At 46.8% G+C, this 60,134-nt stretch overlaps 3 protein-coding genes across 3 annotated transcripts; all 3 read left to right on the top strand.

Moving 5' to 3' along the window:
- Positions 1–4,395: 4,395 nt before the first annotated feature.
- LOC119825554 (paired immunoglobulin-like type 2 receptor beta-2) lies at positions 4,396–18,754 on the top strand. The gene is made up of 7 exons (XM_038346499.1): positions 4,396–4,518; positions 5,146–5,264; positions 5,578–5,964; positions 14,410–14,599; positions 15,676–15,729; positions 17,867–17,923; positions 18,406–18,754. Exons 2-6 carry the CDS (start codon positions 5,177–5,179, stop codon positions 17,877–17,879), a joined length of 732 nt encoding a protein of 243 aa, XP_038202427.1. The 5' UTR covers positions 4,396–4,518; positions 5,146–5,176; the 3' UTR covers positions 17,880–17,923; positions 18,406–18,754.
- Positions 18,755–25,136: 6,382 nt separating this feature from the next.
- LOC119825552 (paired immunoglobulin-like type 2 receptor beta) lies at positions 25,137–31,197 on the top strand. The gene is made up of 5 exons (XM_042055843.1): positions 25,137–25,304; positions 25,615–26,001; positions 28,587–28,776; positions 30,232–30,365; positions 30,899–31,197. The coding sequence occupies exons 1-5, from the start codon at positions 25,217–25,219 to the stop codon at positions 31,195–31,197; spliced, it is 1,098 nt and encodes a 365-aa protein (XP_041911777.1). The 5' UTR covers positions 25,137–25,216.
- Positions 31,198–37,746: 6,549 nt separating this feature from the next.
- On the top strand, positions 37,747–41,672 carry LOC121677332 (paired immunoglobulin-like type 2 receptor beta). Its single transcript, XM_042055842.1, has 4 exons — positions 37,747–37,884; positions 38,183–38,569; positions 39,280–39,412; positions 41,531–41,672. Exons 1-4 carry the CDS (start codon positions 37,797–37,799, stop codon positions 41,670–41,672), a joined length of 750 nt encoding a protein of 249 aa, XP_041911776.1. The 5' UTR covers positions 37,747–37,796.
- Positions 41,673–60,134: the final 18,462 nt, after the last annotated feature.

The following is a 60,134-nucleotide window of genomic DNA, read 5'->3' as shown; positions in this document are numbered from 1 at the left end:
AAAGCATTGGCCACACAGGCACCAGGACCTGTGTTTGACAGGAGGGGTGGACAGATGGACAGTTTCATCAAGGAGTTTATCTGATGGATCAGGGAACAGAGGACTTGTACTCTTCTGGAATAGGATGATTCTGATAGAAACAGGAAGGTTGAGCCTGTTCTCTGCCACCAGTGTCACGGGAAAACACAGCTGGGTATAAAATCAGAGCCTGAATGCTAAGGACGCTATCAGAAACTGGAATCGGAAGAGTCACGGAGGCTACCCTGGGGAGGTCATACTTTCTGAGGATGAGGACTGGATATGCACGTGGTGCAGATCCAATGTGTAAGGTACCTTGAGTGATTTGTATGTGTCATTGTACAGGTGTGTATGTGGGTGCAACTAAGTATGTGCTCATGTATGTAGAGGCCAGAGGTCAACTTCAGGCAATACTGCTCAGGGTACTGTCTACTTTTCTGGTTTTTGAGATTTTTGTTTCATTTTTGTTCGTTTTGACTTTGGATTTTTTTTATTTGTCTTGTTGTTGTTCTGTTTGTTCAATTTGTGTGTGTGTGTGTGTGTGTGTGTGTGTGTGGAGAGAGAGAGGGAGAGAGAGAGAGAGAGAGAGAGAGAGAGAGAGAGAGAGAGAGAGAGAGAGAGGGAGACAGAGAGAGATAAGAGAGACAAAGAGAAAGAGAGAGATTCATTCCATAAAATCTGTGATTCTTTAGAATCCTGACTCGTATACAGCTGTGGGTGAAATAGGAATGGTGTTGCAGAAGTCTGATTACAGCATCCTGGACAGAAATCTCATCCTACAACTGTGTCCTTGTGGGGATTCATCTGTCTAGAAAGTGAAACTAGAACAGAGCCCATGACTTGGTTTTAAGGAACCAGCAGGTGGCAGCAGTGAGGCAGAGCATATGAAGCAGCTGGGACCCTGTGGATCCCACCAGAGTCAATGATTGAAAATCCCTGTGCTTCAACAGTTGAGCATGTCAAGTCTAGTGAAGTCAGTACCTCCTTGGGCGACTTAGCAATCGGGTGACCTTTCCCGCAGACCCCAGACAGTAGGTCAAGGGCAGATGAAGTCTGGAGATGAATATCATGACCATGAGGACTCCTCTCAGACCCACTGAGGCTAAAGACAAGATTCATCTGGCAGAGAGCTTACCTGCCTGGCATGTACAGAACCCTGGGTTCTACCTCCAGCAGGAGAAAAATAGGCACGATGGGGAAACACCTGTCACCCTGCACTTGGAAGAACAGAGAGGAGGATCTGTAGGAGTTCAAGGTCATCCTTGGTTACATAACAAGTTCAAGGCCCAGCCTGAGCTAAAGGAAACCCCATTCAATAAAGGAGGCATCTTTCAGACAGGTACAATAGGCCCCATCCACTCTCATTACTAACCATCTGGAGTCAACTCATCCCAAAGATTAATCCAATTTAAAAATGGGGTACAAACAACTCTGAGATTCCATCTTACACATGTAAGAATGGCCAAGATCAAAACTACTATTGACAACTTATGCTGGAAAGGATGTAGGGTTAAGGGAACACTTCTGCATTGCTGGTGGGAGCACAAAGTGATGCAGCCCCTTTGGGTATCAGTATGGGAATTTCTCAGAAAATTAGGAAACAACCTACCTCAAGACCCAGCAATACCACTTTTGGGTATATATCCAAAGGATGCTCAATCATACCACAAGGACATGTGCTCAACTATGTTCATAGCAGCATTGTTTGTGATAGCCAGAACCTGGAAACAACTTAGATGCCCCTTAACCAAAGAATGGATAAGGAAAAGGTGGTACATTTACACAATGGAGTATTACACAGCAGAAAAATTAATGACATCTTGAAATTTGCAGGCCAATGAATGTATCTAGAAAACATCATACAGAGTGAGGTAACCCAGATCCAGAAATGACAAATATCATATGTACTCACCTATAAGTGGCTTTTAGACATAAAGCAAAGGAAATTAGGCTATAATTCACAATCCCAGAGAACCTAGAAAACAAAGACGACTCTCAGAGAGACATACTTGGATCTAATCTACATGGGAAGTAGAAAAAGACAAGGTCACAGGAGGAAATTGGGAGTATGGGGACCATAGGAGAGGGTAGAGGGGAGGAGAGAGGAAGGGAGGGAAGTGGAGAAAAATATGTAGCTTAATAAAAACAATTAAAAATAAAAAATAAAATGGGGTACAGATCTAAAGAGAAAATTCACAAAAGAAGAATCTCAAATGCTGAAACACACATAAGGAATTGTTTAACGTTCTTAGTCATTAGGGACATGCAAATCCAAATGACTCTGGGATACCATCTTACACCTGACAGAATGACTGAGACCAAAAAAACTAATGAAAGCTTGTGTTAGGGAGGATGTGGAGTAAGGGGAACACGCCTCCACAGCTGGTGGGAGTGCAAACATGTCCAGTCACTTTGGAAAACACCATGGTTTTTCATCAGAATATTAGGAATCAGTATACCTCAAGACCCAGCTACATATGCTCTTGGCATATGCCCAAAGGTTGCTCAATCATACCACAAGGACACTTGATCATTTATGTTCACAGGAGCATTATTCATAACAGCCACAACCTGGAAACAACTTAGATGCCTCTCAACTGAAGACTAGATAGATAAGATATGGCTCTTCTACACAATGCAACATTACAGTGCTGTAAAAAACAATGGCATCATCAAATTGAGAGGTAAATAAATAAAACTAGGGAAAAATCATCCTGAGTGAGGTAACCAAAACTCAGAGAGACAACATGGTATGTGCTCACTCATAAATGGATATTAGATGAAAAGCAAAGGATAACCAGGCTACAATCCAAACCGTAGAGAAACTAGATAACAAGAAGGACCCTGAGAGAGACACAAGGATCACCCTAGGAAGGGGAAGTAGATGAGATCTCCTGAGTAAACTGGGAGCAGAGGGGAAGGAAGGAGGGTATGGGGCATGAGGGTATGAAGGCACATGATGGGCACTTTGAGGAAAGAGATGGGGGAGCAATGAAAATATATCTTGATAGAGGAAACCATTATGGGGTTAGGGAAAAACCTGGTGCTAGGGAAATTCTCAAGAATCCACAAGGATGACCACAGCTAAGATTCTTAGCAACAGTGGAGAGGGTGCTTGAACTGGCCTTCTCCTGTAATCAGATTGATTAGATAACTACTCTAATTCTCATCATAGAACCTGCATCCAGAACCTGGAAGCAGATACAGAGATCCACAGCCAAACACTGGGCACAGCTCCTGGAGTCCAGTCAAAGAGAGGGAGGAGGGATCATGATGGGGAAAACCACAGAGACAGATGAACAAAGCCCACGAGACTTCAGGGACTCTGGACCCACTGCTGGGGAGCCTGCAGGGGACTGAATTAGTCCTTCTGCATATGGGTGACAGTTGTGTGGCTTGGTCTGTTCATGGGATCCCTGGCAGTGGAGCAGGATCTGGCACTTTGGAGCCCATTCTCAATGGTGGAATGCCTTGTTCAGCCTTGATGAAGGAGAAGGGAGCTTGTTCCTACCTAAACTTGATGGACCAGGCTTAGCTGACTCTCCATGGCAAGTCTTGCCCTTTCTAGGAATAGCTGGGGATATAGTGGGAGTTAGAAAAGGAGGAAATGGGAATTGTGGTTGGTATGTAAAATGATTAAAAATTTAAAATAAAAAAAGGTGAGTCCATGTGCAGCTGGCAGTGAGGCCGTGAGAGTTTGTGCCTGGCTCAAGTCAAGGGATCAAAGGACCATGGGGACTGTGAGGAAGGCAGAGAAAGCAGACATGACAGAAGGCAGCTGCATAGCCACCTGAGGGAGCATGGAGAAGGCAGTCAATGCCAGGAAATCTAAGGGAATGGAAGTCACCTCTGCCCTTGTCACTCCGGGAGAATGATGCCACTTCGTCTGGTACAACCACATCTTCCTGCCCTTTGGGGAACTGATGACACCTTGTCAAGGGGAAGGGTGGGATGACCTCCACAGAACCATCCCTGTGGCCACCACAGCTTCTGCCCCCGCCTCTCATGAATTCATTCTTATCATGGACTAGTTGTGCCGACTCTCCAAGATGTCCCAGGCGATATCTCATGAGTGACAGACTTACTGCTACTCTGAGTCTTCTTTGTCCACTTTGTTCAAAAAAGGTTCTAGAACAGCCACAGCTAGAGGAGGTCACTCAAATGCTCTGTGAGAACAGCCTCCCAGGAACCTAGGAGCAGATCCGTGGCCTTTGAGGGGAGTTCAGAGGCTGCACTGAGCAGGCAGCCGGAAGTCAGTGTGGAGTGGAGGAATACAAGAACTCGATGGGACTGAAGTCCAGTCACCAGCTGTGTTCCAGTCATGTGACATGTGCCATGTACCAGGGCTTCTCTGATCCTTGGTTTCCTCTTCTGAGTGTTTGTTAAGGGTGGTGGGAGGCAGGAAGGCTCCTTCAGAAACAGGAGTAGCTCTGGAGTGGAGGGAGAAGATCACGCAGGCAGCCCAGGGAAGTTCCAGATTGGCAGCAGCGAGTAGCTCGGGCGAGACTGTCCACTGGGTGCTGGTTTTCTGGGGTGCTATGAAGAGTAGCCAAAAGACAAGAAGAGGGCAAAGAGCAGGTGAGGGTGGAGGCACCATGCTCGGGCTGGGGACTGAATGTGTTTCCTCATCACCTCCTTCCTCATGGTGTCTGAAATGATCAGAAGATGACCACTTCTTTATCTGAGATTACGAGAGAGAGAGAGGCAGACAGACACACAGACAACCAGCATGAGGGGGGACATAATGAGAAACAGACTGAGGGGAGGGCAGGAGTGGCGGAAATTACAGAGCTGAGGAAACAGTGATTGCAGGCTGCATAGGAAATGGAAAAGAATGGATAAGAAAGAGGTCAAGGTGGAAGAGAGGAGAGCCTGGCATGCAGAGGTCAAGGCTGTGTCTTCCAGCTAAAAATGGGGGCTGGGCTCAAGGGCACAGTCATCTTCTCAGTGATCATAAGTGCGGATCTTCTGCAACATGGAAATGAGGAAGCCAGAATGATAAAGGAAGTTGCTGGCCACAAGGAGGTGGAGATGGGGAGGACCTTCCCCCACTCAGTCCTCCACATACGGCCCAGGGGATGGGGATCATTTTTGCCCTGATTGTCTCCTGTCTCCTTACCACCCCAGGGACCCTCCAGAGGACCTGTTCTCCCTCCTGATGGCTCTGCTTGTCTCTCTTACTGGAGAGAACCAGGCCATGGCTTGGATCCTGTTTCTGTTGCTGTCAGCATTATGCCTGCAAGCTGGTGAGTGGAGGGATCTTGCAAGCAGGGACTCTGCCTTAACCAGAGGAGGGGCCAGTGAGGCTGGGAAAAGTGGGCTGTCACGTGGATAGGTGTCTAGAGGAGCTGCTCTGTCTTTTGTGCCCCCAAAGAGAGCTCATCTTAAGAGTGGGTCCAACCCAGCCTTTCCCTGTCTTTCCTGTCCTATACAGGACGGTGAGACATAGGGACAGCCTTGCCCTATGTCACATAGCTGTCTGTGGATGACAACTCAGGAAGCTCTTGGTTCTCCTCTCCATGTCCTGCAGAGACTTAAGATTTCCCCCATCCTTCCCAGATAATTCAGCAGGATCCAACAGAGTAAATACCTTTGGTGTCAACCAACCAGCACACCTCTCTGGTGTCCAGGGCAGCTCCATTGAGATCCCCTTCTCCTTCTACTTCTCTGGAGAATTGACAAAGGATCCACAGATGAGGATTCTCTGGAGATGGAAGCACTTCCATGGGGAATTTATCTACAACTCCTCCTCGGGTTTCATACATGAGCATTTCAAGGACCGGCTCATCCTGAACTGGACACAGCCTCAGACATCCGGAGTCCTCAGAATCCTGAACTTGAAGGAGGAGGACCAGACAGTGTACTTCTGCCGAGTTCGTCTGAAAACGATAAAATACATGGAGACGGTGCAGTCTATTGATGGGACCCAAATCACCGTCACTGGTGGTGAGCCAGCCTGGCTGTGGCTTTGATTTCCTTGTCCCTTAGTTGTCACCTCAGGCTCCAGAATTCTGACCTTGGTTTCATATTCCTTTTCCTTGGCTCTGCCCAGAAATCTGAGAACAGGATCTTTCCACTATAGATGTGACAAGTCTTTGCTGTCTCCTCTGAGTTGTCTGTTATCCCCTGATCAGATGGAACTCCAACTCACTCTAGGTCTCAGAATGTGGCCTTCCCTCTAGTTCACCCCCTTTCTGTCTCAAACTAACACTGCAGTTCAGATCACTTTCCCCTTCCCCGTGACTTTGAGGTGGACTGACTTCTCCAGGATTTAGCTGACTCACTTGGTCCTGTGTCAGGGCTCCAGTTAGTCCCCGTATGGAGCATCTCCATACAGCTCCAACCTAAGGCCTAGAACATGCAGTAGGTGCCCACTGGATGTTCCTGGTGTCCTACAATCCAACTGTAAACTGACATCTGTAACCACAGTCCCCTGTGTCCCGTCCTAGCTCCACAGGACACATCCCTCCCCTCTCCCTACCCACTCCCTTATCTCTTTGCCATTTCCCAAAACTCCCCTCTCCCCTTCCTTGTCCTCCTGCCCTCACCTCTCCCACACAAACCCCAAGGATCTTGGGAACTAATGTCCCCATTTTCATGATGTGGCTGCTCTGTCTTCTGATCCTTGTCTCTCCTTTAAAGCAGAAGTAACTGCAGACCCATGCACTGGGAGCACTGAGTGGAACTCTATGCTGCTGTTACCCCTGCAACCCTTTAAATGACCCTGCAGGAGCTGGGGACTCTGGCGACTCTTGTGCTTCCTTGTTGATCACAACCTTGTTCTGTGGCATATATACATACATGTATATATATATATATATGTATGTATGTATATATATACATATATATAATGGTGTTTTGATTTTTATAAGATATGGTCTCACCATGTAACGCTGGTTGTTCTGGAACTCAGAGAAACCTACCTACCTCTGTCTCCCAAGTACTGAGATAAAGGCCTGTGCCATCACATCCAGCAGTGGCTGTTGACTGAATTAAAGCCAGCCTGTGAGAGGACACCCACCGCACAGCTCTTGTGCAGTCTATGGCTGCCATGTTGACCTGATGTAATGTCTAACTGCAGCTGCCACGGTTCCGGGATGGGAGAGAAAGGAGATGCTTCTTGGGTCTAGAGCAGTGATTCTCAATCTTCCTAATGTGGAGACCCTTTAATACAGTTCCTCATGTTGTGATGACTTCCCCACCATAAAATTATTTTTATTGTTACTTCATACCAATAATTTTTCTACTTTTATGAATTGTGCTGTAAATATCTGATTGCATGTTATCTTATATTCTATGACTGTGGGGGTAGCAAACCACAGGCTGGGAACTGTTGGTCTAGTGTTTCCAAATAGATAAAAGAGGACATTGACCTTAGTGGGGATTGCAGAGCAGATGACTGTATGCTGCCCTGTACTGAGCTGGACACCTATGATCAAAATTCTATATTTTCTGTTATTCATTTTGTGTATTTTTTGTGTGTGGTCATATGGGTCTGTTAATTTAGGTGTGTGTGTGTCTATATGTGTATAAGCAATGACAATTCTTTTTATTGATATTTATCAAACTCTACATTTTTCTCTGCTCCCCTCCCTGCCTCTCCTCTCTCCCCTTAAACCCTCCCCCAGGTCCCCATGCTCCAAATTTACTCAGGAGATCCTGTCTTTTTCTACTTCCCATATAAATTAGATCTATGTAAGTCTCTCTTAGTGTCCTCATTGTTATCTAAGTTCTCTGGGATTGTGGTTTGTAGGCTGGTTTTCTTTGCTTTATGTTTAAAAACCACCTATGAGTGAGTACATGTGATAATTGTCTTTCTGTGTCTGGGTTACCTCACTCAAAATAATGTTTTCTAGCTCCATCCATTTGCCTGCAAAATAATGTCATTATTTTTCTGCTGTGTAGTACTCCATTGTATAAATGTACCACGTTTTCCTTACCCATTCTTAGGTCGAGGGGCATTTAGGTTGTTTCCAGGTTCTGGCTATGGCAGACAAAGCTGCTATGAACATAGTTGAGCACATGTCCTTGTGGCACGATTGAGCATCCTCTGGATATACAACCAAAAGTGATATTACCGGGTCTTGAGGAAGGTTGGGGTTTTTTTTTGTTTTTTTTTTTGGTTTTTTTTTTTTTTTTTTTTTGGTTTTTCGAGACAGAGTTTCTCTGCAGCTTTAGAGCCTGTCCTGGAGCTAGCTCTTGTAGACCAGGCTGGTCTCGAACTCACAGAGATCCACCTGCCTCTGGGAAGGTTGTTTCTTAATTTTCTGAGAAATCACCATACTGACATCCAAAGGGGTGGTACCAGCTTGCACTCCCACCAGCAATGCAGAAGTGTTTCCTTTTCCCCACAACCTCCCCAGCATAAGTTGTCATCAGTGTTTTTGATCTTGGCCTTTCTTACAGGTGTAAAATGAAATCTCAGAGTTGTTTTGATTTGCATTTCTCTGATGACTAAGGATGTTGAACATTTCCTTAAGTGTCTTTCAGCCATTTTAGATTCCTCTGTTGAGAGTTCTTTGTTTAGGTCTGTACTCCATTTTTTTATTAGATTATGTGTTCTTTTGGTATCCAATTTCTTGAGTTCTTTGTATATTTTGGAGATCAGACCTCTGTCTGATGTGGGGTTGGTGAAGATCTTTTCCCATTCTGGAGGCTGTTGTTTTATCTTGTTGACCGTGTCCTTTGCTTTACAGAAGCTTTTTAGTTTCAGAAGCTTCCATTTATTAATTGTTTATCTCAGTGTCTGTGCTGCTGGGGTTCTATTTAGGAAGTAGTTCCCTGTGGCAATGCATTCAGGTGTACTTCCCACTTTCTCTTCTATAAGGTTCAGTGTGGTTGATTTTATGTTGAGGTCTTTGATCCATTTGGACTTGAGTTTTGTGCATGGTGATAGATATGAGTCTATTTTCATTGTTCTACATGTTGATATCCAATTATGCCAGAACCACTTGTTAAATATGTTTTCTTTTTTCCATTTGATATTTTTTGTTTCCTTATCAAAAATCAGGTGTTTGAAGATGTGTGGATTGATATCTGGGTCTTCTATTTGGTTCCATTGGTCTTCCTGTCTGTTCTTATGCCAATACCAGGCTGTTTTCAGTACTGTAGCTCTGTAGAAGAGTTTGAAGTCAGGGATTGTGATGCATCCAGAAGTTCTTTTATTGTACAGGATTGTTTTGGATATCCTGTTTTTGGGGGTTTTTTTGTTTTTTGTTTTTTGTTTTTGTTTTTGTTTTTGTTTTTGTTTTTTTTGTTTTTGCTTTTCCATATGATGTCGAGGTCTTTGAAGAATTTTTCTGGGATTTTGATTGGCATTGCATTGAATCTGTAGATTGCTTTTGGTAAGACTGCCATTTTTACCATGTTAATTCTGCCTACCCCAGAGCATGGGAGATCTTTCCATTTCCTGGTGTCTTCTTCAATTTCTTTATTCAAAGATTTAAATTTCTTGTCATACAAGTCTTCCACTTGTTTGGTTAGAGTTACTCTGAGATATTTTATGCTATTTGTGGCTATTGTGAAGGGTGTTGATTCTCTGATTTTTTTCCCCAGCCCTTTTATCTTCTGTGTACAGGAGGGCTACTGACTTTTTTGAGTTAATCTTGTATCCTGCTACATTGCTGAAAGTGTTTATGAGTTGCAGAAGTTCCTTGGTAGAATTTTTGGAATCACTTATGTAAACTACCATATCATCAGAAAACAGGGAGAGTTTGGCTTCTTCTTTTCCAATTTGTATCCCTTTGATTTCCTTTTTGTGTCTTATTGTTCTAGCTAGGACCTCAAGAATTATATTGAATAGATATGGAGAGAGTGGACAGCCTTGTCTTGTTCCTGATGGGAGTTTTTCTCTATTTAATTTGATGTTGGCTGTTGGCTTGCTGTATATTGCCTCGATTATGTTTAAGTGTGTTCCTTGTACCCTGCTCTCTCCAAGAAAGAAGGGATGTTGTATTTTGTCAAAAGCGTTTTTGGCATCTAATGAGACAATCACGTGGTTTTTATTTTTCAGCTTGTTTATATGGTGAATTACATTAACAGATCTTCGTATTTGAACCATCCCTGCATCTGTGGGATGAAGCCAACTTGATCATGGTGGATGATGGTTCTGATGTGGTTTTGGATTCGATTTGCCAGTATTTTATTGAGTATTTTTGCATCAATTTTCATGAGTGAGATTGGACTGTAATTCTCTTTCTTAGTAATATCTTTCTGTGGTTTAGGTATCAGGGTCACTGTACCCTCATAAAAAGAGTTTGGCAATGTTCCTTCTGTTTCTATTGTATGCAATAATTTGAGGAGTATTGATTATTAGTTCTCCTTTGAAAGTCTTGTAGAATTCTGAGCTGAAACCATCAGATCCTGGGCTTTTTTTTTTTTTTTTTTTTTTTTTTTTGGTTGGCAGACTTTTGATGACTGTTTCTATTTCTTCAGCAGTTATAGGTCTATTTAATTTGCCTATCTGGTCTTGATTTAATTTTGGTAAGTGATATTTATCCAGAAAGTTGTCCATTTCCTTTAAGTTTTCCAATTTTGTGGAGTACAGGTTTTCAAAATATGACCTGATGATTCTCTTTATTTCCTTTGTGTCTGTTGTTATGTCTCCCTTTTCATTTCTGATTTTGTTAATTTGGATATTCTCTCTCTGCCTTTTGATTAGTTTGGATAAAGGTTTGTCTATTTTGTTGATTTTCTAAAAGAGCCAGCTCTTTCTCTCATTGATTCTTTGTATTGTTTTCTTTGTTTCTATTTTATTGATTTCAGCTCTCAGTTTGATTATTTCCTGCCCTCTAGTTTTCTTAGGTGAGTTTGCTTCCTTTTTGTTCTAAAGTTTTCAAATGTTCTGTTAATTCACTAGTGTGAGATTTTTTTCCAGCTTCTTTATGCAGGTGTTTAGTGCTATGACCTTTCCCCTTTCCACTGCTTTCATTGGGCCCCATAACTTTGGGTGTGTTGTGTGGTCATTTTTTTTGTTTTGTTTTGTTTTTCGAGACAGGGTTTCTCTGTGGCTTTGGAGCCTGTCCTGGAACTAGCTCTTGTAGACCAGGCTGGTCTCGAACTCACAGTGATCCACCTGCCTCTGCCTCCCGAGTGCTGGGATTAAAGGCGTGCGCCACCACCGCCCGGCTGTGTGGTCATTTTTATTGAATTTTCAGAAGTCTTTAATTTCTCCCTTTATTTCTTTCTTGACCCATTGATGATTCAGGTGAGCAATGTTTAATTTCTACGTGTTTGTGGGTTTTCTGGAACTAGTATTGCTGTTGACTTCTAGTTTTATACCACGGTGATCTAATATGGTACATTCGTTTATTCCAATTTTTTTTACTTGTTGAGGTTTGTTTTGTTACCGAATATGTGGTCAATTTTTGAAAAAGTTCCATGAGGAACTGAGAAAAAAGTTATATTTTTTCTGTTTGGATGGAATATTCCATAGATGTCTGTTAAGTCCATTTGTGTCATAACATCTGTTAGTTCTCTTATTTCTCTGTTCATTTTTTGTCTGATTGACCTGTCCAGTGGTGAGAGGGGAGTGTTGAAATCTCCCACTATTAGTGTGTGGAGTTTAATGTATGATTTAAGCTTTAGAAGTGTTTCTTCCACATATGAGGGTGCCCTTGTATTTGGGGCATAGATGTTCAGTATTGAAATTTTCTCTTGATGGATTTTTCCTGTGACTAATATGAAATGACCTTCTTTGACTCTTTTGACTGATTTTAGCTTGAAGTCTATTTTGTTAGATATTAGGATAGCTACACACACTTGTTTCTTAGGTCCATTTGATTGGTATATTTTTCCCAACCCTTTACACTGAGACGATGTCTGTCTTTGAGGTTGAGATGTGTTTCTTGTATGTAGAAGAAGGATGGATTATGTTTTTGCATCCAATCTGTTAGCTTGTGACTTTTTATAGGTGAGTTGAGTCCATTTACATTAAGGTATATTAATGACCAGCGATTGCTATCTCCTGTTAATTTAGTTTTCCTTATTAGTGATGTTAATTTGTGCATTTTTTCTTCTTTGTATTTTGCTGTTATGAGATCATCAATTGTCTGTGTTTTTGTTGGTGTATCCATCTTCCTTGGTTTGAAGTTTTCCTTCTAGTATTTTGTGTAGGGCTGGGTTTGTAACTAGGTATTGGTGAAATCTAGATTTGTCATGAAATATCATGTTTTGTCCTTCTATGGCGATTGAAAGTTCTGCTGGGTATAGTAGTCTGGGCTGGCATCTGTGGTCTCTTAATGTCTGCATAATGCTTGATCATGACCTTCTGGCTTTCATCATCTCCAATAAGAAGTCAGGTGTAATTCTGATAAATCTACCTTTATCTGTTACTTGGCCTTTTTCCTTTGCAGTTCTTAATATTCTTTCTTTATTCTGTATATTTATTGTTTTGATTATTATGTGGTGAGAGGACTTTATTTTTGAATTCAGTCTATTTGGTGTTCTGTAAGCCTAGTCTATTTGGTTTTATATAAGCTTCTTGTATCTTCATAGGCATATCTTTCTTTAGGTAGGGAAAGTTTTCTTCTATGAATTTGTTAAATAAATTTTCTGTGCCTTTGAGTTGAACGTCTCCTTCTTCTATACCTATTATTCTAAGTTTTGGCCTTTTAATGGTTTCCCATATTTCCTGGATAGTTTGGGTTAAGCTTTTGCTAGATTTAGTGTTTTATTTAACTGATGAGTCTATTTCCTCTACTATATCTTCAGCGCTTGAGATTCTCTCTTCCATCTCTTGTATTCTGCTGTTCATGCTTGCATTTGTGGTTCTGATCTTTTTCTCAAGATTTCTGTTTCTATAATTCTTTCGGCTTGTGTTTTTTTATTGTTTCTATTTCAGTTTTTAAGTCCTGAATAGTTTCTTTTATATGTTTGATGTCTTTTTCTTGGTTTTCTTTAAGTGATTTGCTGATATCTTCCAATTCTTTGTTTATCTTTTCCTCAATTTCTTTAAGGGAATTTCTCATTTCATCTTTAAGAATTTCAAACATTCAGGCTGGAGAGATGGCTCAGCGGTTAAGAGCATTGCCTGCTCTTCCAAAGGTCCTGAGTTCAATTCCCAGCAACCACATGGTGGCTCACAACCATCTGTAATGAGGTCTGGTGCCCTCTTCTGGCCTTCAGGCATACTCACAGACAGAATGTTGTATACATAATAAATAAATAAATATTTTTTAAAAAAAGAATTTCAAACATTCTCTTGAATTATTTTTTAGGTTATTTTCTTCCAGTTCATCCATTTTTGGTTGTTCAGGTCTTACTGTTGTAGGGTCTTTAGGTTTTACTGGTGTTGTGTTGCTCTTTGTGGTGTAGCATGTAATCTTACCTTTTCTATTCATCTTTTCCTCTAATAGGTGTGGTTGGGGCTGTCTAAGATTCTGTTGAATGATCTTCTAGGTGCCAGTGAATCCAAAGCTCAGATGGTTGTTCCTTGTGTTATAGTCAGAGTCACAGTTCTGGTTACCCCATTGGTTACTCAATGTTCCTGGAGATAGCTCAGCACACCTGTCCTTTGCTCTGCTCCCTTGCAGTTTGCTGTCTCAGGCCTGCTTTGGCCTAGGTTGCCAGCTTTGCCCTGTTTCTGTAAATCCTGCTCTGGATCCCCTCCTGCAGAAGTCCCTGGCTTGGAGTTGAACCTGTTCTGGTGGAGATTGCTGACTCAGGATCTGGTCGCTGGCTCAATACTGATCTGCCAGTGTCCCGGGACTGGCTTGGCTTCCAGAACTGCATTTGCTCCTGGCTTCTGCTCCCCAAGCATTGACAATTCTTCATATGCATTCAGAGGCTAGAGGAAACATTCAAGAGCTGTTCCCTTATTTTCTGAAACAGGGTCTCTCACTAGCTTCAAGTTTGCCAAAAGACTAGACTGGCTAAACAGTGAGCCCCAGGGACATGCCTGTTTCTGCCACCTTTTCCTGGGACACAATTCACTCAACTCTGTTGGGTGTGGAACTAATATATATAGACAGGCTGGCTTTAACTCACAGAGATCTGGCTGCCTCTGCCTTTACAACTAAGATTACAGGCCATGCCCAGTTCACCAGGCTCCTCATATGGATACTAGGGATCAAACTTGGGATCTAAGTTCCCAAGAGCAATCATGATACCGACTGAGACATCTGCTTGTCCCATATATTTATGACTAAAACAACTGTATTTCTATGGCTTGATTATCTGTGACTAAATGAAATCTGAGGACACACAGCCAGGACAGGTGGACGGTGTGCACTGAGCTTGCTCTCCTAGAGTCTCAGCCTTCAGCATGTCTTCCCCTCTGTGAACTTCTAACATCTGCTCCCCATCCCACCTCCCTCAGAGGAGACAAGATGTGACACTCCCCCCATCCCTCCTCATCCAGGGAGGATCTGCTCACTCCTCATCTCTCCCCAGCAGTAGGCACCACCATGCAGAGCCCCTCCATGGTCACCTCTGCAATTACCACGTCTGGCCTGGAGGACACAAAAGGACAGAGGAATCCTTCACTTGTGAACCTAGGAGCCATTACTGGGGTGGTGGTGGCCACGGCTGTGCTCATAACTCCCGTCTATGTGATGCTGATCTTCCTCTGGTGGAAGAAAAGGTAAGTGGTCCAGGACAGGGCCTCACCCGAGCTTACCTCTGAGTTTTCTCAGTTGTGAGACATTGAGATAGGTAAATGTATTAGTCAGGGTTCTCTAGAGTCACATAATTTATGGAATGAATATATACATAAATGTATATTGAAATATATTTTTAAATTTATCTTCTTTATTTATTTATTATTAAAAATTTCCACCTCCTCCCCACCTCCCATTTCTCTCCCCCTCCCTTAACTCTGCTCCCCCTCCCTTGCCTGTCCAAAAAGCAGTCAGGGTTCCCTGCCCTGCGGGAAGTCCAAGGTCCAAGCCACTCCATCCAGGAAGGTGCGCATCTAAACAGACTAGGCTCCCCAAAAGCCAGTACATGCGGTGGGATCAAAACCCAGTGCCATTGTTCTTGGCTTCTCAGTCAGCCTTCATTGTCTGACACCTTCAGAGAATCCGGTTTGATCCCAGGTTTTTCAGTTCCAGTCATGCTGGCCTTGGTGAGCTCCCATTAGACCGACCCCCCCCCCCACAGTCTCAGTGGGTGGGCGCATTCCTCGCGGTCCTGACTTCCTTGCTCAGGTTCTCCCTCCTTCAGCTCCTCATTTGGGCCTTGGGAGCTCAGTCCTGCTCTCCAGTGTGGGTCTCTGTCTCTGTCTCTATCTCCCTCCATTGCCAGATGAAGTTTCTATGGTGATAAGCAAGATAGTCATCAGTATGGCTATAGGAAAGGGCCATTTCAGGCTCCCTCTCCTCAGCTGCCCAAGGAACTAGCTGTGGACACCTCCATGGATAGCTGGGACCCCCTCTAGAGTGAAGTCTCTTGCTAACCCTAAAATGGCTCCCTTAATTAAGATATCTTCTTCCCTGCACCCCTATCCACCCTTCCTCCATCCCAACCATCCCATTCCCCCAGGGTCTCCCCATCCTCCCCTCCTCACTTTTCTATCTACATCTCCCCATCACCCCTTACCACCACCCCACCCCACCCCCAAGATCCCAATTTTTGCCTGGCAATCTAGTCTACTTCCAATATCCAGGAGGATAACTATATGTTTTCCTTTGGGTTCACCTTCTTATTTCGCTTCTCTAGGATCTGGAATTATAGGCTCACTGATCTTTATTTATGCCTAGAATCCACTGATGAGTGAATACATACCAAATTCATCCTTTTGGGTCTGGGTTACCTCACTCAGAATAGTGTTTTCGAATTGAAATATATTTTTGAATATATATAATGAATATATGGAAATTTATTGAAATGACTTATGGCTCCCGTCCAACAATGACTAATTGTGAATGGAAAGACCAAGAACCCAGTAGCTGCTCCGTCGCACGAGGCTGGTGTCTCAGCTGCTCTGCTGGGATCTTGACTATGGAAATAAACGTGATGACGGAGGTGAGCGCAGGCAGATGAAGGACACCCTTCCTGCTTCCCTTGCCCTGCATCGGCTCCCAACAGAAGGTGTGCTTTCCAGCCTCATGGTCTGGATCAAAGGCATGCTGTCTTCCTCTCTCGAGATCCAGATTACAAGTGTGCTTCTTCATTACTGGATTATAGTTCATTCCCAATATAGTCCAGTTGACAAGAACAGCCATCACAGTAAACTTGTGTGGGGCAGGGTCCAGAAAACACGAGGACAAAAAAAGGCTGAACTCACCCAGGACTGAATCTGTGCCTACTTCCTTAGAGTCCCAGCTGTATATTAGAGGATCAAATGCAGATGAACACAGCCTGCTCCTGAGGAATTCAAGTGGCTCGCAGGAGCCCCAGAAGCTAACTGCTCATTTGGAAAGAGCTGTGGCTGCTAAACAAGGTCTGAGGTAGAGCAGCCTTCAGGGACAGCATCTCACAGGAGGTGAGACCGTGAACAGAGAGAACTGCTTGAGTTGGGGATGTGGTATCAACACAGAAATTAAACAACTGTGTGCAATAGACCCACAGGTGAAAAGAACATGTCTGGTAGGAGCCTACACTAAGAGAGGTGAAAGATTTGTACCCTAAAAATGACACAGTGCTGAGAAAAATTACAGAGCAGCCGGGAGATGGCTAAGTTGGTGAAATGTTTGTCCACAAACACAAGGACCTGGCTTCCATCCCTAAGATTCACAGATAAAGTTGACTACATTGGCAGATACTGGGCAGGAAGAGACAGTAGGATCCATGAGGCTCACTGTGCTGCCAGGCTTACCCAATCAGGGAACCTCAAGCCAAGGACAGACCTGTCCGCAAAACTATAATGGACAGCTCCTGCAGGATGATATCCAAGGTTGTCCTCTACCACCCACATGTGTGTGCACACATGCACATGTACACATACATATACGTACTGCACAAAATAAATTTATAAAAGTAGGAAAATACTAAAATATGTTAGGACATTTGAATAATGGAAAATTTTATAAAATAATCCCTTACAAAGGAAAAGAATTTAAAAATTCAGTACAGTCTCTATTCAAATCCCAATTGCTTTTCGATAAAGACAAATAATTTGTCTTATAAAATCAAAAGGATTCTAAGAAACAAACATGGGGACACAGTAGGAGACACCCAAATCCCAGCACTGGGAAGTGCACGGGGGCAGAATTAAGATTTCAAGCTGGTATGAAGTTACATAGAAAGTTAAAGGTCAACCTGGTATCCACATGATCTTGGACACACATAAACAAAGGCAGTGTGGAACTGATTCAGAACAGACTTAAATCCATGGTAAGGAGACTACAGGACAGGAGCAGAGATGAGCAGACAGTGGAATGTATTGGAAAGCCCAGAAATACAGTCTTGAACATGCAGGCCCTGGTTTTCACAAGGGCTCAGCCCTGCAATGGATAAGAAGAGCAGCTGAGAGGTGGAGAGCAGCAGTCTGGGAGACAGCAGAAGTCTGACTGGGATTCGAACCCTGAGACTGAATCTGCAGGGGGCAGCAGCTGCACTCACAGGGGAGCCAGGGAGCCAGGTTCCAGGGAGACAAAGGGGAGGCCTGGTGAGTGCAGAGCAGGGAGAGCAGGGAAGGGACATGAGTTCAAGGCAGGGGAAGGAAGCAAAGGGAGAAGGACATGGACAAGGGGCAGTGGACAGGAGAGCTGTCCTCTGATTGGCTGTGCTGTGCAGAAGGACAGCTGAGGACTGGCCTTAGGTCCTGGGGACTCTCAGACCTGTCCCTGATTGGCTGCTATGAGCTGTTTGCTGCCCTGCGCCCCTAATGTCTGAACAGAGAGAGGAGCTGAGAGGCAGACAGAGGATCAGCATGGCTGCCACACTGACACTGGTTCTTCTCCTACAGGCCAGCAGACTAAAGATGAAACCCAGCCAGGTGAGCAGCTGACATCCCAAGGAGCAGGTAAGGGGCTGTTTGGGGAAGTTTGTTCTGAGAGAATGCAAGGGAGCAAGAGAGATGATTGAGTTAGAAACCCTTGCACACGGGCAGGAGGACCTGAGTCTCACTGGGAGCAGCCACACTGTAAACCAGGGGAGTGACAGAAATGTGTAATCCCAGTTCTGGATAAGCAAGTGACAGCCAGAATCGTGGAGCTGTCTGTCCAGCTAGTCTAGCGTAATTGCTGCGTTCCAGGCCAATGAGAGACCATGTCATAAAAAATAATGTGGATTCTTCAAGGGGATAAATCATGGTCGTGACATTTTCTAAGTTTATTTTAAATGAAAGGTTTGAAAATTACATATTAATGGACAAAAAAGTGGGGATCGCAGAGATAGCTCAATGGGGGAAGGTGTCTGCAGCCAAGACCAATGACCTGCGTTCATTTGGGGACCTCAATGGGGCAAATAGAAAACTGACTATGAAAACTGTCCTCTCCTCCTTAGGCACAGCACGGTCTGTTAGTCCCCAGCTAACAGAACTCCAGGGGCCAGCATCTCTCACCAGGGTGGTGAGTTTCCATCAAAGTAGGGATTGTTGGTCACACATCCTGCATCTCAACCCGTTCCCTGACCACGGCCTGGGAATCAGAGAGCAGGGCTGCAGGCCTGTGCTGTGAAACATCTGTCCATGGACGGGTGCAAGAAGAGAACCCCACTCCTGCCATGTGCGCTCTGACTTCCTTTCCTCGGAACACAGTCGATTTGTCTGTCTCAGGTCCTGGTATCCCAACTCTGCTGTTTCCTATCTGTCCATGGAATTAATAACATTTTAAATAAATGTCTTCCTCTCAGACATGATCTCATGTCTCTCTTAATGCAGCCCAACACACACACACACACACACACACACACACACACACACACACACAAGACCTTAGAGAGTAGCAGATTGTGTCCAGGAGCAGAGACACAGAGAGAAGCAGGTAACAAGGTCCACACTGAGAACCACTGCATGAGAACCCTGTTCCTCTCTCCTGTTCTCCATGGACACTGTCATCTCAGCCACACCCCCTGACCACTCCATGCCCCTCCTCAGCAATAGAAACCCGAAGACAGGCTTGCATGATTCATATCCACCAATCACAGTCCTGCATTGATGCAGCTCTTATTCCATCAGTGACAAGTCTCAAATGTGTATCAATCAGGGCCCTTTGCTGAGTCTTTGGAAGACTGTCCCATCCCCATGGGATTAGCTGAAGCTAGGAGAGGTCATGGAGAAGTCACCAAGGCTTCTCATGACTAAAGTAGAGTCTCCTGGGGCAGCTGTGAGATGTCTGCTGTGGTGTAACTGGATCCAAGGCTCTGAGGCTGAACTCAGCAGCAGCCGTGGTCACAGTGATCTTGGCAGCTGGGGTGGTGTCTCCTCTGAACATCCCTGAGGTGTTCACACAAGCAGGTTGCCATGATGACTGTCTGCCCAGTCATCTACAGTATGGTTGATTCACTGTCACCTCCGTCCAGGCAGCTGGGCACCGAAACGGGACCTCATGGATATTTCTCCAATGGTCTTGTTACTTGCCATATAAGTTTCCCTTGTTAAAAAAGGAGGAACAATAAAGGGGCCCACAGCCAAGGCTTACACAGAACCAGCATTCTCAACATCATTTACATAAAATTCACTCAGGGTAAAGGGAGCATGACTGTTTGAATGGGAGCAGACATGAGGTCTAGCCAGGCTACCAGTCTTTAGGATTTGTGCTCCCCAGCCAGAGTCACTATGTAACAAAAAATACTAGAGGAATCCAGGCATGGTGGCATAAGCCTGTAATCCCAATAACTGACGGGTAGACATAGCAAGATTATGAACTGGAAGCTCTCGTTAGTACCTATAGAGGCTGAATCCAGTCTAGGCTACATGAGACTCTTTTTGAAACCACCAAACCAAAGCTAACCAAAACTCCAAACAGTAGAGAGGTCATGGATACAGGTCATTTATTAGTTCACTTTGGTTGGAGACAGAGAACGTGAAGACGCGACCAGTTTTTCTTTATATTCACTGAAATAAATTTTGTGACTATTAATAGTTTCTTTCAAGCAATATAGAAAGTTGAGGAAGAAATTGAGAGCTCCTCAGTTTCTGTGACCTCAAACTCAATGACATGTGAGTTCCTTCCTCTGCCTTGGCTATCTACAGAATCTGGAAGAATTCATCCCGAGGAGTAGGGGGCTGATATGGTCACCCCGCCACTCACTGGACATTAGGACATGGTATAGAGTCTCTTCTTGGGGCTCCCCTTTACAGGGATGCAAGGAAGTTCTCACAATGAGATTGGACAGGAAATGACGGATGTTGATGTCATCAAGGGGAGAAAAAAGTGTTCAGATAAGGCGGGGCAACGTGCTACTGTGATATCCTAGTGCAGCCTGAGTGTCCTGTCTACACCACAGGTCATCATCTTCCACCCTCTCTCTGGGATCCGCTCAACTCTCTCGGGACCCAGTCTGGGCAGCTACACTGGGTTCATTCAGGGAGCTCTTAGATGTTGCTGGGGATAAAAATTCAAGGAGTGGGAGACTGGATGGTGTGACAAATGGGTGGACAGATGGACAGTTTTCATCTATGAGTCATCTGCTGAGGCAGGGCCCATCTGCCCTTCACTGTGTTGTTTGAGGGAAGTTTCTGGAACTGGATGGTTCAGGCAGAAGTTGGAAGGGTTGAGTCTATTCTCTGCCATCAATGTCATGGGAAAACACAGCCGGGTATAAAATCAGGGTCTGAATGCTGGGGACACGATCAGGAAGAGTCACAGAGGCTGGGCTGGGGAGGCCGTGTTTACTCAGGATGAGGACTGGGTAAATATGTGGAGCATATCAACTATGGATGTCTCCCTGCATGACTCAGCTGTCTGTCTCTGTATTCAGCTGCATATGTGTGCAAGTGTGTGCTCACCTATATGGAGGCCAGCGGACAACCTCAAGCGTTACTTCTCAGAACACATTCACCTTGAATTTATTTCTTTGTTTGTTCTTTTGTTTGTTTTGGTTTTATGAGACAAAATCTACATAGCCATTGCTGACCTGGAATGTGATAAATAGAGCAGGACAGCCTCAAACTCACTGAGATCAACTCGTGTTTGCCTCTGCCTCTGCCTCCCAAAAGATGGAACTGAAGGCATGGACCACCATGCCTAGCCCACTTTAAGTTTTAAATTTAAAATTACACTTATTTATTCCATGGGTGCAGGACACTCTTGTGCTATAGCCTGAACAGGAGCCAGGTTCTAACACTGCAGTCTGACATTTCCCATGGTCACATGTATGCGAAAGCCCCATGTGTGCACCCCACAGCCCCAGTCTGATCTTCCACAGAAAGTGCCCCTGCCCTGAGAAAGCACCATGGCTCCAGCGCCCAGTCCCTGCTGTCAGGGGAAACATGGTTGTCACTGCAGAAGACTGATTACATCATCCTGGACAGAAACCATCCCACAGCAGCGTCCCTGTAGGGATCCAGCTGAGTCCAGGACTTGTAACAACAGAGCCCATGATTTGAAATTCAGGGTCCAGCAGGTGGCAGCAGTGAGGCTGAGCACCTATAGACCCCACCGGAACCTGCTGTATAAAAATGCTGGGGTTAGCCAGGCAGTGGTGGCACATACATTTAATCCCAGCACTGGGGAGGCAGAGACAGGTGGATCTCTGTGAGTTCGAAGGCAGCCTGGACTACAGAGCAAATTCTAAGACAGGCACCAAAGCTACAGAGAAACCCTGTCTCCAAAACAAACAAATAAAAATGCTGGGCTCCAGCAGCTGACATATGTCAGGCCTAATGAGGGCAACTCCTGCCAGAGACTCTGCAGTTGGGTGACTTTTACCCACAGACCCCAGCAGCAGGGCAAGGTCAGATGAAGCCTGGAAGTGAAGCTTGGATGCTGCATCTGCACAGACATCTGGAGCCCTAGAGTCCTGGACCTACAGGAGAAGGACTAGACCATGTGTTTCTGTAAACACAACCTGTAAACAGACCTGTAGACCTGGTGGTCGATTGATGGGACCCAACTGACCATCACCCAAGGTGAGCCACCCTGGTTCTGGTTTGATGCCTCTGACTTCCCTGTTCCCTTGATGTCACCTCAGGCTCCCAGCTCCCCTGTCCCCTTTTCTGTTGTCACCTCTCCACACAGGCCCAAAGGCTCTTCAGAACAGAGTTCCAATTTTCATGATGTGGCTGCTGTGTCTTCTGATCCTTGCCTCTCCTCGGAAGCAGAAGTAACTGCAGTCCCATGCACTGGGAGCACTGAGACCCAGCCTGGGCACCGTGTTCCCTGTGTGCCTTTCACAAGGTCCTGCAGGAGCTGGGGACTCTGGGCTTCGCTGTTGCTCACAACCTTGCTCTGGCCGTGTTTACTCAGGATGAGGACTTGGTCGGCAGGTGCTGGATGATCAGCTGTGAGAGGTGCCTTGTATGATTGTGTGTGTGTGAGTGTGTGTGTGTGCGTGTGTGTGAGTGAGTGTGTGTGTATGTGTGCACGCTTGTGCAGTCACGTGCAAGTATATGTGTCTACAAGTAAGGGTGTGCTCATGCATGTGCAGTCTAGAGAGCAACATCCGGCTTTACTATTCCAGACACCATGTACCTGGACATTTTGTTTTGTTAGTTGGTTTTACTTATTTGTTTGTTTTGCTTATTTATTTCTTTTTTTTTTTAATCAATCTGGTTTTGGTGGTTCTGTTGTGGTTTTGTTTGTTGTGTTGGGACAAGGTCTCACTATGCAATCCTTGCTGGAACTCTATACACAGACCAGGCTAGATTCACGCTAACAGATGTCCACTTGCCTCTGTCTCCTATATGTTAGAAAGTAGGCATGTGTCACCAAGGCCACTGTAATTTTTTAAATTATATTTACTGATTTATTGTAGGAGGAAGGGAACACTCAATTTTCAGCCTGAGCAGCAGCCAGGTTCTAACACTGCGGTCTGACACTCCCCATGCTCACATGTATATAAAAGCCCCATGTGTGCACCCCACAGCCCCAGGCTGCTCTTCCACAGAAAGTGCCCTTCCTCTGAGAAAGCATCATGGCTGCAGGGCCCTGTCACTGTTCTTGGGGGAAAATGGTTTCACTGCAGGAGACTGATTACAGCATCCTGGTCTGAAGTCATCCCACAGCAGGGTCCCTATGGGAATCTACTGAGTCCAGGACTTGAAACAACAGAGCCCATCACTTGGGATTGCGGGGCCAGCAGGTGGCAGCAGTGAGGCCGAACTCAAGGGGAAGCTGGGCTCCTGAAGAACCAATCAGAGCCTGTTGTATAAAAATGCTGGAGACCTGCTGCTGACATAAGACAGCCTCATGAGGCCCAGCTCCTCCTTGAGAGACTTAGCCATCGAATGACCTTCGCCTACAGACCCGAGACTGTAGAGCAAGGCCAGATGAACTGGAGGTGAGCGCTCATGAACAAGAGGGCCCCCCTCTCAGAGCCACTAAGGCTAAGGACAAGGTTCATCTGGTGGAGTGCTTACCTGCCTGGCAAGCACAGCTAGGTTCTATCTCCAGCAGAGCAAAGGGGCATACCTGTCGCCCAGCACACGGAGGGCAGAGAGGAGGTTCTGTAGGAGTTCAAGGTCATCCATCTTGGCTACATAATAAGTTCAAGGCCTAGTCTAGGGTACATGAGACCCCATCCAATAAGGGAGGCCTTTCTAACAGGTACAATAGGCCCAGTCCCCTCCCCTGACCGAAGGTTCATTTGGGCCTAAATCATCCCAAAGGTTCTGTGCTCTGGACCAAGGAAAAGATGGACGGATACAGAAGTGCGTCCTTTTGCAGCTGGCAGTGAGGCCATGAGAATGAGAACCATGACCATGAGAGCTCAGGTCAAGGGATCAGAGGACCATGGGGACTGTGAGGAAGGCAGAGAAAGCAAACATGACAGAGGCAGCTGCATAGTAACCTGCAGGGAAGCATGGAGAAGGCAGTCAGGGCCAGGAAATCTAAAGGAATGGGAAGTCACCTCTGCACATGTCACTCAGAGAGAATGATGCCACTTCCTCTGACACAGTCTTGTCTTCCTGCTCTTCAGAGAACTGATGACATCTGGTCATGAGGAAGGGTGGGACAACCTCCTACAGAACCAGCCCTGAGGACACCACAGCCTCCGCCCTCACCTCTCACACATACACCCCAGCCACAGTCCAGCTGTGTCCACTCTTGGAGATGCTCCAGGCAATATATCAATAATGACACACTGTTGCTCTGAGCCTTCGTTCCCACTTCATGCAAAGGAGGCTCCAGAAGAGCCACAGCTAGAAGGAATCACTCAAGTGTTCTGTGGGAACAGTCTCCTGGGAGCCCAGCAGCAGATCCGTGGCCTTTGAGGGAATTTCAGAGGCTGCACCGAGCAGGCAGCTGGAAATCTATGTGGAGTGGAGGAATACAAGAACTCCATGGGACTGAAGTCCAGGCTTCTGCCTTGTACCAGTCATGAAACATGTGCCAGGGCTTCTCTGACCCTTGGTTTCCTCTTCTGAGTGTGTGTTAAGGGTGGTGAGAGGCAGGAAGGCTCCTTCAGAAACTGAATTAGCTCGGCAGTAACTGTCGAGGTGAGGGGGACAGTCACCCAGGAAGCCCAGGCAAGTTACAGACTCAGCAGCAGCAGGAAGCAGTCAGGGCAAGGTGTCCAGTGAACATTGGTTTTCCTTGGGTGCTGTGAGGAGTACCTGAGGGGAACAAGAGGTCTAAGAACAGATGAAGATGGGCTCACCATACTAGGGCTGGGGACTGAATGTGTTTCCTCATCGCCTCCTTTCTCATTGTGTCTGAAGTGAACAGAAACCGGTAAGTTCTTTACCTACGATCACTAAAGAGAAAGACACAGGCAACCATCATGAGGAAAGACATAGTGAGAAACAGACTGAGGGGAGGGCAGGAGTGGAGGAAATTATAAAGCTGAGGAAACAGTGATTGCAGGCTACACAGGGAATGGGAAAGACTGGATGAGACAGGAGTTCAAGGCGGAAGAGAGGAGAGCCCAGCATGCAGAGGTCAAGGCTGTATCTTCCAACAAAAATGCGGGCTGAGCTCAAGGGCACAGCCATCTTCTCAGTGACCACAAACGCGGATCTTCTGCAACATGGGAAAGAAGAAGCCAGAATGATAAAGGAAGTTGCTGGCAACAAGGAAGTGAAGATGGGGAGGTCCTCCCCCCAACTCAGTCCTCCACATACAGCCCAGGGGATGAAGATCATTTTTGTTCTGGTTGTCTCCTGACTCCTGACCACCCCAGCGACCCTTCACAGGACCTGTTCTCCCTCCTGATGGCTCCACTGGTCTCTCTTACTAGAGGGATTCCGGACATGGCTTGGCTCCTGCTTCTGCTGCTGCCAGCAGCCTGCCTGCAAGCTGGTGAGTGGTGGGAACCTCACTACTGGAGACTTAACAACAGGAGGGGTGGGTGGGGCTGGGAAAAGTCGGCTGGCATGTGGGGAGGTGACTGCTCTAGAAGCCAGCTTGTCCTCTGTGCCACAAGAGAAAGCTTATCCGCAGAGTTGGTCCAGCCAACCTTTCACCATCTGATCTGTCCTATATGGGACAGTGGGACGTAAGGACAGTCATCCTCTGTGCCCCACACCTGCCTATGGATGATGGCTCAGAAAGCTCTGTGTTGTCTATTCCATCTCTTGAAGTGGCTTCAGATTCTCCCCATCCTTCTCAGGGAACCCAGCAGGATCCAACAGAGAAAAGCTTTATGGATTTGATCAGCCAACACACGTCTCTGGTGTCCAGGGCGGCTCCATTGAGATCCCCTTCTCCTTCTACTTCCCCTGGAAATTGGCAAAGGATCCACAGATGAGGATTCTCTGGAGATGGAAGGACTACCATGGGGAAATTATCTACAACTCTTCCTCGGGTTTCATACATGAGCATTTCAAGGACCGGCTCATCCTGAACTGGACACAGCCTCAGACATCCGGAGTCCTCAGAATCCTGGACCTGAAAGAGAAGGACCAGACAGTGTACTTCTGCCGAGTTCGTCTGAAAACGACAAAAGGCATGGAGGTTTTTCAGTCGATCGATGGGACCCAACTCACCATCACTCCAGGTGAGCCACCCTGGCTCAGGCTTTGATACCTCTGGCTTCCTTGTCCCCCTAGATGTCCCCCCAGGCTCCACAATTCTGACCTTGGTTTCCTATTCCTTTTCCTTGGCTCTGACTCAGGATCTTTCCATTGTGGTTGTGACAAGTCTTTGCTCTCTCCTCTGACCGGTCTGTCATCCTCTGCTCAGATAGAACTCCAACTCACTCTAGATCTCAGCATGAGGCCTTCCCTCTAGTTCACCCCCTTTCTGTCCAAACTAACACTGCAGTTCAGGTCACTTTCCCCTTCCCCGTGACTTCGAGGTGGATTGACATCTCCAGGATATAGCTGACTCACTTGGTCCTGTGTCAAGGCTCCAGTTAGTCCCAGTATGGAGCATCTCCACACAGCTCCAACCTAAGCCCAGAACATGCAGTAGGTGCCCACTGGATGTTCTTGGTGTCCTACAATCCACTGTAAACTGACATCTGTCACCACAGTCCCCTGTGTCCCATCCTAGCTCCCCGGGACACATCTCTCACCTCTCCCTACCCACTCTCTGGTTCATGGAATCAAGAGATAAGGCACCTCAAGGATGATTCTAGCCCTTTTAGCAGCAGGGGTTCCGTGTCTTCAGACTGAACCCTAGAGCTTAGTGAATGGTTCTTTTACTGTTCTTCAGCTTACACAATTTTATCAAGTTGATTTCTGCACCCCAACATCTCTCATCTAAGCTGCCCGAATCCTCAGATGAAGAATACCTGAGGAGTTCTGAGCACTGCTTCAACCAAATTTGCATAGGCTTTGCACCTTCAGAAAATTATCAGGCAAGGATCACATAGAGGGCACAGGGGACAAAATGTAGCAGTCACAAAAGGCAGATTAAGGTGAAGTGCTAACATGCTGGGGTCAAACCAGGTGTAAATCTGTGGGAATTCTCCCTGCAACTCCCATATAGGGTTTCCATTTCCCAACTCCCCTCTCCCCTTCTTTGTCCTCCTGCCCTCACCTCTCCCACACAAGCCCCAAGGGTCTTGGGAACTAATGTCCCCATTTTCATGATGTGGCTGCTCTGTCTTCTGATCCCTGCCTCTCCTCTGAAGCAGAAGTAACTGCAGACCCGTGCACTGGGAACACTGAGTGGAACTCTATGCTGCTGTTACCCCTGCACCCTTTAAATCGCCCTACAGGAGCTGGGGACTCTGTGTGCTTCCTTGTTGACAACAACCTTGCTCTGTGGCTCATTTTTGAATATATTTTGGTGTTTTGATTTTTATAAGACAGGGTCTCACCATGTAGTACTGGTTGTTCTGGAACTCACAGAAACCTGTTACTTTTGTCTCCCAAGTGCTGAGATTAAAGGCCTGTGCTACCACATCCAGCAGTAGCTGTTGACTGGATTAAAACCAACCTGTGAGAGGACGCCCACAGCACAGTTCTTGTGCAGTCTGTACGGCTGCCATGTTGACCTGATGTAATGTCTAACTGCAGCTGCCAGGGCTCAGGGAAGGGAGAGAAAGGAGCGGCTTCTTGGGTCTACAGTAGTGATTCTCATCCTTTCTAATGCAGAGACCCTTTAATACACTTCCTCATGTTGTGGTGACCCCCCCACCATAAAATTGTTTTCATGGATGTTTCATAACTATAATTTTGGTACTGTTATGAATCGTACTGTAAATATCTGATTGCATGTGATCTTATATTCTACCGCTCTTGGGGTAGCAAACCACAGGCTGTGAACTGTTGGTCTAGTGTCTCCAATTAGATAAAAGTGGACATTGACCTTAGTGAGGATTGCAGAGCAGATGACTGTATGCTGCCCTGTACTGAGCTGGACACTTATCATCAAAATTATATATTTTCTGTTTTACATTTTGTGTTTCGTTTGTGTGATCATGAAGGGTCTGTTAATTCAGGTGTGTATGTGTGTGTGTGTGTCTTTTGTGTGTATGTATGTATATATGTAATCTTTGACAATTCTTCATATTCATTTGAGTCTAAAAGAAAAATTCAGGAGCCATTTCCTTATTTTTTGAGACAGGGTCTCTCACTAGCTTCATGTTTGCCAAGTAGATAGATAGGGCTGGCTAACTAGTGAGCCCTAGGGACCTGCCTGTCTCCACCTCCTTTTACTGGGACACAACTCACTCAACTCTCTTTGGTGTGGAACTAAATATATAGAGACAGGCTGGCTTTAACTCACAGAGATCTGCTTGCCTCTGCCTCTAGGACTAAGATTAAAGGCCATGCCCAGGTCACCAGGCTCTTCATATGGATTCTAGGGATCAACTTGGGGTCTAGAGTTCCTGAGAGCAAACACGATGCAGACTGAGACGTCTGCATGTTCCATGCATTCATAACCAAAAGAACTGTATTTCTATGACTTAATTCTCTGTGGCCACATGAAATCTGAGGATACACAGTCAGGAGAGGTGGAGCATGTGCACTGAGCTTGCTCTCCTGGAGTCTCAGCCTTCAGCATGTGTTCCCCTCTGTGAACTTCTAACATCTGCTCCCCATCTCACCTCCCACAGAGGAGACAAGATGTGACACTCCCCGCACCCCTCCTCATCCAGGGAGGATCTGCTCACTCCTCATCTCTCCCCAGCAGTAGGCACCACCATGCAGAGCACCTCCATTGTCACCTCTGCAGTTACCACGGCTGGTCTGGAGGACACAGAGGGCCAGAGGAATCCTTCACTTGTGAGCCTGGGAGCCACAGTCACAGTGGTGGTGGCCAAGGCTGTGCTCATAACCCCTGTGTATGTGATGCTGATCTTCCTCTGGTGGAAGAAAAGGTGAGTGGTCCAAGACAGGGCCTCACCTGAGCTTACCTCTGAGTTTTCTCAGTTGTGGGACATGGAGATAGGTATTTGTATTAGTCAGGGTTATCAAGAGTAATGGAACTTATGGAATGTATTTATATGTGTGTGTGCATATATATGTATATATGAACATATATACACACACATATATATATATATGTATATATATATGAATTTATTGGAATGACTTATAGCTGCCACTCAACAGTAACTAGTTTTGAAAGGAAAGACCAAGAACCCAGTAGCTGCTCCATCGCACGAGGCTGGGTGTCTCAGCTGCTCTACTGGGATCTCGAAGACAGAAATGAATGTGTGACAGAGGTGAGGGCAAGCAGGTAAAGGACACCCTTCCTTTTCCATTGCCCTTACACCAGCTTAAAACAGAAGGAGTGGCCCAGGTGAAAGGTGTGCCTGCCAGCCTCATGGTCTGGATCAAAGGCATGTTGTCTTCCCCACTCAAGATCCAGATCACAAGTGTGCCCTCTGTGTCTGCATTATAGTTCATTCCAGATACACTCGAGTTCACAGCCAAGAACAGCCAGCACGGTAAACATGTGCAGGGCAGACAAAAGAGAACAGAAGGACAAAAGGAGGCTGAACCCACCCAGGACTGAATCTGCTCCTAATTCCTTAGAGTCCCAGCTGGAAATCAGAGGATCAAATGCAGATGAACACAGCCTGCTCCTTGTAGGGAGCCGATTTGCTGGCCGCCATTACAAGATGGCACCGAGCCCCTGCACCATCGAGTAAACAACTCCATATTAGGCAAGGCTGTAGACGGAACCTCTCGCATGCGCAGTAGTGCGCAGTAATCTTGGCCAATCCCGTGGCCGGGGGCATCGAAAGACGAGCGAGTAGCCAATTCAGGCACGACCTGTGTCCGCTCTCCCTATATAAGCGGCTGCCGTTTAGTGCTCTGGGCCCTTCGCTTCCTGCTCTCCCTTCAACCAAGAGGCTCCAATAAAGCGTGATTTGAAAAAAATCCTCGACTCGGTGGTCGTTCTTCCCTGCTGGCCAGGGGGGTTCGCCACAGCTCCTGAGGAATTCAAAAGGCACACAGGAGCCTCAGGGGCTAACTGCTCATTTGGAAAGAGCTGTGGCTGCTAAGCAAGGTCTGAGGTAGAGCAGCCTTCAGGGACAGCATCTCACAGGAGTTGAGACCATGAAGAGAGAGATCTGTTTGAGCTGGGAATATGGCATCTATATAAAAAGGAGGACATGGTGTGCAATAAAGCCACAGGTGAAAAGAACATGTCTGGGAAGAACCTACACAATAAGAGGTGAAAGATTTGTACCCTAAAAACTACACACGGCTGAGAGAAATTACAGAGCAACCGGACGGCTCAGTTGGTAAAGTGCTTGTGCCACAAACACAAGGACCTGGCTTCCATCCCTAGGATTCACAGATAAAGTTGACTACATTGGCAGATACTGGACAGGAAGAGACGATAGGATCCATGAGGGTCACTGTGCTGCCAGGCTTGCCCAATCAGGGAATCGAAATCAAGGGCAGACCTGTTCCCAAAACTACAATGGACAGCTCCTGCAGGATGATATCCAAGGTTGTCCCCTACCACCCACATGTGTGTACACATATGCAAATGTACACATACATATACGTATTGCACAAAATAAATTTATAAATAGTAGTAAAATACTGAAATAAATATATGGATATTTGCATAATGGAAACATTTATACAATGACTCCTTATAATGCAAAGCAGTCTAAAAAGTCAATGCAGTCTCTGTTCAAATCCCAATTGCTTTTTTGTGAAGACAAATGATTTGTCTTATAAAATCAAAAGGATTCTAAGAAACAAACATGGGGACACAGTAGGAGACACCCTAATTCCAGCATTGGGAAGTACATGGGGGGGGGGGGAATTAAGAGTACAAGCTAATATGAAGTTACATAGAAAGTTAAAGGTCAACCTGGCTTCCACAAGATCTTGAACACACATAAACAAAAGCAAAGTGTGGACTGGATTCAGAACAGACTTAAATCCATGGTAAGAAGACCACAGGACAGGAGCAGAGATGAGCAGACAGTGGAGTGTAAGGGAAAGCCCAGAAACACAGACTTGAACATGCAGGCCCAGGTTTTCACAAGGGCTCAGCCCTGCAATGGATAAAAATTGGAGCTGAGAGGAGGAGAGCAAGAATCTGGGAGGCAGCAGATTTGACTGGGATTCGAACCCTGAGACTGAATCTGCAGGGTGCAGTAGCTGCACTCACAGGGGAGCCAGGGAGCCAGGTTCAAGGGAGACAAAAGGGAGGCCTGGTGAGTGCAGAGCAGGGAGAGCAGGGAAGGGACATGAGTTCAAGACAGGGGAAGGAAGCAAAGGGAGAAGGACATGGACAAGGGGCAATGGACAGGAGAGCTGTCCTCTGATTGGCTGTGCTGTGCAGAAGGACAGCTGAGGACTGTCCTCAGGTCCTGGGGACTCTCAGTCCTGTCCCTGATTGGCTGCTACAGAGCTGTTTGCTTTCTGGGCCCCTAATGTTGTCTGAACACAGAGAAGCGCTGAGAGGCAGACAGAGGATCAGCATGGCTGCCACACTGACACTGGTTCTTCTCCTACAGGCCAGCAGACTAAAGATGAAACCCAGCCATGAGAGCAGCTGACATCCCAAGGAGCAGGTAAGGGGCTGCGTGGGGAAGATTGTTCTGAGAGCATGCAAGGGAGCTAGAGAGATGGTTGAGTTAGAAACCCTTGCACACGGGCAGGAGGACCTGAGTCTGACGGGGAGCACCCACATTATAACACAGTGAAGTGACAGGAATTGTAAACCCAGCCCTGGACAAAAGAGACAGCCAGAGTCATGGAGCTGTCCATCCAGCTAGTCCAGCCTAATTGCTGAGTTCCAGACCAATGAGAGACCATGTCATAAAAAATAATGTGGGTGACTCCAGGGGATACATCTTGGTCATAACATTTTCCAAATTTACTTTAAATGAAGTATTTCATAATTACGTATTAGAGGACAAAAGAAAAGTGGGGAGCAGAGAGACAGCTCAGTGCGAATAGGTGTCTGCAGCCAAGCCCAATGGCCTGAGTTCATTTTGGGGACACAAACTGTGCAAGTAGAAAACTGACTATGGAAATCTGTCCTCTCCTTCTCAGGCACAGCACTGTCTGTTAGTCCCCAGCTAACAGAACTCCAGGGGCCAGCATCGCTCACCAGGGTGGTGAGTTTCCATCAAAGTAGGGATTGGTGACCACACACCCTGCATCTCAACCCCTTCCCTGACCATGGCCTGGGAATCAGAGAGCAGGGCTGCAGGCCTGTGCTGTGAAACATCTGTCCATGGACGGGTGCAAGAAGAGAACCCCACTCCTGCCATGTGTGCTCTGATTTCCCCTTCTCAGAACCCAGGTCAATCTGTCTGTCTCTGGTCCTGAGATCCCAAATGTGCTGTTTCCTATCTGTCCATGGAATTAATAACATTTTTAATAAATGTCTTCCTCTCAGACATGATCTCACATCTCTCTTAATGCAGCCCAATACACACACATGAGACCTTAGAGAGTAGCAGATTGTGTCCAGGAGCAGAGACACAGAGAGAAACAGGTAACAAGCTCCACACTGAGAACCACTGCATGAGAACCCTGTTCGTCTCTCCGTTCTCCCTGGACACTGTCATCTCAGCCACACCCCTGACCACTCCATGCCCCTCCTCAGGTGACAGACCATTGGCTTGCTTGGGTCCCATGCTGGGCTTCCTTCCCTCACAGGCCCATCTACAAGCCCCCACTTCCCTTATTTCCTGCCATGTTGATATCCTGACCTCTGGGGTCTCCCCTAGGACAAGATTTCCTTCCCAAGTCCAGTCTGTCTTAACATTTGATAGTCAGTGGGTCAGCTTCTACAAAAGAGCATGCTGGGACATAAGGACAGCATCCACACTCACCAATAAGCATAAAATCCAGTCTGCTTTCACAGCCAGAGGTGGTGCATGGGCATTTGGCAGTGTGGCTGTAGTTGGCCCCCATATGCCCATAGGGAGTGGCACTATTAGGAGGCTTAGCTTTGTTGGAGTGGGTGTGGCCTTGTTGGAGGAAGTGTGTCATTGTGGAGGTGGGCTCTCGGGTCACCTATGCTCAGTCTATGCTCAGGATAGATACAGTCCACTTCCTGTTTCTTGTGCATTCAAATGATAACTCTCAGCTTCTGCTCCAGCGCAGCATCTGCCTGCATGCTGCTATGTTCCACCATGAAGATAATGGACTAAACATCTAAAACTGGAGGCCACACCAAATTATTTCCTTCATAGGAATTGCCATGCTCATGGTGTCTCTTGACAGCAATAGAAAACCTAAGACAGGCGTGCATGATTCAGATCCACCAATCACAGTCCTGCATAGATGCAGCTCTTATTCCATCAGTGACAAGCCTCGAATGTGTATCAATCAGGGGCTGATTGCTGAGTCATTGGAAAACTGTCCCATCCCCATGGAAGTAGCTGAAGCTAGGAGGGGTGATGGAGACGTCACCAAGGCTTCTCATGACTAAAGTAGAGTCTCCTGGGGCAGCTGTGAGATGTCTGCTGTGGTGTAACTGGATCCAAGGCTCTGGGGCTGAACTCAGCAGCAGCCGCGGTCACAGTGATCTTGGCAGCTGGGGTGGTGTCTCCTCTGAGCATCCTTGGGGTTTTCACACAGGCAGGTTGCCATGATGACTGTCTGCCCAGTCACCTAAAGTGTGGTTAATTCATCTTCCTCTCTCTTCAGGCAGCTGGGCACAGAAAAGGGGCCTCGTGGATGTCACTCCAATGGTCACGTGACTTATCATGTCAGTTTCCATTGTTCAAAAGGAAGGAATAAGAAAGGGGCCCACAGCAAAGGCTTACACAGAACCAGCATTCTCAACATCATTTATATAAAATTCCTTCAGGGAGAAGGGAACATGATGTTCGAATGGGAGCAGACATGGGGTCTAGCCGGGCTACCACTCTTTAGGGTTTGTGTTCCCCAGCCAGAGCCATTCAGTAACAAACAGTACTAGAGGAATCCGGGCATGGTGGCATAAGCCTGTAATCCCAGTGACTGACACTAGAGGTAGCAAGATTATGAATTGGAAGCTCTCATTAGTTCCTATAGAGTTTGAATCCGGTCTGGGCTACATATGTCTCTGTTTTGAAAGCAACAAAACTAACTGAAACTCCAGACAGTAGAGAGGTCATGGATGCAGGTCATCCATTAGTTCACTTTCGTTGGAGACAGAGAACTTGAAGATGTGATCAGTTTTTCTTCAGATTCACTGAAATAAATTTGTGAATATTAATAGTTTCGTTTCATCAATATATAAAGTTGAAGAGAAAATTGAGTTTCTCCGTTTCTGTGACCTCAAATTCAATGATGTGTGAGTTCCTTCCTCTGCTTTGGCTATCTGCAGAACCTGAAAGACTTCATCCAAAGGAGTAGGGGGCTGATGTGGTCACCCCGCTGCTCACTAGACTTGTAGGACATGGTATAGAGTCTCTTCTTGGGGCTCCCCTCTACAGGGGTGCAGGGAGGCGCTCACACTAAGGTTGGACAGCAAATGACAGATGTTGATGTCATCAAGGGAAGAAAAAAATAGTTCAATGGGGGCGGGGCTACTGTGCTACTGTGATGTCCTAGTGCAGCCTGAGTGTCCTGTCTACACCACAGGTCATCTTCCACCCTCTCTCTAGGATCCGCTCAACTCTCTCAGGACCCAGTCTGGGCAGCTACTCTGAGCTCCTTCTGGGCTGCATTAGTTGTCACTGAGGATAAAAATTCAAGGAGTGTGAGACTGGATGGTGTGACAGATGGATGGACAGACGGACAATTGTCATCTATGTGTTGTCTGCTGGGGCAGGACCCATCTGCCCTTCACTATGTTATTTGAGTGAAATTTCTGGAATTGGATGGTTCAGGCAGAAATTTGAAGGGCCATTCTATTCTCTGCCATCACTGCCATGGGAAAATACATGGGGTCTGAATGCTGGGGACACGATCAGGAACTGGAGTCTGAAGGGTCACAGAGGCTGGACTGGGGAGGCCGTGTTTACTCAGGATGAGGACTAGTTAGACATGTGGAGCACAGCACATGTCTCCCTGCATGATATGTCTGTGTCTGTATTCAGGTGCACATGTGTGCACATGTGTGCTCACCTATGTGGAGGCCAGCAGACAACCTCAGGCGTTACTACTCGGGACACATTCACTTTGGATTTCTTTGTTTGTTTGTTTGTTTGTTTTGGTTTTATGAGACAAAATCTATATAGCCATTGCTAGCCTGAAACTTGATATATAGACCAGGACAGCCTCAAACTCACTGAGATCCACTCGTGTTTGCCTCTGCCTCTGCCTCTCAAAAGCTGGAACTGAAGGCATGCACCACCATGCCTAGCCCACTTTAAGTTTTTGTTTTTTTTTTTTTTTTTTTTTTGGTTTTTCGAGACAGGGTTTCCCTGTAGTTTCTAGAGCCTGTCCTGGAACTAGCTCTTGTAGACCAGGCTGGCCTCGAACTCAGAGATCCGCCTGCCTCTGCCTCCTGAGTGCTGGGATTAAAGGCGTGCGCCACCACCGCCCGGCCCCCACTTTAAGTTTTAAATTTAAAATTATTCTGTGGGTGCAGGGCACCCTTGTGCTACTATAGCCTGAACAGGAGCCAGGTTCTAACACTGCAGTCTGACACTCCCCGTGGTCACAGGTATGCAAAAGCCCGATGTGTGCACCCCACAGCCCCAGGCTGCTCTTCCACAGAAAGTGCCCCTCCCCTATGAAAGCGCCATGGCTACAGTCACTGCTGTAGGGGAAACATGGCTGTCACTGCAGGAGACTGATCACATCATCCTGGACAGAAACCATCCCTCAGCAGCGTCCCTTTAGGGATCCAGCAGAGTTCAGGGCTTGAAACTGAACAGAGCCCATTTCTTGGGATTTTGTGGCCAGCAGGTGGCAGCACAAGAGACAGCTGGAATCCTGAAAACCCCTCCAGAGCCTGTTGTATAAAAAACGCTGGCCACTGCACCTAACATGTGGCAGCCTCATCAGGCCTCGTCCCTCTTGGTGACTTAGAAATCTGTGAACTTTTACTCACAGATGCCAGACTAAAAGGCAAGACCAGATGAAGCCTGGAGGTGAGCACTCATGACCAGGAGGGCCCCTCTCAGCCTCGTTGAGGATACAGATGTAGTTCATCTGGTGGAGTACTCACTTGTCTGGCATGCACAGAACCCTAGGTTCTATCTCCACAGGAGGCAAAGGGTAACAATAGAACACATCTGTCACCCCAGCACTTGGGAGAGCAAAGAGGAGGATCTGTAAGTGTTCAAGGTCATTGTTGGCTATGTTCAAGGCTCACCCTGGGCTACTTAAGATGCCAAACAATAAAGGGGTAGGGAGTGCTTGCTGACAGGTGCAATAGGCCATGTCCCCTCTCCTGACTGTTGTCCTGACTGCGGCCAACTCAAAGGTTCTGTGCTCTGCATCTCCAAGGACAGGATGGATGGATACAGAAGTGCGTCCATGTGAAGCTGGCAGTGAGGCCATGAGAATGAGGTGCATGACCATGAGAGCTCAGGTCAAGGGATCAGAGGACCATGGGGACTGTGAGGAAGGCAGAGAAAGCAGATATGACAGAGGCGGCTTCATAGTCACCTGAGGGGAGCATGGAGAAGGCAATCAATGCCAGGAAATCTAAGGAAATGGGGAGTCACCTCTGCACATGTCACCCCGGGAGAATGATGCCACTTCCTCTTGCATAATCACATCTTCCTACCCTTCAGGGAACTGATGGGCCTTGTCATGGGAAGGGTGGGATGATTCTACTCAGAACCATCCCTGTGGCCACGACAGCTGCTCCCCCTACCTCTCATGACTCCATTCTGATCACATCTCCAAGATGTCCTGGGACATATGACGTGAGTGACACACTGCTGCTCTAAGTCTTCTTTGTTCACTTCATCCAAAGAAGGTTCTAGAACAGCCACAGCTAGAGGGAGTCACTCAAGTGCTCTGTGGGAACAGCCTCCTGGGAGCCCAGCAGCAGATCCCAGATCCCTGGCCTTGACGGGAGCTCAGAGGCTGCACTGAGCAGGCAGCAGGAAGTCAGTGTGGAGGGTGAGACTACAAGAACTCAATGGGACTGAAGTCCAGTCGCCTGTTGTGTGCCAGTCCTGTGACATGTGCCAGGGCTTCTCTGACCCTTGGTTCCCTCCTCTGAGTGTGTGTTAAAGGTGGCAGGAGCAAAAAGTTTCCTTCAGAAGCTGGAGTAGCTCTGGAGTCAGTGTCGAGGTGAGGGAGACTAGTCTATAACTTACCCAGAAGCACAGGGAGGTTACAGACCCGGCAGCAGCGAGCAGCCAGGGCGAGAGTGTCCACTGGGCCTTAGGATTCCAGGGGCGCTGTGAGGAGTCCCTGACAGGCAGCAAGAGTGCAAAGAGCAGACGATGGTGGGGGCACCAAGCTAGGGCTGGGACTGAATGTGTTTCCTCATCACCTTGTTCCTCGTTGTGTCTGGTGAGCAGAAAATGATCAATGCCTTAACTGTGATTATTAGAGAAAGAGAGATAAACACACAGACAACCAGCATGAGGGGAGACTTAGTAAGAAACAGACTGAGGGGAGGGCAGGAATGGAGGAAATTGGGACCTGAGGAAACAGTGATTTCAGGCTGCAGAGGGAATGGGAAAGACTGGATGAGACAGGAGGTCAAGGTGGAAGAGAGGAGAGCCCGGCATGCAGAGGTCAAGGCTGATTCTTCCAGCCAAAATAGGAGCTGGGTTCAAGGGCACAGTTACCTTCTCAGTGACCACAAGGGCAGATTGTCTGCAACATGGGAAAGAAGAAGCTACAATGATAAAGGAAGTTGCTGGCCACAAGGAGGTGGAGATGGGGAAGTCCTGCCCCCACTCAGTCCTCCACATGCAGCCCAGGGGATGGGGATCATTTTTGCTCTAATTGTCTCCTGACTCCTGACCACCCCAGTGACCCTCCATAGGACCTATTCTCCCTCTTGATGGCTCTGCTGGTCTCACTTCCTGGAGGGATTCCAGACATGGGTTGGATCCTGTTTCTGCTGCTGCCAGCAGCCTGCCTGCAAGCTGGTGAGTGGTGGAAACCTTACTACTGGGGACCTAACCACAGGAGGGGTGATTGGGTCTGGGAAGAGTCGGCTGGCATGTGGAGAGGTGACTGCTCTAGAAGCCAGCCTGTCCTCTGTGCCCCAAGAGAAAGCTCATCCTCAGAGTTGGTCCAGCCCAACCTTTCTCCATCTGTCCTGTCCCACATGGGACAGTGTGACATAGAGACAGTCCTCCCCTGGGCCTATGGATGATGGCTCGGGAAGCTCTGTGTTGTCCATTCCATCCCCTGAAGTGGCTTCAGATTCTCCTCATCTTTCAGGGAACCCAGCAGGATCCAACAGAGAAAGTCTGTATGGGTTTGATCAACCAACACACGTCTCTGGTGTCCAGGGCGGCTCAATCGAGATCCCCTTCTCCTTCTATTTCCCCTGGAAATTGGCAAAGAATCCACAGATGAGAATTCTCTGGAGATGGAAGCACTTCCATGGGGACATTATCTACAACTCTTCAGCGGGTTTTATACATAAGCATTTTGAGGGCCGGTTCATCCTAAACTGGACACAGCCCCAGAAATCCGGTGTCCTAAGAATCCTGGACTTGAAAGAGGAGGACCAGACAATGTACTTCTGCCGAGTTCGTCTGAAAACAACAACGCGTATGGAGGTTTTTCAGTCGATCAATGGGACCCGACTCACCATCACTCAAGGTGAGCACATCCCAGGTCAGGCTTTGGTGACCCTGGCTTTTTTATACCATAGATGTCATTAGTGATCTTATATGTCTGATTCTTCCCACAGATTCCTCTCGTGTGTTCTGTCCCCTCCCCAGAGCTCTGCCATCTTCCTCTTTCCTCTTCCCCACAACCATCCACAGCCTTAGCTGCTCTCTCTGAGCGGCCCCCTCACTGTGCCCTCAGATCCCACCCCACTCCCAGGCCTCAGCTCTTCCCAGATGCCCAGTCTCCTGCTCCTTTCTCCCAACTGCACTACTGCCCTGCCCACCCCTGCCCTTGTTGCCAGAAATCCATGTGTGTGTGGCCTCTCTAGGATGGAGCAGCCTCCACTTGGTGCTGTGCCAGGGTCACCATTAGTTCCTGGTTTACACCATATCTCATGCCTTCCACAGAGGGTGCCTTTGTGCCCCCATGTATACCCCTCCTTCTCTGGATCCCCCTACCTCACCTGTATCTAAGACACAGCCCTCACCTCTCCTGCCCCAGTTTCTTTTCCCCCTCCCTCAGTTCCCTCTTCTCCCTCACGTTCTCACCATGATCAGGTCTTCTGGTTGCTTCACCTCCTCTGTGGCAGCTGTGACTTCAGCTTCCACACCAAGTGCACACAGACCCAGCCTAGTCACCGTGTGCATTATCGCGGCCACCTGTCACCACTGCTGGGCACTCTCTTGGTCATTATACAGAGAGACGCAGAGACCAGCAGAATTCAACCCCTGCCCCAGGTCATGCCAATGACCAACAGACCCCAAAAGGACCCTTTACCTCCAAGCGTCTCTCAACTATAGACACAAGGTCTCTGCTGGAGTTCACTCTATTGTTTGCCTCCCTTCTATCTTGATTTCATGGGCCATAAATATATGGTGTAAGCATACATGTATGTGTGTGTGTGCACACGCATGCGCGCGCGCACGCACATGTGTACACATATACCCCTCTTTGTGCTTGGGAAGGCTAGAATGAGACATTGGGAATCCTCCTCTAGTAAGACCAACTTTATTCCCTTGAGGCAGGGTCTCTCACTGAACCTGGAACTCACTGTATTCTTCTGGGCTAGGCTGAAGGGCTACGAAGCTGCATTGATCCTCTTGTCCCCATTACCCATGGTTTTGCGGTTGCAGGGGCTCACATGGCCTGAATTACAAATAAAGTGTATGATATCTGAAGAAGGAGCAACTAAAATTAATCTTTGGCATACACACACATACACATACACACACAGACATGCACCATTATGTGTGTGAAAAATTTTAATAAAAATATTTAAAAATATTTAAAAAATAGCCGGGCGGTGGTGGCGCACGCCTTTAATCCCAGCACTCGGGAGGCAGAGGCAGGCGGATCTCTGTGAGTTCGAGACCAGCCTGGTCTACAAGAGCTAGTTCCAGGACAGGCTCTAAACCCTGTCTCGAAAAACCAAAAAAAAAAATATTTAAAAAATAAAATATAAAATTAACAGCAAAATAGTAATCAATTATCATTAATTGCATTGCCAGTTCTCAGCAGTGCTAGTGATAAGTGGGTTGTCCCTTCCAGGTAACACCCACCCGCCTCTCCCTGGCCAACCACTCCTCATCTTAACCCCTGTGCTGGCTCAGGATAAAGTCCACAGCCAGAACTGACCAGGCCGCCTTACGTCTGTGTTTCCTATGCCTCCTACACCTTTCCCTAAATTGCCTTTTCTGAAATTTGTTCTTCTCAGCCTCCTCCCTCTTTCCTAATTTCTCCTGGCCCTCAAGATAATCTGTCAGGTGCTTGGTAGAAATCTCAGTTTAAGGCAGCCACGCCCATCTCTCCTTCAGTCGGACACACCATGGTTTCTTCTTTAGCAGGACTTCAGATGGTCCCCAAGGCCATATGCGAGTAGACCAGGGCTCTGCCATTGAGTTACACCTCATGGCCACTATGGGTTCTTCTATCAGTATTTTTAAAATTAATTCATTAACTAAATATTCCTGCCCAATGTTTTTAAAATGTTAAAATTAATAATAAAAAGACATTTTTTCTTTCCTTCCATCTTTTAAGACAGAGTCTCATGTAGCCCAGGTTACCCTCAAACTTGCTATATAGCTGAGGATGGTCATGAACTCCTGACCCTCCACCCTCCACTTCGCAGGTGCTGGGGTCACAAGGGTGTTTCTCCCCTTTTGTGTACAGTGCCTGAGATGGGACTCAGGGCCTCATGCATGCTAGGTAAGCCCTCTACCAACTGAGCTACATTCCCAGACCCCAAAAGAAATGCATTTATCTAACCAAAATTCCCACATTTAGTGCAAAGAAATCACACCCGGAGAAATATTTGCAACAAGTATTGTGAAAGAACCCTGTGGTTGGTTTATTATCTTTTCATATAATTTAATTTTTGTAGTCAAATTCAATAATACATTCCTTTGTAATTTTTCTCTTTCGTGTCTAAGCAAAATGACCCTGTGATCACTATGTCTCTGTCTCTGTCTCTGTCTCTGTCTCTCTCTCTCTCAATGAAAACAGATTCTTCTCTCATGCAATACCTCTCAACCACAGTTTTCCCCTCCCTTCTCTTCTTCCATCTGCCAACATCATCTTCCCTTTCCATCAGATCCACCCTCCCCACTCCCGTTTTATTCTTTGGAAAAGAGACGACAGTCAAACAGGACAAAACAAGACACAATAAGACAAGGCAAAAGCCCTCCTATCATGACAGACTGGACAAGACAACCCAATAGGAGGAAAAGAGTCCCAAGAGCAGGCAAAAGAGTCAGAGACACACCCACTCCCACTGTTAGGAGTCCCACAAAACCTCCAAGCTAACAGCCATAACGTATACTCAGAGGACCTGGTGCAAACCCTGATCTGGTTTTTAGATTCTCTTGTAGAACAGCATGTATTTCTGGTCTCTCTATCCCATCCTCTTCCACTGTGTCTTCGTTTTGTTGTACTTCCTGTTTGTGTGCACAGGCACATGGGTGTCTCAGTGGCGGCATCAGAGAACTTTTGGGATTCGGTTCTCTCCTTCCAACTTGCTTTGAGGCAGGGTCTCCCCCTGTTGTGTGTCCTCACCATGGAGTCCAAGATGGCTGCCCAGACAGCCTCCCTATGATTCTCCCATCTCTGCCTCCTGTCTCCCAAAGCAGGGCTGCGGTTGCAGATGCTCATCACATCTGGCTTTTTCTGTAGGTTCTGAGGGACCAAACGTCATGGCAGGTGCTTTTATCTGTTAAGCCTGGTTCCTTATTTTTATTAATTTTTTAATTTATGTGTATGTGCATGCCAGTGTGGTTACATATTTACATGTATGTGTCTGTGTGTACATACATGTGGAGGCCCGGTAACAACCTCAGGAACCTTTCCCTGGGCACTTTATGCCTTTCAATTCTTTCTTTCTTTCTTCCTTCCTTCCTTTCTTTCTTTCTTTCTTTCTTTCTTTCTTTCTTTCTTTCTTTCTTTCTTTCTCTTTCTTTCCTCCTTTTTTATGGATAGGTGTCTGTCTTTGGCCTGGAACTTACCAAGTGGGCTAGGCCACCTGGCAGTGAGCTCAGGGATCTGCCCATTTTTCCCCTACAGTGCTAGGATTACAAGTGCATGGTGACAGGCACAGATCCCTGGGGATGTGACTCAGGTCTTAGTGCTTCAGAGGTGTCCTGGTTGGAGCTTCTATTGCTGTGAAAAACACCGTGACCAAAGGACTCAGGGAGGAAAAGGTTTATTTCACTTACACATCCCAATCACAACCCATCATCAAGGGAGATCAGAGCAGGAATTCCAGGCAGCAACCTGGAAGCTTGAACTGAAACAGAAGCCATTGAGGAGGGCTGCTTACTGGCTTGATTTATAGGCTTGCTCATCCTGCTTTGATTACAGCATCCAGGAACATCAGCCCAGACATGGTACCACCCACAGTGAGCTGGACCTTCCCACATCAATCAAATCAAGAAAATGTCCTACAGACTTGCCTATGGGCAATCTGATGGAGGCATTTTCTCAGCTGAGGTCTCCATCCCAGATAACTACAGCTTTGTCAAATCGACACAGTAACTAACCAGAGCACAGGGCAAGTGCTTTCTGGACTGAGCCATCTCCTCAGTTGCTGAGCTGCCTTTTCTCCTCTCGGGACTACACTTTCTTAGTGACTCTAACCTTATCCATGACAGTGGCTGATGAGACTCCTTCCTTCTCAATCATTACTCAACCACTATGCTTCCAACAACTTTTTGTTTTTTGCTTTGTTCTTTTGGGACATTCTGCAAAAGGAGGTAACATATATGTATACAATTATGTGCATATACACACAAATATGTATAAACACATGTTTGTCTACACTCCCTGTTAAGATTAGGGCAACTAAGGAATTTCATTATATATTTGCTCTGCAAAATGAATGTGCTGTAAGCCACTGGACCGCATATTGCTGAGTTCAAATGACATATTGTACATTATACACATTTATACCTGAGGCAGGGTCTCACTATGTAGCCCTAGCTTGTTGAGAACTTGCTATATAGACTAGATGGGCCTTGAACTCACAGAGATCGGCCTGTCTCTGCCTCTCAAATGCTGGGGATAAAGGTGTGTTCCACCATAGTCAGTTTTAAAGTGATTTTTTAAGTGGAGTTGTGTAGTGATGAGGTGCGGGCAGGCCTGCTTTTCATCCCGCCCAGCTCCCGGCCACCGGCTAGCTTATGACCCGAAATAACAACACACAAACTGTATTCTTTTAAACACTGCCTGGCCCATTATTTCTAGCCTCTTACTGTCTAATTCTCACATCTCTTGCTTTAACCCATATCTAATAATCTGTGTAACACCACGAGTGGTGTCTTACCGGGAAAGATTCAGCATGTCTGACCTGGTGGCTGGCTCCATCGCGACTGTCTCCCTGAGGAGAGGCACGGCAGTCTGGCTCAGAAGGCAGAGGCATGGCGATTTATTAACTTCCCTTCCCAGCATTCTGTTTGTCTACTCCGCCCACCTAAGGGCTGACCAATCAAATGAGCCAGGCAGTTTTTTTATTAGCCAATAAAATCAACTCAAACAGAAGACTCTCCCACATCAGAGTCGTGCAAACCTGTGATCCCAGTGGGAGGTGGAGGTGAAGAGATCAGGAGTCTAAGGTCCTTAGCTACACGCCAAGTTCAAGGCCAGTCTGGGCTACATGGATTCCATCTTTAAATAAATGTTAAGAGGAGTGGCTTTGTAATTGTGAGGACCAAAGTTGAAATCCCATCACCCACGGAGAAAGCTGGGTGTCCCTGCATATGCTGTGACACCAAGGAGGTGGAGGCAGGAGGATTGCAGAGTTTGTTGGCTTTCAGTTTAGCTGATACTTGAGCCCCCATTTCACAGAGAGATGCTGCCCCTGAGGAAGAGATGGAGAATGTTGCAAGAGGACACAGAAGCCTCTTCTGTCCCCACATAATATTCAGGTGCACATAATATTCAATATCTTGCACTGAGAATTTGTTCAATAACTCACGTCTAAGGAGCAGCCTTGTCCATCCTGGCGGCTACTTCTGTTCTAACAAGGACTGTTACTAGAAAATGACTGTTGAGATCTGTGTGACTTAGAGATTGCTCTCTGTAAGGGATGACAGGAGCATCTGAGGACCTTTCTACCAGGAAGTAGAGTTGTCATTGCTCACCCGATCTCAGCCTCAGCATCTATTCCCTTCTTCTTGTGTGAGCTTCTAGGAGCTGTTCCCCATCCCGCATTCCCCAAAGGAGACAGGATACCCGTGTCTGTCTGTCCACCCCCCCATCCTAGAAGGACCTACTTGTTACTTGAGTGTGGGGTCCGAGCCTGGGCCCTGGCAGCTCCAACAAGCCAGGCTTGACCAACTGTCCTCAACAGGACAATTTAATTAGACAATTAAACAGGTCACAGTGAAAAGCAGAGGAAAGAAGCATTCTCAGCTTACGGGAGCCTTAAAGTTCTGCCCTGTAAGACTTCCCCATTTGGGGTTCAATTAAAGATGTCAGGATGAGCTAAAGAGGGGAAAGATCTGAGGGGAAAGAACTTTACTCCCAACAGCTTCCGTCTATCCACAATTCTTTATTCTCTCTCCAATCCATCATTTCTCATTGTTCCTCTTGTTCTCCCTTGGTCCTTGTTCTACGTTGTTCTCAGTTCTACCCATTACAAATGTTCCCAGCCATATATATCCTTAAAACCAGCAATTCCCCAGACCTGGCAGGTTCCAGGGACAAAAGTCTTTTGACCCATAGAAAGTCAGGTAAGGGGTCTCTCTCTCTCTCTCTCTCTCTCTCTCTCTCTCTCTCTCTCTCTCTCTCTCTCTCTCTCTCTCTCTCTCTCTCACACATACACACACACACACACACACACACATCCATCTATGAACTCCTTAATGGAGAAAGTTAGTTAAGAAAGGAATTAAATCATCATAGGATTCTAGAGGGGAAGTTTAGTGAGCTAGATTACATTTTTAGGTGGTAGAAAGAGCTAAAAGGTTTATTTCAGTAAAATTATGAACAGATCATGGATTGTTCAAATCAGCGCGCCACTTCTTTACTCCCAGGATGCATAGAGGCTACCAGGTAACCTACATAAACAGTCAGGGAGAAGTCATGGCTCTTGATCAGATAGCACACACACACCAGACGCTGCAGTTTCTATGGTCTAGGTCTGGAGTGAGACTCATTGCTCTAAACCAAGAAGACAACCAGGCCTCTAAATTATGCTTCTAGGCTACACTGTTATCAGTCATTCTGATTCTGGGTGTTGTGGGTCTTTCTCTGGGTTGCTATTTTTTTTATTTCTTAATTATTTCTTCTGCTGTCCCTGAGAGTCCTAAACTAAAGTCATCAGTGAACCGAGGTGAAGGTGAGCATAGGAGTTAAGAATCTTTGAAGTGGGGTAAAACCAGAGCAGCAGCTTGGGCAGGTGATGCTCTACACCTGGACCCTAAGCCCTGACCAAATGCCTGCTGATAAAAGTAATTGCAGGAAGGCAGATCTCTGTGCTTACCTAGGAGAGAGGAACAGGCCTGGCAGTGGGAAACTGTTCTGAACTAGGGAATTAATTCCCAAATATGTAACAGAAGGGAAGCCAGCTATAGTGAAAAATCTACAGCAAAAGACAGCTACTTTGTTCACAAAGCAGGAATGCCAAAAGCCTTGTCTTTGGGTTTAGCCTTTCGGGGATTCCTTGGTTCCAATAAGCTGCTCCTTAAAAATGACTGGGCAATTACTGTATGATGTCATGGCTTCTAGCATTCAGCTTGACCAGATTGGGAAGAGGAACAAGGAGGTCCCAACTCCATATTTGGGATTTGACGCATCCTGACCTGAGGTTTAGGCCTAAACAGAAGACAAGACATAAGCACAGCCAAGCAGTCCCAGTTCCGGTGTGGCCCCGCCCACAGTGAGCCATCCTCTGTCTCCAGTCTCTCCTGCAAGGTGATCTGAGGAGTTGTCAGAATGGTGTGAACTCTCTTTCTGGGAGATCAGTTCTTTACTGGCTGGCTCCAAGCTTTGCCTTTTCCTTCTCCCAGCTTGAGACTCCTTGGGTGTCTCCAGTTCCTTGGAATCCATTGCTTCAGTATCTGACGGCAAAGAGTGCTGCAGAGGCTTCTCTAGAATCTTCATTCCTCCTGGGGAAGTTCATGCTGACTTCCTTTATCTCTTCCCAGCCCCCACGACCACCGCTCCAAGCCCCACCACTGCAACTTCTGCACGCACCAAAAACGTCCTCACAGCCACAGAAGGTCAGATGAGTGGAGAAAATCAGATCCAGGATCTGGGAACCAGAGTTGGGTTGGCCGTTGCTGCTGCTGTACTCCTGGCTGGAGTTTTGGGATTGACAGTGTTCATCAGGTGGAAGAGGAGGAAAGGTAAGTGGTCCAGACGGCATCCCCATCACACTTCCTGAGTGTTTCCACAGGACAATCTGCACCAGAGTCATCAAAGGGGATTGTTGACAGCTCAGATCCTAGGGCTCAGGTGATGGTTCAGTCAGTAAAGTTCTTGCCTCATAGCTTGAGGATCCATCGCCACAACCCTTGTAGTCCCAGTGCTGAGCAGGGGGGACAAGATCATCCCCAAGGCTGATGACTAGTCACACTAGCCTAATTGTTGAGCCTCGGGTCCCAGTGAGAGACCCTGTCTTTAAAAACAACAAGGTAGACAGCTTTTGAGGAGCTAAGGGTGGCTTCCGGCCTCCCCAGGGCAGATCCCTGATGGCCTGGTCTTGAGTCCAGAGTCAGGCTCTGAGGCTTCTGCTTAGAGTAGCTGGGGTCTTTTGTTGCTGTTGTTTCAGTTTGGTTGACTGCAGGGCTGCACTGCTAATCCCACTGGGAATCTGCTTTAAGCCGGTTCCCCAAGTGAGGCCTCTGAGGTTTCAGTTTATGAACCACACAGTCCAGCCACAAAATCATTTCTTCTCTGTTGACTTAACCATTTCGTCATCAGAGGAGAAAGGGCCTTCCCAGGAGGAAGTCAGGGAGGGGAAAGCAGAAGGGACTGGACGTTGCCTCAGCTCAGCTGTACTGATTGCTCCACTTCCCAAAGTCTGTCTTGAAAGCAGAGGATTACAAATAGATGAACATCCAGTTTCCCAGTAACTGTGGGTGATGGGGGAGGCGTCCCAAAGGCTGAATGGTCATTTCAGAGAGGGCTGTGGTGTTAACAGACATGATCAGAGGAGAGACAGGTAGGTAGGGGAGCTCTCAGAGGAAGAAAAATTACATACAATGTCAAAGAATAAATAATGACAGCCAGAGGCAGTGAGATGGCCCAGGAGGTCAAGACACTGGGAATTCTAGAACACACAGGGCCAGAGGAAAGAACTGAGTCCTGTATGTTGTCCTCTGACTCATGCACACCATGGCCTGTGCACACTCACACACATGGTGAATAAATAAATATAATACAATTAAAAATAAAAACAATGACAGCCACTGTAGTCCACACCTCAGTCTGTGCACCGGGGGGGGGGGGGGGCAGGAGGATCTTGACTCCATGAGAATTTATCTCAACCCCTCTCCCTTCCACAGAATAGTCAGGAACATGCTGGGAGTCATGTAGGACACTCTCTGGCCTTCCAGGAAAGGGAAACCATGTCTGGTATCCCTTGAGTAGTGTGGTGCTGGTGGAGGAGGCAGGAGATGACAGGAGGGAACCTTGTATGTCAGGTCCCCAAGCCTCTAATAACAGAGGCACAGGGATGGGCAAAGGGAGACCAGCTTCTGGAACAGGAGCGGCAGAAGACGAGAGAGAGAGAGAGACAGAGACAGAGAGAGAGAGAGACAGAGACAGAGACAGAGACAGACAGAGACAGAGAGACAGACAGAGACAGAGAGAGAGACACAGAGACAGAGAGACAGAGAGGGACAGAGAGAGAGACAGAGAGACAGAGAGAGAGACAGAGAGAGAGACAGACAGAGACAGAGAGACAGACAGAGACAGAGAGAGACACAGAGAGAGAGACAGAGAGACAGAGAGAGAGACAGAGAGAGAGACAGACAGAGACAGAGAGACAGACAGAGACAGAGACAGAGACAGAGAGAGAGACACACAGAGAGAGACAGAGAGACAGAGAGAGACAGAGAGCAGGGCAGAGAAGCAGAGAGAGAGAAAGGAAGAGACGGGAGGTGGGCAAGGCCCACTTTTTAAAAGGGAACTTAGCAAACGCACACAGGAGATGCTGTTGTGGTTGCACTGAGACCATATCCTGTCTGGACCTCAGGGGACAGTACAGATGCCTGAATAACAACAGTGATGTTGTTGAATGACAGGACGTGGGTGAGTAGGAAACATCTCATTCTGAAAATGAAAAATTTAATTAAGATGTCTAGATTAGGTGCTTGGAGAGATGGCTCAGTGTTTTGTTTTTTGTTTTTTTGTTTTTTTTGAGACAGGGTTTCCCTGTAATTTCTAGAGCCTGTCCTGGATCTAGCTCTTGTAGACCAGGCTGGCCTCGAACTCAGAGATCCGCCTGCCTCTGCCTCCCGAGTGCTGGGATTAAAGGCATGCGCCACCACCGCCCGGCTTGGCTCAGTGTTTAAAATCACTGGATACTGTTGGGGGAAGGGTCGCTTGTTCGTCCCAACTGCCCAGCCATGAAATAACCACTCAGAAAACCATATTATTTTCAATACTACTTGGCCAATAGCTTAAGCATATTTCTGGCAAAACTCATATCCTAAACTAACCCATCTCTATTATTCTGTATATTGCCACATGGCTGTGGCTTACCAGCTAAAATTCCAAGCATCTGCCTCAGGTGGATGATCCCTGGCTTCTCTCTGACTCTGCCCTTCTTTCTCCCAGCATTCAGTCCAGTCCTCCCTGCCTAGTTCTGCTCCGCCCCACCCTGCTCTGCTATAGGCTCAAAGCGGTTTCTTTATTCACAGTAATCACAGCATACAGAGGGAAATCCCACATCACCTCCCCTTTTCTGTTTAAACAAAAAGGAAGGCTTTAACTTTAACATAGTAAAATTATGTATAACAAAACAGGTATCAAGCAAGAATTATAGTTACGATAGTTATATCTATTTTATCTTTTATCATAATTAAGGAAAACTATAACTATAACCATTTATTCTTCAACTCAAAGACTCCAGAAGGTTATAATATTATCTAAGTAAGCAGGAAGTACATTGTAAGCAACTTCCAAAATTCTAGAATTGACAGAGACATCTCACTGCTTGGACAGTCACCCAAACTTCTGTACCATTGGAGCATCCATCTCTAGCCTACAGGCCCATAGTAACCAACAGACTTTTCCACAAAGCAGGAAATTTCAAAGACAGTTCCATCTATGCTGGCAGTTTGTCTGTCACATTTGTGTGTGTGTGTGTGTGTGTGTGTGTGTGTGTGTGTCCGTGTGTGTCTGTCCTGCAGAATGTCTACCAGACTCATTCATGATGCAGGAACCCTGAAGGGTTGTCTCACCTTTAGGTAAGGTTAGCAGTCATTTCTCTGTGGGTCCTGCATGTCCAGTTTATAAAGCAGTCCAGGCAAGAGCAGTTTCTTGCCAAATGATCAACCAACTCCATAGGGAGCCTCTTCAATGGCCATCATTCTCTTGAAGTAGCTTGGTGCTGCTAGGAGCAGATATGTCTCACTGTCATAAAAATCTTTAGTTCTTAAACATTTTAAATGCCATATTCTGAAGGAAGGTCTCTGAAAGATCTGAAGAATACCCATCTAACTGACATATATCTCTATACATCTAGAAAATCTAACTAACACGACTACAAGCTTGACTATTATAGATGATTATCTACTAACATATATTTTTAATTATACATTACATGTTTAAATGAACTACACAATCACAATACCTTAATCAAGAGCAGAAATATATATGTGTGTGTGTATGTGTGTGTGTGTAACACAATTGATCTTAAATTTGTATCAATAAACTATGATCCCTACCAATGCAAATCTCTATAGCAGGATACCCTTGCAGAGGACTGAGGTTTTATTCCCAGCACCCACACGATGGCTCACAGACCCCTGTAACTCCTGTTCCAGGGGATCTGATGTCCTCCTCTGACTGCCACAGGGACAAGGCACACACATGGCAAACAGACACACAAGCAGACAAACATTCATACAATAAAAATAATTAAAGATTTTTTAAAAAGATGTGTACACAACAAAATTTGAATTCAATATAATTCCCATATAAATGACAATGACAGTTTTGCAAAAAAAACAGTTTATCTTCAACAATTCAGATGCCTTCTCAAAGACAAAACGAGATAAACAACAACAGAAACGAAATGCCCAATAATGGAACACTCCACTGCCTGATCCCAGAATTTATTGAAAGTTGCAATAGGAGGCTGGAGGGATGGCCCAGCAGTTAAGAGCACTGAATGCTCTTGCAGAGAACCTGAGTTCTGCTCCCAGCACCCACATCAGGCAGTTTACAACCACCTGTAACTCCAGTTCTAGGTGTATAGGGAGCTCTCTCCTGAATCCACAGGCTCTGTTCTTATCTGCATCTACCCCAAAAGAGATGCACAAATTTTTAACTTCTAGAAAAAATACAGTAGGTAAATCAATATGAAATAAATTACAAAGAAGAAAGGCTACAGTAGCCCTCCGAGGGTAAAAAGTTTCAGTGTCCCCTCCTGAGAACCAGATGATGGAGGGAACCGACTCCTGCAAGATGCCCGCCACCTCCAAACAAACTGTGGCACGGCCCCTGCCACATAATAAATAAGTAGTAATTAAAACAGCACAGTATGCACCAAGACAATCAGACCAGTAGAGTAAAATACAATCCAGAACACGAGGTTCCTAAGGCACAAAAAGGAAGCCAGGAGAATGCAGAGTAGACAAGCAGGTGCAGGGTCAGGGGGACTCAAGGTTGGTGAAGGAACAAAGGAGACAGGGGTGGGGCCTGGACCTGGCAGGGACTTGGGGGAGGGGTGCTGTGTAGGACAGCAGCCCAGCAGAGGTAGTCCAGGCTCTTCTCTGGCTGTCTGGGACGGTCTCTTTGCTCCCCTGTCCTCTGAAGGAGCTGAACTTAGAGGACAGCTGAGGGGCAGATGGACGATCAGCACGGACGTCACACTGACACTGTCTCCTCCCCCACAGGCCAGAGGACTAGAGCCGAAACCCCAGCCAGGTGAGCACCATCCTGTCCTCTGCAAGAGCAGCCAGTGCTCTTGCCCACTGAGCCATCTCTCCAGCCCCTTCAAATGGCATTAGAAGAAGAATGGAGAACGCACACAGGGCTCTGCACATCTCCCACCCTGACTCATCCTGTCTGCTTCCTCCATGTCCTCCATGACGCCATGCTCTTCAGGGCCACCAGCTTCACACACTGACAAGGGGTGCAGCAGAATCTCAGGGAGTCTCCTTCCCAGAACAGCGCCCACCCCAGGCCTCATGGAGTCTTTCTCCTCTCCTTCCATTTCCTAGGCTTCCCTCTCTGTGGCTCTAATTCCTCTCAGCCTTGAACATCGGCATGGATTCTGCCAGCTCTCCCATCTTTCCCTTTCTTCCCTCTGTCTTTATGATCAGTGAGCCCCGCTCCCCAGGAATCCTTTGTTCTAGATCTTCCACATCTCTTGCCCTTTTCTCTTCACTTCCCAACTTCTCTCTTCTCTCTCTTCTCTCCCTTCTCTCCTGTCTTTTCTTTTCCTTACTGCACATGGCTGCTCTGAGCCTTCTTTTTTTTTCTGAGAAAGAGTCTCAGATTGGACTGGCTGGCCTTGAACTCACTATGAAGCCAAGGGCAACCTTGAACTTCTGATCTTTTCACCTCCACCTCCCAACTGTTGGGATGACAGGCATCACACCACACCCGGTTTATGAGGGGCTGGGATGGAACCCAGGACCTTGTCAATTAACACAAGCACTCTGAGAGCAACACTGCATCCTCAGCTCCTCCCTCTTTCCTCTCCCTGTGGCTTCTTTGGCCAGATGCCCTTCCTCCAATCTGATCTCAGTCTCTTCTTTCAGGAATTTAGCCTGAGCACCTACCCAGAAGATCTGAAATTTTTCTGCCTTCTAGTTTTAATCAAGGTAGTGAGAGAGGACAGCGTTGGTTCTTCCTATTTCTATTCTAGTCTCTGTTCCTGCCCAGTGCAAGGTGCTGTCCTACAATGACTCACCTTCAGCTAGTGCTGAGAGACCTCGGCCAGGTCACCTGACCAATGGCCTCTCACTCCTCTACAGAGAAGGCCGAACACCAACATGCCCATTGTGGGTTGGGCATTGAGGATGGCAGAGATCACTCAAAGGGAACTAGCCTCTAGTGTGTGGGCATGTGTGCTCGGGTGTGTGCATGCATGCATGTGCACAAGCACTCATGCACATGCACATGTGTATGTGTTCTCAGGTGTCATCCACTTTAAATAATTATTTTTATTGTATTTTGCTTATTTGTGTGCATGTGTATATATGTATGTGTGGGTATGAATTTGACCCAGCACACATGTGGAAAACAGAAGATAATTTCTGAGAGCTGTCTTTTACCTTCACCTTGTTGGTCCCTGGGATGACATCAGGTTGTCAATCTTAATGGCATGGCCTTCTCCACGAAGTCATTTCACCTGACCCCACTTGGGTTTTGGGCTTTTGTTTTGTTTTGTCTTGTTTGAGACAGGGTCTCACACTGGTCTGGAACTCAACAATTAGACCTGGTTGGTTGACCAGTGAACATAAAGAGTACCTCTGTCTCCACCTCCTGAGCACTGAGAATACAAGCATGCACCACATCCCTAGTCCTGTGTGTGTTATTACATGTTCTTGTTTTGAATGTGCCCTGTGTGTAGAAGGCAGAGATCAATGGTGTTCTTTCTCAGTTTCTCTCCATTTTGTGTTCCTGCATGTATGTTGTGCTTGTGTGTGCACTTGTACATGTATGTAGAGGCCAGAAGTCTATGTTGTGACTCTCCTCAGTTTCTCCCACCTTTATTTAATGTTTATTTTGAGACCTTTATAGTAAGGTCTCTCACTAACTGAAGATCATCAGTTTGGCTGGGCTGCGCAGACAACAGGGATCCACCATCTCCACCCCCACCCTCCAGGCACATTGTACCCAGAATATTTTGTTGTTGGTTTGGTTTGTTTTTTAAGACAGGGTTTCTCCGTGTTAACATCCAGGGATGTCCTGGAACAAACTTTGTAGACCGGGTTGGCCTCAAACTCACACAGTGCTGGGTTTAAAGGCCTGCACCACCACTGCCTGACTGACTGTGCCCAGCATCTTTTACATGGGACCTTGGGGATCTAAATTTGCGTCTTCATGTTTGGGAAGCAGGCCCTTTGCCAACTGAACCATCTCTCCAGCCTCCACTTCATCTTCTGAGTCAGGGTCTTTCACTGAATCTAGAGCTCATCTCTTAGTCCAGGCTGACCAGTGAACTCCAGGGACTTCTCTGCCTGTCTCTGCTTCTCCAGCATCCAGCTTTATGTGGGTGCTGGGGTCTGAAGTCAGGACGTCATGTTTATGTGATAAGCACTTTACTAACTGGGCCATCTCTCCAGCCCAGCACCTAATGTCTTAATTCTTTCTTGCCCAGCCTCTAATCTGTTGCCCATCTTGTTCTCATGCAGGGAACGCATTGAAAACACTGAGAAATGTGAGCAAGTTGAGCCTGAAGGTAAATTCTGCCAGCTTCCTGTTCCACACTTGGCTCTGCCTTCTTCTCCCAAGACCCCACACTTACACAAGCATTCCCTCAGTGTTTCACCTGTCCCTCCCTCACCCTGTCCCTCCCTCACCCTGTCCCTCCCTCACCCTGTCCCTCCCATGGAACCAAGGTCCTCACCTCATGCTTGGAGCTCCCAGCCATCTGACTCCCTTCCTGTCACACACCTTGACTTCAGAACTCTGTGCTCCTTTTTCTCTAGAGCAATATATGGACCCCAAAGATAACCCCAAGGTAAGCAATTCAGACTCAGGTCTGAAGGAGTTAAAGGGGTGTTGATGGAGGCAGAAGGTTGGAGGTCAGCGGTGTGGGAGGGACACTCAGGCTGCAGCTGCTGCTTTATGGAGTCTCAGTTGCACTGCTGCTATATAATGCCTTGTCCCCCACCCCTGCAGGACAACATCGTGTATGCCTCCATTGCCCTCTCAAGCCCGACCTCCCCAGGAACACCAGGCTGCCCGCCTGTCCATGAGAACCCCCAGGAAGAGACTGTATACTCCATCGTAAAGACCAAATAAGCAGGTCTGGGCGACCATCTCAGAGTCACCTTTGCTTCTAGTAGGAAGACTCCCAGCTTCCACTGATACCCACAGAATCAGATGCTCACAGGTCACAGATACCCAAGGCCAGGACAGAAATTCACATGTCAGGAACTCAGAGAAACTGAGAAACTCCCAGTTCCCTTTTCTAACCTGCTAGGCCCTTTTCATACAAATAAAAAGATCTACAGAATTTGCCTAAATGAATCTAATTAAGGGTCACTAGTGTGACCCGTAACTTCTGGCCTTCTGAGAACCCCTCCTCTATCACTTTTTTCTAGTGGCCCAAGGCAGGGGATGCTCCAAATGCTGGCAGCTGTCTACATGATGTGCACCCACATCTGTGAGTGTAATAACCACCACACACTGCGACTGGTCCCCATGCACCACCGCACAGGACATCAGCAATAGCCCTAGAGAGATGGTGTGAGACAGGGAACTGAACACCAGGTGGTTACGGTGCTTTCCAAGGTCAAGTTGCACCCAGGAAGGAGAGCCAGGACTCATAGACATGCTGTCCTGGAGGGTCCCCAGGTCTGGGTCTCACTGCTGTCCCCAGCCTCCTGTCCCCTCCAGAGCAGGCAGTCTGCCATAGAGACAGGAAAGGAAGCACACCTCACAGTAGCCCAGAGACCTGCTTTATTGACACGGGCTGCACAGCTCTGACTAGAACCACTTGGCAGGTCAACTACCCCGACATTCAATGGCTGCTCAAGAATGCAGAGAGACAGACAACAGTAGGAGGACCAGAGCACGCTACTCCTCTAAAAGGGCCGCCAGGAACTCCTCAGAGCCATCCCTCTGCTGCGAGTTCCCTCTCTCCTCTGTCTTTCCAATGTCTTCCATGAGTTGCTCTAAGTCCAGGTCACTGGAACCATCATCTTCAGGGGGAAAACTTGCTGCCCCCTGTGTCAGGGGCTCCTGAAGTCCAGGACCTTCCTTTCCCAAAGGACGAACCCCATGCTGAGCTGTTGGGGCAGGGCACTCTGATGCAATTTTAATTTCTTCCTCCTTGGGTAAGTTGCTAGCTGAGGCCTTGCTTTCAGGAGCCTTAAATTGTTTTAGGACCAAAGAAAACAAAGGACAAAGTTGAGAGCCCCTTTAAGTCAAACTATCCTGACGTCTTAACATCCAGATTTCTGAATCTTATGTATAAAGCATCTGAAAGGATAATCACATATGGGAAGTGCCTGGGTTTTCAAAGGGCTCAGCCCTCCAAAGGTAAGAGGAGCAACTGAGAGGTGGGAGAACCAGTTTCCATGGAGACAAAAGGGAGCCATGGTGAGTGCAGAGCAGGGAGAGCAGGGAAGGGACATGAGTTCAAGGCAGGGGGAGGAAGCAAAGGGAGAAGGACATGGACAAGGGGCAGTGGACATGAAGAGCTGTCCTCTGATTGGCTGCGCTGTGCATTAGAGCAGCTGAGGACCAGCCTGAGGTCCTGGGGACTCTCAGACCTGTCCCTGATTGGCTGCTATGAGCTGTTTGCTTTCTGGGCCCCTAATGTCTGAACACAGAGAAGCGCTGAGAGTCAGACAGAGGATCAGCATGGCTGCCACACTGACACTGGTTCTTCTCCTACCGGACAGTAGACTAAAGCCAAACCCCAGCTATGTGAGCACCTGTCCTCCTAAGGACCATGTGAGGGGCTGTTTAGGGGTTTGAATAAGACTGGCACTCATAGTCTCAAGGATTTCTGTGCTTTTTCACCAGGGAGTGGCACATAGAATGTGTAGCCTTGCTGGAGTGGTGTGGCCTTGTTGGAGTAGGTGTGGCCTTGTTGGAGTGGGTGTGGCCCTGTTGGAGTAGATGTGGCCTTGTTGGAGTGGGTGTGGCCTTGTTGGAGTGGGTGTGGCCCTGTTGGAGTGGGTGTGGCCTTGTTGGAGTAGGTGTGGCCTTGTTGGAGTGGGTGTGGCCCTGTTGGAGTGGGTGTGGCCCTGTTGGAGTAGGTGTGGCCTTGTTGGAGTGGGTGTGGCCCTGTTGGAGTGATGTCCACTTGTTGGAGTAGACAGGGCAGGGATAGCAGAAGTAGGTCACTGGGAGTGGGATTTGGTAATCAGAGTCAATGAGTGAAAATCCCTGTGCTTCAACAGTTGGCTATGTCAGGTCTAGTGAAGTCAGTACCTCCTTGGGCGACTTAGCAATCAGGTGACCTTTCCCACAGACCCCAGACAGTAGGTCAAGGGCAGATGAAGTCTGGAGATGAGTATCATGACCATGAGGACCCCTCTCAGGCCCCACTGAGGCTAAAGACAAGATGCATCTGGCGGAGTGCTTACCTGCCTGGCATGAACAGAATCCTGGGTTCTACCTCCAATAGGAGAAAAACGGGCACGATAGGGGCACACAGAGAGGAGGATCTGTAGGAGTTCAAGGTCATCCTTGGTTAAAAACCAAGTTCAAGGCCCAGCCTGGGCTAAAGGAATCCCCATTCAATAAAGAGGGCACCTTTCAGATAGCTACTGTAGTGATGAGGTGAGCAAGCCTGCTTTTTGTTCCGCCTGGCTCCCACACGGCTAGCTTAACACCCGAAATAACAACACACAAATTGTATTCATTTAAATACTGCCTGGCTCATTATCTCCAGTCCCATATTGGCTAACTATCACATATCGATCTAACCCATTTCTAATGTCGGTATTGCCACTTGACTGTGGCTTACGGGCATGAGTCTAACCAGCGTCCATCTCGGAGAGGAGAGTCATGGCATCTGCCTGACTCTGCTTCTTTCTCCCAGCATTCTGTTCAGTCTGCTCCACCTATCTAAGCTGCTGTCCTATCAGAGGCCAAGGCAGTCTCTTTATTTGACCAATGAAAGTAACATAGACAGAAGACTCACCTACATCAAGCTACAGTAGGCCCTGTCCCCTCTAATTACTAGCCATCTGGAGTCAACTCACCCCAAAGATTCTGCGCCTCTTTGTCTTCAAAGGCAGGACGAATGGATAAATATATGTGCCCTATAGGCCAATTGAATCAAATTGATGACCCAGACATTAATTCACACACCTATGAACACCCAATGTTTGACAAAGAAGCCAAAATAAAACAATGGGGAAAAGATCACATCTTCAACAAATGGTGCTGGCAGAACTCTATGTAGACAGGTCAAAGAATGCAAATAGATACATATCTATTGCCATGGACAAAACCCAAGTCCAAGTAGATCAAAGACCTCACATATATCCAGTTTCATTAAGTCTAATAGAAGAGGAAGTGGGAAGTAGCCTTGAATGCATGGGCACAAGAGAGCACTTTCTAAATATAATGCCAGTACCACAGACACTGAGACCATCAATAAATGGGACCTCCTGAAACTGAAAAACTTCTGTATGACAAAAGGCATGGTCAATAAAACAAATGTCAACCTACAGAATATGGAAAAGATCTTCACCAACCCCACATCTGACAGAGGGCTGATCTCCAAAATATATAAGGAACTCAAGAAACTAGACCTCAAAATATCAAACGATGCAATTTTAAAAATGGGGTACGAACAACTCTGAGATTCCATCTTACACCTGTAAGAATGGCCAAGATCAAAAACACTAATGACAACTTATGCTGGAGAGGATTTGGGTTAAATGGAACTCCTCCATTGCTACTGTGAGTAAAAACCGGTATGGCAACTTTGGATATCAGTATGGCAATTTCTTAGAAAATTAGGAAACAACCTACTTCAAGAGCCAGCAATACCACTTTTGGGTATATATACCAAAGGATTCTCAATTGTACCACAAGGACATATGTTCAACTATGTTCATAGCAGCATTGTTTGTCTTAGCCAGAACCTGGAAGCAACCTAAATGTCCTTCCACCAAAAAATAGATAAGGAATGTGTAGTACATTTACACAATGGAGCATTACATAGCTGTAAAAAACAATGGCATCATCAAATTTGCAGGTAAATGGGTAGAACTAGAAAAAAATCATCCTGAGTGAGGTAACCAAAACTCAGAAAGACAACATGGTATGTAGTCACTCATAAGTAGATATTAGATGAAAGCAAAGGATAACCAGGCTACAATCCATAGCCCCAGGGAAACTATGAAGTAACAAGGAGGACCCTAAGAGAGAACAAGGATCGCCCTAGCAAGGGGAAGTAGATGAGATTTCCTGGGTAAAGTGGGGGCATGGGATAAAAGAGGAAGGTTTGGGGGATGAGAACATGAAATAACCTGATTAGCAATTTGGGATAAGAGATGGGGGAACAATGAAAATATATCTTGATATAGGGAGCCATTATGGGGTTAGGGAAAAACCTGGTGCTAGGGAAGTTCCCAAGAATCCACAAGGATGTCCACAGCTAAGATTCCTAGCAATAGTGGAGAGGGTACCTGAACTGGCCTTCTCCTGTAATCAGATTGATTAGATGACTCTAATTGACATCGTAGAACCTACATTTAGTAACTGCTGGAAGCAGATGCAGAAATCACACAGACAAGCACTGGGCCCAGCTCCGGGAGTCCAGTCAAAGAGAGGAAGGAGGGATTACATGAGCAAAAGGGGTCAAGACCATGATGGGGAAAACCACAGAGACAGCTGAACAAAGCCTGTGAGACTTCATGGACCCGGACGAACAGCTGGGGAGCCTGCAGGGGACTGAACTAGACCTTCTGCATGTGGGTGACAGTTGTGTGGCTTCATCTGTTTGTGGTGTCCCTGGCAGTGCAATTAGGATCTATCCCTGGTGCATGAGCTGGTATTTTGGAGCCCATTCCCTATGGTGGGATGCCTTGCTCAGCCTTGACACAGGAGAAAAGGGCTTGTTCCTACCTCAACTTGATGTTCCAGGCTTAGCTGACTCTCCATGGGAAGCCTTGCCCTTTCTGTGGAGTAGATAGGGATGGAGTGGGAATGAGAGGAGGGAGAGGAGAGGAGAGGACAGGAAAGGGGAGGGGAGGGGAGGGGAGGGGAGGGGAGGAGAGGAGAGGAGAGGAGAGGAGAGGAGAGGAGAGGAGAGGAGAAGAGAGGGTGGGAACTGTGGTTGGTATGTAAAATGAATTTAAAATATTAAAATAAAAAAAGAAGTGAGTCCATGTGCAGCTTGGAGTGAGGCCGTGAGAGTTTGTGTCTGGCTCAGGTCAAAGGATCACAGGTGAGCTCGTGCAGGGAAAAATAAAGAGAACAGAAGGACAGAAAGGTGGCTTAACCAAACACTAAATTGTCGCCTACTGTCCTTAGAGACCAGCTGGATCAAGTGCAGATGAATACAGTCTTTCCTAAGGAAATCAGGGGGCATTTAGGTGCCTGAGCTCCTGCAGGTCAATTTCCAAGGTTGTCCTCGGCCATTCACATGTGTGTTCACATATACAAAAATGCATTCATATACACACTGTACAAATATAATTTTTTAAAAAATTTTTAAGGAAATAATAAAAATATAAAGATATCTGCATAATGAAAAATATATACACTAATTCCTTACAATGCAAAAGAAACTAGAAACTCAGTGCATCCCTAGTCAACTGCAACTGCATTTTCATAAAGACAAATGATTTGTCCTCTAACATTTCTAAGGACCCTAAGATTGAACAAATGTGGGGACACAGCTGGGACATCTCTAACCCAGCATTTGGGGAAAGGAGATAGCAGGATCCAGAGCTGACGGCCATCTGCGGATACAGAGCAAGCTGCAGACCAGCCCGACCTGCACAAGACCTCGTACACACATAAAACACGAGCCGAGTGTGGACCGGGTTCACAGGAGATTCAAATCCAGGGGAAGTAGCAGACTACAGAGATGAGCAGACAGGGGAGTGTAATGGAAAGCGCAGAAATGAAGTCTGAAGACATAGTGCACGGTTTTAAGACGGGCTCAGCCCTCCAATCGGTAAGAGGAGCACAGACAGCAGGAGAGCAGCAAACTGGGAGGCAGCAGAAGTCTGACTGG

The sequence above is a fragment of the Arvicola amphibius genome, chromosome 10 (assembly GCF_903992535.2).
Source record: "Arvicola amphibius chromosome 10, mArvAmp1.2, whole genome shotgun sequence".
Taxonomy (NCBI): domain Eukaryota; kingdom Metazoa; phylum Chordata; class Mammalia; order Rodentia; family Cricetidae; genus Arvicola; species Arvicola amphibius.
This window is presented reverse-complemented; position numbering and strand designations above follow the sequence as displayed.

Excerpts from the sequence above, each read along its gene's own strand:
- LOC119825552 (XM_042055843.1), top strand. The coding sequence starts at position 25,217 with ATGGCTCCACTGGTCTCTCTTACTAGAGGGATTCCGGACATGGCTTGG. Across the intron at positions 25,305-25,614 it reads AGCAGCCTGCCTGCAAGCTG|GGAACCCAGCAGGATCCAAC; the intron begins GTGAGTGGTGGG and ends CATCCTTCTCAG. Across the intron at positions 26,002-28,586 it reads CCAACTCACCATCACTCCAG|CAGTAGGCACCACCATGCAG; the intron begins GTGAGCCACCCT and ends ATCTCTCCCCAG.
- LOC121677332 (XM_042055842.1), top strand. The coding sequence starts at position 37,797 with ATGGCTCTGCTGGTCTCACTTCCTGGAGGGATTCCAGACATGGGTTGG. Across the intron at positions 38,570-39,279 it reads CCGACTCACCATCACTCAAG|AGAGACGCAGAGACCAGCAG; the intron begins GTGAGCACATCC and ends GTCATTATACAG. Across the intron at positions 39,413-41,530 it reads CTGCTGGAGTTCACTCTATT|GCACATGGGTGTCTCAGTGG; the intron begins GTTTGCCTCCCT and ends TTGTGTGCACAG.
- LOC119825554 (XM_038346499.1), top strand. The coding sequence starts at position 5,177 with ATGGCTCTGCTTGTCTCTCTTACTGGAGAGAACCAGGCCATGGCTTGG. Across the intron at positions 5,265-5,577 it reads AGCATTATGCCTGCAAGCTG|ATAATTCAGCAGGATCCAAC; the intron begins GTGAGTGGAGGG and ends CATCCTTCCCAG. Across the intron at positions 14,600-15,675 it reads TTCCTCTGGTGGAAGAAAAG|GATCTGGAATTATAGGCTCA; the intron begins GTAAGTGGTCCA and ends TCGCTTCTCTAG.